General features: G+C 33.4%; 1 protein-coding gene across 1 annotated transcript; it reads left to right on the top strand.

Annotated features, from left to right (window-relative positions):
• The first annotated feature begins 28,560 nt into the window (after positions 1-28,560).
• LOC145690802 (uncharacterized) lies at positions 28,561-65,037 on the top strand. The gene is made up of 2 exons (XM_081766096.1): positions 28,561-29,299; positions 62,287-65,037. The coding sequence occupies exons 1-2, from the start codon at positions 28,935-28,937 to the stop codon at positions 63,884-63,886; spliced, it is 1,965 nt and encodes a 654-aa protein (XP_081622222.1). The 5' UTR covers positions 28,561-28,934; the 3' UTR covers positions 63,887-65,037.
• Positions 65,038-72,089: the final 7,052 nt, after the last annotated feature.

Here is a 72,089-nt window from a genome sequence, read left to right as displayed (position 1 = left end):
AGCAAATTACTATAGGAAATTAAGGAATTACCATTTCGCATTGTATTGATAATCCTTTTCTATACTATTATTAATTAATATTTCCATTTATTCATTCTGAATCATTCTAAACAATGCTTTTACCTTTCTGTATAAGCTACCGTCCTCGGATTCATATTGAAAATAAGTACGTCACTTTATGTGGTTTTATAAACTAGAGAAAAATTTAGTTTTGTACATAAACGTTTGTTTCACATCGCTACGTTAAGTGGTTCAAAAATTATAAAGCGAGAACAATTTTGAATTGGGCATAAAATTTTAACCTTAAGAAAGGTTAAACACAATTTTAACCCTGGAAACTTTGTCAATATATGGACAACAAAGCAAAAGAGGTTATAACAAATTGAGTCATGGTTATTTCAACTAATAAAGGAGGTTATATTAGACGAGATACTCGGTTACTAGGATTAACTTACCCTATTACATTAACCGAGTAAACGGGTTATTTCAATTAACTGAACAGGTTAAATTAACCGATCTACTCGCTTAAACATTTGCCCTACCTTATTACATTAATCGAGTAAATATGTTATCTTAAATAATTTAATTTGTTGTATGAACCGATCTACTTGGTTATACTTTTGTCCTACCGTATTACTTTAACCCAGTAAATGGGTTACTTTAAGTAATTAAATATGTTATATTAACCAAATACTCGGTTACTGCAGTTGATGCACCCTGTTTCATTAACCGAGCAGTCGGTTATTCCAACATACTAACTAGGTTACCGGTTACAGGCTATGATAGATAGTGGTAACTACGTGATCGGTTAGCGTACCCCTGTGAGTTATTACACTGTAACCTAGCAATAATAATATGTAACGCAAGGTTGCTATCACCTTCTCTCGTTAACCTTTTTGGCTTGGCTGCTTGGACACACGTCTTTTTCCATATATTGACAAACTAACTTGGTTACTGTCCACCTTTTTCTTGTTTACTAGTAACCTTTTTTTTTTGCGTGTAGGCTCGGTTTGAATCTCTCCGCCACCATATACCGTTTATTACAGTATTTTTATTTATAATTTTTACTTCATTAATTTTTATTTAAATCTCATTTTCCATTGGGAGTGTGACCCCTGTACTTTAAACAATTTAGAAAATCATTGTCGTTTAAAATCCTTTTCCAATAGTTGATGGGAAAATGACAACCTGAAAAGACCATATTCCGACGGATTGCTGCGGCTTTTTTTTGTTTTTTTTTTTTTTTTTTTTTTTGAAGAAAGCGTTTGCAACTAGCAAATTTTGATTGCATACAACAGAGTTGTTCCTAGTGGTCGTGATAGTGAAAGATGTGCTTTCAGGGGGAAAATGTACTGACTGTTATAAGTTTTTCACATTAGGCGCACAGACATGTTAATTGAATTATTCTTAGCGTTCATTATTAGCTGCTCAGTTGTTATTTTTAGTTCGCTTTTAAGCATTTGTAAGTCATTCCCAGATACTTTCCCTCTATATAGCGCTTAAATCGTACGGAGAATTGTAGAAATGTACTGCGTATGTACCGAGTGCAACATTACTGGTGGGAATCCGCCATGGTTTTTATTGCAGTGCTACGCATCTTTTCTGCTGTCTGTCGACTGGTCGGAAAGGCAACTTTCCACCGGCGGCGCCGGTGCATTTTATGCGCCTTTCCGGTTGTTTGCCGACTGCTCGAAAGGACCTCTTTTCGATGTCAGCTTCTCAATTCTCCCACAGGCGGCATCCGACCTCTTGCCGCAATCGAAAAGTAGTCCTTTGCCGACTGGATATCAACCCTTCAGGAAGGCAAAATTTTCACAACTTTTTACAGTAGCTTTGCCTAAGTTTGCCTCCGTGCTATGATTTCTCATGAAGGGCACAATTGCTAGTTCTGAAAGTATATAATACTTCCATGTCCCATTCAATTTCTTCCTTTTTGGCTGAGACTGCTGCAAAAAGCAAAAAGGAACAAATTTTATACTGGGACACACAACAAAATGCAAGTATTATACTTCAAGAACTTCCAAGGGTGCTCCTTGTCGAGAAATCATAGCATGGAGGAAGACTTAGGCAAGACTAATGTAAAAGCTGATGAAAATTTTGCCTTCCTGAAGCGTTCATTTCCAGTCGGCAAAGGGCCACTTTTCGACGGCGGCAAGAAGTCGGATGCCGCCTGTGGGAGAATCGGGAAGCCGACGTCGAAAAGAGGTCCTTTCCAGCAGTCGGCAAACAGCCGGAAAGGCGCATAAAATGCGCCGGCACCGCCGTCGAACAGTTGCCTTGCCGAGCAGTCGGCAAACAGCCGGAAATGAGCATTAAATGCGCCGGCGCCGCCGTCGGAAAGTTGCCTTGCCGAGCAGTCGGCAAACAGCCGGTAATTAGCATTAACTGCGCCGGCGCCGCTGTCGAGAAGTTGCCTTGCCGAGTAGTCGGCAAACAGCCGGAAATGAGCATTAAATGCGCCGGCGTCGCCGTCGGAAAGTTGCCTTGCCGAGCAGTCGGCAAACAGCCGGTAATGAACATTAAATGTGCCGGCGCCGCCGTCGAGAATTTGCCTTGCCGAGCAGTCGGCAAACAGCCGAAAATGAGCATTAAATGCGCCGGCGCCGCCGTCGGAAAGTTGCCTTGCCGAGCAGTCGGCAAACAGCCGTAAAGGTGCAGTAAATGCGCCTGCGCCGCCGTAAAAAAGAGGCCGGCAGAGGGTCGGAAAGAGGTCTTTGCGACTGTTTTGCCGACTCTGGCGGTCGGCAGCAGTCGGCAAAGGGCATTTTTTTACGATTTTCGACCGCTTACCGCCTCGGCAAAAGGTCGGCAATTTTGAGCAAGTAGATCGTCGTGCCGCCGCGGACGGGTGCCGGCGGCCTGCCACCGTCGACGACGGCAAACCCTCTTGCCGACCGCGGCATTCTGATGGGGTGAGAGGTTTTTTTCTATAGACACTAATGGCAATGGTGACCAATACAAGATTTGAATTTCTATTGTCAGTTTCAGGTTGTTATCCATCACCTGGACTGTCATTTGAATTAATTTTTCTTTTCTTTTCTTCATCAATGGCACTGCTTTGGCCCACGTGCTGTCTTCTTTGCTTTTTCTTATGATAAATTGATCCATTTCAAACAATAAAACAACACTAAACAGAAACAAGAAATGAAAAACTTCATATCAACATTATATATTCACAGTAACACATAAAAACAGCTGTCAAAATAACGTTACTGTTGGAGAAAACACGCTGCAAAACATGTCATTTCAAAAACAGTGGCGCACTTGCGCATAGCCCACTTGACCAAGTTCAACAATACATTAGAAAGAACACGCAAAGAGAACCATGTTACCCGTACACGAAGAAAAAACATCTTTTTAGGCAGGTTTTGAGTTATATTTCCGAAGCTAAACAGTGTTGTAAGTCTTCCATCAATTTTCGAGGTTAGCACAATAATGGGGGTATTTTTACATGAAGCCGATACAGCAAGAGTCGGTATATTAAATAAAAAAATATCATTCCACATTTTCTCTTTTCCCTTTGTAATGCTATAGGTGTAGAAGGAAAGGAATCTTTTTAGATACTTAGAAAGCAACATTTTTTTTTCTTGCCGCTACCGCTTTCTTGGAAGACTGAAGATAAAATCTCAAGGCAGAAATATTTGAAACTGAGCATGAAACTTTTAATAAGTACTAAGTCAAATTCGAAATATTTTTGCCTTGGAACCAAGTTGTAAATTTTCACAAAGCTCTAGTTGTTCAAAATGAAAATACACACTAAGAATTGCGTACTTTCAATTAGAACCTATTTTCATAAATATTTTTATAAAGATTTTCATATAGCTCACATACATAATTAATTATATTGTCACTGATAGGCTATATAGTGTTCATTGGGCCAAACACTCCAAGTAATAACAATTCATCTTACACTGGAGAAATAGTTATACTTCGTTTTTCATTATCATTTGACCATAAAACTAATGCCGGAGAGATATATTAACCTCGTATACAAATGTGCGGTGTTGGGATGAATAATTCGTTGAGATATGATGCTTTACTTTTTAAATTTTGAATACTTCCGCGTACTCCTAATAAAATGTAATAAAAAATAACGTCCATTTAAAAAATATTCAATTATAACTCAACAATCGTCACAAAATTTTCAATCGATCAGTGAAAACAGCATCTTTCCAGAGCTTGTAGTTTCCGAGATATGATTGTTAAAAGAATTTGCCACATACATATAAACGTTTCTTGACCACAAACATGTAAACGTAGCATTTTAATATATAGATATTTCAAAATTTTATCTTTTCTGCAAATGAATGTGTGCATGCTTTGTGGTAGTTTTCGACGTATCTAATACAGTGTCGCTACTTTCTATACTTCATTTATATTCCCTGGTAATTGTTACAGTTTTCTTCAATGAAACTAGAATTCCTTTCAATTCCAGGAACTATTCATTGACAATCGACGTTCCCATTCCAGTATTTCATCATTTTTGCGAGATGTTTGGGGAATAATTCCTGCTATAGAATTTTCTGGGGAGGAGAATCCCCTCCTAGAAAATTTCTGGGGTTGACGCGTCCCCTTCATCCTCCCCGGCTGGCATGCTTTGGTCCATCCCGTCCGTTATTCCGCACGAAACTCTTAAACGAAACTGAATTTGGTTCATGCAATTGATAGCTAGAGTAATTGTCTCGAAAGAGTACGTTAGTAGAGGATCATAAACCAGGAGGTTGTGGATCAGAAACCAGGAGTGGTAGAAATCAAACATTTTTGCTTTTAACGTTGATCCTGTACACCGAAAAGGGTAATACATAACAAGAAACCGTTTTCAGCAGTCGATTTACCATCCCAAGAATACCTTTCAACTCCATCCTTAATACTGTATTAAAATATAATGTGGCAGAAATAAACAAATTCCCGCTTTAACATTGAACGGGGAAAAAGGGTAATATATAGAAAGAAACAGTTTTGGGAAATCGACTAAAAGATTCCAAGAACACTTTTCATTTCTATCCTTAACACTTTGATAAAACTATGTAACTGTACCAAAATTTTGCTTAAAATATTTTTCGTATAAACGCAAATTCTGCGTTGGTGCATTATGTGACGTTCATCTGAATTTGTACACTTTGTGCGGTGTATGCTTCTTGTTGATCGTGCTGCCGCCTGGTGGTGCTAAAAGTCAGATTAGAAGAAAAGGAAAAGGAAAGAATGGAGTTTTTAGTTGGACTTCAATGTGTGTTGGTGTGTGTGAAACATGATTCAGCAATTTTCTTTTGCTGATCATGTTATGATCTTCTTACCAGACGTTATGTAAAAAGGAGTGTTAGTTGTCATATGATTTCGAAAATCTATCGTTATCTTCGAATATGCGTAAAACTCATTAAAAATAGTATTGCAAAAGTGAATATTTTGGTGATTTTAAGTAAGTCATTATTAAAGTAAATCGGCCCCAAGTAAAATTTTATAACGACGAGGGGGCGTGATCGAGATTAAGAGTGAAACAAAGGACTTGGCAGGTGGTACTTGAAGGTAATGGACATATAGTCAGCGACTAACACAAAAATTTGTCGAAATAAGTCAATTCTTCAACAGAAATCACAACATAATGCTGTCTCTGCGTTCGCATGGAATGACTGTCTGTTAAATTCTCTAAATCGGAAGAAAGGACTGTTTCTGTGAGCGGATTCGACGGATATACAGTGTTTCAACTTAAAATGTGATCACACCTACCGACGAGCCATGGCGGACAGAAAATATTGAAGTGAGTAATAAAAGTATGCTTACAAATTCATTACACAAATGGGGCGATTAATGTAAAGAAAAGTTTGTTTATCTCAGGTACGTTTGTTCATTTCCAATAAACGGCACTGTAATATGTAATTTTGTCAGTTTTTTTTTCTTTCACAGATTGCATAACGTGGTGAGAACGTGATTGTTAAATAACTTGTGTTCAATTCATAAAAGTAGGTGATGCTCTCGTCTATTTTCGTAATACGCCTTAGGTCTTCGCCCAGGTGATTCCCGTCCGAGTCTGGACCGTACGGTGAGGTACATCGCGCCTTCCTTGAGCGATTGTCGTGGGGACGAGCTTTCTGAACCCACAAATAAAATAGTGCAAAGCTATATTATTTGGGGGCAAAGAATGGAGAGTTCTCCGCGATGGCCGGTTAAAAAGGGTGGGTACCTAACAGCACTATGCTAGACCGTAATAGAATGGCGTTTCCCTCCAGGGACGGATCAATTAATAATAATTCACGTTTTTATTAATTGATTCGTAACGGATGTAGCATCTGGGAGAAGATCTAGGTGTAATATTCGATAGGTTTCATTTCTCATGATATGCTATATGCGCTAACTTGAAGATATTATTGGTGTTTGTTGTGTTTATATATTTGTAACTGGTAATCATGGCAGAAAGTGAAAATTTGAGTTTGCAAACTTTGCTTGAAGCTATTAATAAAGTTAACGCTGCTGTTAACGATACTAAAGAACAAATACAATCACTTAATGGTAGTGTGAACGATACTAAGCGACAACTCAATGATGTCATTACCGAGTCAAAAACTGAAACCCAAGTTCAGATAGAAAAGTTCTCTAACGATCTTACAGGTAAATTAGAAATGTTAGAACATAGGATGGATGGGCAAATTCAGATACTGTCGACTGAGTTAGTACAAATGAGAAGTGAAATAGACAGGGTTAGTCGTACTTGTGCGGATAACTTTGAAAAACTGTTATCCGGTTTCAGGAGAAATTAAATGTGCAAGAAACAAAGGTTGATGAGGTTAAGCTTGCCGTAAAAAATAACGAAGACAAAATACGTTTAGTAAATGCTAAAGCTAATCAGTTAGGAGACCAAGTTAGAGACACTGAGGAACGTATTATAACGATTGGAAATAAAGTTAAGGATTTAAGTTCCGATGTCAATTTAGTAAATGATAAAGCTGAGCGAGCGCAGGAAAAAGTGGGAGAACACGAAAGTAGAATCATGAAGTTAGATCAAAATGTTCGCAAGATTTATGATGTAAGTGTAGCAACCCGTGAAATAGCTCATCACACTCAAACAATGATAGACGATGTTAAGGGTGAAGTAGAAAGTAAGTTTGATATAGTAAATCAAGAGGTCAGAAATTTGCGTGTGGGTTTGATCGAAAGTCAAATTAGGTCATCAACACTTGTGGGAAATGTAAAACCCGAGGTGGAAATTAAAGAAGAAAAAGTTGATACCAGTGTACGTAAAAACACCAACCCTTTTCTTGACTATGATGTTAGTCCGGTGTTAAGTGAAAACGATTCTTCGGATTCTCACAGTGATAATAGCTTTGTTGGGGTAAAAACAATCAAACTGAGGAAAAAGCGAGAAAGAAAGGTAGCTTTAAAGTTACGAGATTTAGATTCTTTCGAGAAATTCTCTGGTCAAGAAAATGAATTAACTGCCACTGCATTCTTACGTTAAGTTTGAAGATCAAGCTTCGCTTACGTCAATTTCTCGTAGTCAATATTTAGATATTATCAAATTTTTGTTGACTGGTTCTGCGCAAAATTGGTACATTAACAATTGTTGTTTTTTCACTTCTTACGATCGTTTTGCCGAATTGTTCAAATTAGAGTTTGAGATTGAACAGGTTCGTGCTAACAAATTAATGGTATTGCAATACAAACCATATGATGCAAAAGTCGACGGAAGTGTATAGAATTTTGTGAAATATAGATGTAATAAGATTCAAGAAATTAATCCCGACATAAAAGAATCGTTAGCTATCAGTATGATTCTCAATTTGATTCCACCTTACTACCGACGTCAGTTAACAACATTGTCTACTATGAATTTGTCTTCTGTATTGTCCGTTATACAAAGATTAGAAGCAATTCCCAGGTCTGATAACCGTAATAACAGCAATAATCATAGATTTCTGAAAGTCAACCAGGTGTCTGTTAATAAGAATGGTAAGCGTGAAAATAATCAGAATAACGTTAATGATTGTGATGAATCAGATCAGGTACATTCGAACGAAAATTCAAATAACAGAGGTAATCGGAAAAGAAAAAATTCCTTTCGTAGAAACAAAAAGAAAAAATGGAATAATAATAGTAGTTCTGATAGGCATGAAGAAATTGTGTGTTTTTGCAATCATGGTTCAAATGTAAGTAATAGCAATGCTAATGTAAATCAAAATGAAGCCACTAGTTATGTAACTAATAGGCCAGCGAATAGTAATTCCCAAACAAGAAATTCACCTCAGATTGGTTACAGTAATGGAAACTTTGTAAATCCTTCGAATTTTGGTAATATTACTGGCTTTGGGCCACCAAGACCGAATTTTACGAATGTCACTGCAGGCAATTTTGGGTTCCAAGATAGATTTCCTCCCCCAAACTAAAAGCACCCTGCCTGAAGAGTGCTCATAGCAGAGAATTAATTCAAACGTGTAGTAATGAGTTAAATAATGCACTCCTTCCAAATGGTCAGACTGTTTTTGTAAAGCTTGATAAAAATCTAATAAACTTAGTACAGTGGGATGATGTTTTCTCATCTGACGAAGAGGAAACTAAAGATTTTTGTAAAACTAATGTAAATTCATGTGCCACTGCTGAAATTCTTGTCAAAATCATGAACGAAAATCTGTACGCTCTGTGCGATTCAGGTGCTTCGGCTAGTTTGTTAAGTTATAATGCATGGAAGAAAATATCTAATATAGTGTCAAACGCTGTATTACAACCCGCTCCTCAAATTGTTCTAGTAGATTATAGTGGAAAAAGAACGAAATCAGTTAAGGGTTAGGTTACCCTCTGTGTAGAAATTGGACCTGTAACTTGTGATGTTAGATTTATTGTTGTCAGTGACCTTAATTGTAATTGTCTGCTAGGCAGAGATTTCTTATCGCTAGCTAATGCAAAATTAGACTTTGGCGAGAAATCTGTTACTGTAGGTTACGACCCTAACACTTGTAAGGTACCAATGAAAGAGTATGAGCACGGATTTGGTAGTGACCCCCTTCTGAATAAAGAAAGTAAAGGTAAAGTAAAAATACTTACTAGAGAGAGTGTTAATAAGGTTGGTATTCATTTAAAAAACGTGAATTGTGTTGACACTGATTCTGCTATTGAAAGCGAAATCGAAGATGTAGTCGAACCTGTGCTAGAGTGTCCAATAGTTAAGAATTTAGAAATGCATAAGAAACAGTTGACGCAGGAATGGATGGATAGTTTGTTAGAAAACAGTAAAGCATATGGACACGTAGATAAGTTTACTGTCAACAATGATTTAAATGTAGAGGAAATAAAACAAGCACGTTTGAACGAAGCTGCTGAAGTTAATTTTTTGTATCATTTTTATGTTGAACAAATTCATAAATTGGATGAGGAAATTCTAAAGTCTCATAATAATGTAAAAATAAATCAGGTTGTTTGTAATTCAAGTAAAATTTCTCGTAATACCCAAAGTCACTTTCCTTCTGTTACTGAAATTAGAACAAAAGTTCTTGAAATTGAAAATTAATCTAATGTTCAAAAACAACAACTTTATGATTTGTTATTGAAACAGATTGGTTTTTAGCGATTTGCCAGGTAAATGTAATAAATTTGAATACACTATCGAAGTTGAAACTGACCAACCGATTGTAAAACGTCAGTGCCCATTACCCTTTAAATATAAGGAAAATATTGAACAGCAAATAGCTGAATGGCTAGAATGTGGCGTAGTGGAAGAATGTATCTCTGTGCATTGCCATCCTTTGTTGTGTGTAGCTAAGAAAAACACTACTAAACTTCGTACTGTTGTAGATTTAACTCAATTGAACAAATTTGTGAAATTAAAGCAGTTAAAAGTCAATAAGAACGATGATCTTCTCATCAAATTTCAAGGAATTCAATTCGTATCTTGTTTAGATTTTGTGGGAATTTATTTACAAGTATGTTTAAGTAAAGAAAGTAAACAATACACAGCTTTTTGTTGGAACGGTAAAATGTATCAGTATACTCGAGTTCCGTTTGGTTACATAAACGGAGGAGCTGCTTTTATGTTGTGTTTGCAAAATGTCCTTGGGGCAGGTTTATATGAAAAAGTAGTCTCGTACATCGATGATGTCTCTGTAATTTCTGACTTTTGAAGAACAGTTACAATAATTGGATCAAATATTTCAGAAAGTTTACGAGGCTGGCATGACTTTAAATCTACAAAAGTGTACTTTTTGTAACACGAAATTTAGTTTTTTAGGATTTGACATCAGTCCGCAAGGCATTACAAAAAATCCTTCTTATGTACAATGTATCAAACACCTTGCAAGACCTAGAAATTTGAAAGAATTACAAAGAGTTTTAGGTTTGTTCCAGTGGTGTGCTAAATTTGTTGAAAATTTCGCTCAAAAATCTGAACCTTTGTTTGGTTTGTTAAGGAAAAATAAAGAATGGATCTGGGATCAATCTTGTGAAGACAGTTTCAATCAATTGAAAAGTGATTTAGTACAAGAGGTGATGCTTGCACATCCTTTGTTAGATCATGATTTTTGTTTAATTACAGACTGTAGTTCAGTTGCTTTGGGAAACATTCTTTTTCAAGAAGTAGACGGTAAAAAACATATTTTAGGGTTTTATAGTGGAACGTTAAAACCTGCAGAGAAAAATTACACTGTGACTGAACGTGAGTGTCTTTCAATTGTAGTAGCGCTCAAACGTTGGTCTCAATTGTTATATGGAAGACATGTAAAAATTTACACGGATCATAATCATTGGTATATTTGCACAAAATGAAACAGTGGAATTCTAGACTTGCTCGTTGGAGTTTACAAATTCAGGGATTTGATGTACAAATTGTATATATTAAAGGTCAAGATAATAAGCTAGCGATGCATTGTCACGTATCATTCTGTTTCCTGAGGTTTAAAAGCATGAAGTTAATAAGTACGGAGTGTTGTCATCTTGTTTTAAACATTTGTTTGTACAAGATTTGATCAGTAAACAAAGAGAAAACCCAGAGTATGAAAATATTATGAAGTACTTAGAGATTCTTAGTGATCCTTATGTTAAGGTTAAAAATCGAAATATTGGTGAATTTTACAAAATCGAAAATGGAATTTTGTTGAATCGTAGTTACCATTTTCCTAATCAATGGAAAATTTGTATTCCTCCTTCACTTGTGAACGATGTAATTCAAAATTATCATGAACAAGGTCATTTTGGTTTTGAAAAGGTTTTAGGCTTTGTAAGTGATTGTTGTTATTGGAAGTCCATGCGTAGAGATATCAGCAACTATTTGCGCGATTGTGTTGTCTGTAAACATACGAAAGTTGAAATTTCACCACCAGCTAGACATTTACAAACTGTGGCTGTAAAGAATGTAAGAAACATGGTCTCGATCGATTTGTTAGGACCTTATCCACCTTCTCATAATGGGAATAAATTTGCATTGTCAATTTTAGATGTATTTAGCAGATATTACACAATGTTCCCAATTAGAAATGCAACGACCAAATGTGTATTAAGATGTTTAGAATATTACTATTTTGTAACCATGGGAGTTCCAAAATCCATATTGGTGGACAATGGTGGATGTTTTGTATCGGCAAAATTTAAATCTAAAATGGAAGAATATGGTATTAAAATTCACTATATAACTCCCTACCATTCGAAGAGCTCAATTGTAGAGAGAATCCATAGAAAGACGAATTGGTTGTTCAAATTGTTGTGTAACGAAAAACATACTTCTTGGAAAAGATACATACCTCAAATTGTCATTTTGTTAAATTATTCTGTGTGTAGTAGTTTAGGTGTCAGCCCTGCTAGTCTTCATTTAAATGTGAAAGCAAATTATTCTGTGTTGAAGCATTTTGGCATTGTAACAAACGAAAGCTATGATGAAAGTGAACCTGTAAATTGGGAAAATAAACTCATAATAGCTGACTACCGCAGAAGTGAAAAAGTTAAAAAAAGAAACGAGAAATATAATGCATCCCAGGAAAGAAAATATAAAATAAAAGAAAATGATTTGGTATTTCTGTTGCAATCACATTTGAGTTCGGCAGTCGACAAACAGATTCGTAAATATTTTATGCTTTACAAAGGTCCACTGTTTTGTAAAAGTAAAATTTCAGACAAAGTATTTGAACTTGTAGATCCTTTAACCGGAGAATCTTGTGGTGTACATTCTATCGATCGTATGAGAGTGTGGAGACCCACTCAGAAAACTAGGAACATCTGGTTGGAATTAGCTAAGAAACATATTCATGAAAAAGAATTTGATTCTGTAAAAGAAAATGGTGAAAAATTTGATTCTTGTGAACCTGAAACTATAGTAAATGTGAATTCTTTAAATGTGACGAAAGTTAGTTTACCTGTTTTCAACGAGTGGCAAGGTAATAAGTTCAATGTTCAGTTGTTGTTGAAAGAGCTATTAAAATGTGACACATATTTGCAGTACTTGAACGATAAGCTATATTGTCGGTACCGTACTCTCATATTAGCTTTAAATCATTTGTTGAATCCTAAGCTAAACAGACGTGACGTGTAAAAAAAAGTCACGGACATGATTATTTTTTAAATACTAATATGTAAGGAAATGTTGTTCATTAGTATTCGTATGTAAGGAAAATATGAGTTAAAAACTCGTTTACATAAATTATCGTATTGTCTTGTTGATGCTTTGCGATAAGTAACCGAAACTAACAATAAGATCCTAAACCACCAATTGTATAAGGTGAGTTGTTTAGCATTTATGTACTATAACTGATGTAAACGATGATAGGCTCTAATTTTGTTAGAGTGAAAGTAAGTTTTTATGTGTCAGTGGAATACTGTAACACGAGTATTGAATTATGAATGGCAACTCCCCCCTCATTTATTTTTAACCTTTGGGTTCATTTTTCTATGTTGTTTTATATTCCTACCTCACTAGAAGGTCTTGTTGCCATTCCAAAGGGGTGGGATGATAATATAAATGTAAAATGGGGAAGGGAGACTTAAAAGTTTAAGTGGATAGGCGCTTATTAGCGTAAAAGTGTGGCAAACTTACTTCTATCCGGCCTCACTCTTATTGTAACAGTACAAAAGAGTGCTAATAAATTTATTTCATGTAATTATTATGTTTAAGTGATGTGTAATCTTGTATTTTTAAATAACAATTTTGTTTTCATAATTTCTTTGTCAGAATAGCGTGAGAAGTGCAAGTATGCTTCGTCATTTATGCAATTTAAGTATAATGTGTGTAGAATAAGTTTGTTTATTTCCTTTTGTGGAATATTGAAATATATCATTCAAATAAAGTTTGTTTTATCTATTTGTTGAAAAGTTAAGTTATTCATGATAATGATTTGTTCATGTTCTATAGTTTTTCATATAATCTTGTAAAGTAAGTAATGTAAATATTTTACGTCTAAATAATGCATTGATTTCATGTAATGCTTGTGTTATTTTAATAATAAGAGCGCATATAGCAATATTGTAATTCGTATATTAAAGGTATATCATGAGAATTATTTGTATATCGATTGTGAGTCATGCATATATAAGTGTTTAACTTAGTGGCAGTGCCGAATGTCAAAAAAAAAGAAAAAAAAGAGAGAAACTTTACAAACTTTTTCATATAAAAGCCCCATAAAACTTTTATGTAAGTATATAAATGCCCCACCCGTTTGTCGTTTTTCTACGTTAAATAAAATTTAATTAAACTTTTTCATCTAATAAGATGTAACTCAACGAAAGTTCTTATAAACTTCCTTGTGAACTAGTGCTCGTCTTCACTTTGGAACAGTGGTAATTATTAAAGTGAAACTACAGTCAGGGTTCTTGAACGTTTACCATTATTCAATGGTGCACGTACATTCCTTTCGACCGCCAATGTAACTGTACCAAAATTTTGCTTAAAATATTTTTCGTATAAACGCAAATTCTGCGTTGGTGCATTATGTGACGTTCATCTGAATTTGTACACTTTGTGCGGTGTATGCTTCTTGTTGATCGTGCTGCCGCCTGATGGTGCTAAAAGTTAGATTAGAAGAAAAGGAAAAGGAAAGAATGGAGTTTTTAGTAGGACTTCAATGTGTGTTGGTGTGTGTGAAACATGATTCAGCAATTTTCTTTTGCTGATCATGTTATGATCTTGTTACCAGACGTTATGTAAAAAGGAGTGTTACTTGTCATATGATTTAAAAAATCTATCGTTATCTTCAAATATGCGTAAAACTCATTAAAAATAGTATTGCAAAAGTGAATATTTTGGTCATTTTAAGTAAGTCATTATTAAAGTAAATCGGCCCCAAGTAATATTTTATAACGACGAGGGGGTGTGATCGAGATTAAGAGTCAAACAAAGGACTTGGCAGGTGGTACTTAAAGGTAATGGACATATAGTCAGCGACTAACACAAAAATTTGTCGAAATAAGTCAATTCTTTAACAAAAATCACAACATAATGCTGTCTCTGCGTTCGCATGGAATGACTGTCTGTTAAGTTCTCTAAATCGGAAAAAAGGACTGTTTTTGTGAGCGGATTCGACGAATATACAGTGTTTCAACTTAAATTGTAATCACACCTACCGACGAGCCATGGCTTACAGAAAATATTAAAGTAAGTAATAAAAGTATGCTTACAAATTCATTACACAAATGGGGCAACTAATGTAAAGAAAAGTTTGTTTATCTCAGGTACGTTTGTTCATTTCCAATAAACGGCACTGTAATATGTAATTTTGTCAGTTTTTTTTTCTTTCACAGATTGCATAACATGGTAAAAACGTAATTGTTAAATAACTTGTGTTCAATTCATAAAAGTAGGTGATGCTCTCGTCTATTTTCGTAATACGCCTTAGGTCTTCGCCCAGGTAATTCCCGTCCGAGTCTGGACTGTACGGTAAGGTACATCGCGCCTTCCTTGAGCGATTGTCGTGGGGACGAGCTTTCTAAACCCACAAATAAAATAGTGCAAAGCTATATTATTTGGGGGCAAAGAATGGAGAGTTCTCCGCGATGGCCGGTTAAAAAGGGTGGGTACCTAACAGCACTATGCTAAACCGTAATAACTATAAGCAGTAGAAATCAACAACAAGAATCGGTTTACTTTTCATTACTGTGGAGCAAAAGCTGTAATAGAGAGCGAGAAGCTGTTTTCGACAATCGACTGAGCATCTCAAGAATACATTTTGTCTATCCATAACACTCTAATAAAATCAGAAATGACAGGGTGTCTACTAAAATTCCAAAATAAAATTTCATGACCTTTTCTTAAACAAACCATTAAATTTAGTAACATTCTCAAAAGCGAATTTGAGTGCGACTTGGGCCAATTTTCATGCACGTGAGAGAAGCGTGCTTTACTTGTGATTTGGTAGCGTCTAAAACCATAGACGTTTTTGGTGGTTAATTTTGACATTTTATAGAGCAACATTTTCTAGTATGAACTTAGATTTGTACAGATAAAGTGAATCGCGACCCAAAAGTTAAATTTCTTGACTTTCATCACCGTTTTCTGATTTCGTGACTTTTTTAAATCCCTTTCGTGACCGATAGACACCCTGATAATCGTATGACTTCTAGTTTCAATGTAATATACATAGAACATGACCTATAAGAGACAGCGAGAAGAGGTTTTTTATTTTTAAAAAATAAAATATGTACCATCTTATATGTATTCTTAAAATATGTACCATCTCTTCTTTTACCCTGTAATCAAACGTAATTATTAGAAATCAACCACTTCCGGTTTTAACGTTCATCGTTGTGCAGTCTTGTTCATGAAATCTTGACCAATCACCCTGCTATGAAAGATGATATTCTTGGAACCGCAAAAGGAAATTATAATGCTGTGGCTCTAAATAAACTTCTTAATCGACCAAACAAAATTCACATTTATTTGATTTAATTCTAACTGTAGGTAAGACTACAGGCCTTTTCAAAGAGAGGTGAGTGGCAAAGTTTTCTTGAACAAGACTGTATATGATAACGGCAATAGATAGGCACGGTGTTTGTATTCGATTAAGCGTCCCTAGAATGTATTCCATCTTCACTCTAAACACTAGTCTATAACAGTAAGTGGTAGATATTTACTACAAATTCTGGTTCAATTTTAATTGAAAAATATTGGGTGGTCCTGTTTACTGTCTTTAAGAGATTTTGTTTTAAATGAGAAGTCCTAAAGCCAAATTTCATGTTTGTAACTTTCAGAGATTCTGAGATACTGATATGCTATTATATGAGTAATAATTCCTATTCTCACCTTTTCCTTCCCCTTTATTACTAACTAGGGATGCTTCCATTCCGGGACCAAGTACCTGAGGAAAACCTATATATCGTGTGAAAGCTCTTGCCATGAGAAGTACGAAACCGTTTTCAAATCACGGACAAAACTGCAACTTGACCCTATAATAAGCCACTTTGTTGGTGTTTTTGACCCTATGGGTGGTGAGCACCAACAGAGAGTAAGTGTAACTAAAGTAGTAAGTTACTAAGAGATAAGGAAATCGGCGACTTCCAGTCGAGAGTACTGAACTAAAGGAGTAAATTACTATAGGAGTAAATTTTTCGTTTACTACTGTAGTAAATTTATTCACTCCAAAACTGGTGGAGAGCACCACCAAAGAGTACACTACTACATTAGTAACTTAAGGAGTAATTAAGGCCAAAATTTACTCCTAAGCAGTAGTAGGAGTAAAGTTAGAGAGTAAGATGAGTTCTTTGGTGTGTACGTGTGAAATATCGTATTCTATGGATTACCTGGACCACGAAGAATATATGGAGATGGAGGAAGAAGTAGCCATCCCAAGAATGAGAGTTTTAGTGGAGAGAAGAGACCTAAAGAGTGTTTTGGGTTGCTTAAGGAATCTTTTGAGCGGCTGCTTGATATGTTGGAGCCGTTACTGCAGCATAATTCTGACAGGAACAGTGCTTTGTCTCGTAGGCTGCAACTTCTTTGTAGATTGCGAATCTTTCGCACTGGTACTTATCAAATCTTAGCAGGGGATTTCATTAACATACATCGTAATACTGCTGGAAGAGCTTTTAACAGTGTGATAGACAGTTCAATTGCCTTAAAGCCACTCTGTGTGTTTCCACGCCACAGAACATATATATATATATATATATATATATATATATATATACAGTGGCGGATCCAAGGTGGGAGCTATAAGGCTTATAGCCCCCCTTGACGCTCAGGTTTACACTGGATAAAATGGGCTTCAATTCTGCTTTACACTGGATAAAACGGCAAACTATGGTTTAGCCCCTCCCTTGATCATATTCTGGATTCGCCACTATATATATGAATGAAAAAGTGAATTCTATCGAATTGGTTGATTCCCGAATATCATAGGGGTCATGGATTGTGTACCTATACCCATACTTTGTCCTTTTGGAGCACAAGCAGAACTACACAGAAATTGCAAGAATTTCTTTTTTATCAATACACAAATCATTTCTGATGCCAATATGAAGATTGTGAACGTGGTAAGCTATTGGCTGAGTTCCACGCATGATGCACGCACTTGAGACAATAGTAGAATTCCTCCAGAATTGGAAAACGAACAATATAATGGGTTGCTTGTTGGAGATAGTGGATATGCTCTCTCCAAATATCTTATGACTCCTATGTTTCGACCTCAGATAAGAGCCGTAGGGCGCTACAATAAAGATGTGTAATAGAACGTACATTCTGTGTTTGGAAGAACCGTTTCCAAATTCTTACTAAAACAATGAGATGTAAACAAAACATGTGGGAATGTTATTGAGGCTACTGCAGTTCTGCACAACTTTGGAACAGAAGTAGGTGTGTTTCACCCTGATGCTGTGCAGTGTTTCTTTCAGAAAAAAATGTTCCGGAGGGAACACTTAGTATTCGAAGGGGATCATATTATTTTTACATGGTACTATTCTATTTATTATTATTATAGAAGTATTATTTTCGTCTCCTCCCGGAGAAAACTCTCAGAGCTTCCAAGGGGCAATGCCCCCCCAAAAAAACATGTCTAGAAGAAATATTGGTATTGTGGATGTGAATGGCATGAACCAGTATGCATTTCAGCCAGAAGCAGATGCTGCAGGAAAGCTGTCAGAAAAATTATACCTAATTTGCTAGTAAAACAAAAAATTAGTATAAATACTTTTCCTTCTTAAATGAATAAATAAGGCACTGGATAGTCACTACTGCAGTGATGTCACCCATTTTATTTATGTATAATTTTAGTTATGTTTCTTTCTCTTTCTTTCTTTCTTCTTTATTTTGCAATTAGGGGAAGATTTTCATTTTATTTCTTTCTTCAGTACACAGAGTTATACAATAAAGATGTTTTGATTATTTCTAAGAAAAATAATATGTCTTCTCTGATATAAATAAATATTAGAATGTGGTAATTAGAAAAATTAAATGTACTGATGCTTAAACACAAATATTATGTCATGTGAAAAACAAGAACATATTATCCATTGGAAAATATATCAAGCAAAAAGAATATGTTTCATACATATAAAATATATTCACATTCATTTATAAAAACATAAATTTCTGGAGCACATTGCCTGAAGAACCGGAACCTGAAGTCTGTTCCATTTCGTTCTTATTCATAACTTCCATTTTAAGGTTATGGTCTTCCACGATTTATCTTTGTCTTTCAATTAACAACAATTTTGTATTATATTCCTCTCGTATTAAACGCATTTTTAACGAATGAAGCTCGTCTGCTTTTTTCAACAACTTGCTGTTCTTCTCTACAATCGCATATTCTCTGCCTTTTTCATGGGCACTTCTTCTGATAAGTTTCAGCTCCCAATAGGAAACGAAATGCACGTGCCAGCAGGGGGCAGAAATGGCTTACTTCTTTAGTAAAAAGGCGTTACTACTTTAGTTACAACTAAACAAGTAAATAGAAATTGAGCTCTCCAACAGTTACTAAAATAGTATATTACTTCGGAAGTAATTTACTAAAGTAGTCCAGACTAAAGAAGTAAGAGTTACTGCAAGAGTAATTTACACTAGTTTGGTGCTCGCCACCCTATGTATGGCATATTAAACAGAACTAAAAACGAATGTTACGATGCGCCACGCGTAGGCGAGTGGCCATATCTTACTCCTTTTGGGCTAATTGCTTAATCGTAACTCGAGCAAGGGTTTGATAATATCACTTTGCACCCAAACGTACCCATTTGGTCAGTGTTGCCAACGAATAGTAAATGTAATGTGGCAGATGGTTTCTGTACCACTGGATGTATATCCATGGAACGTAGAATAAACATCATTCGTTACTATAGAAAATATACTGGGGACGTATTTCTCTCCCAGTATAGTAAATTAATTCCTCCCTCCTTCTGCTTAAAAGGAGAATTTCGAAAACTCTGAAAACTCAAAACTCTGAATTCCATTCCTTTTAGTTTAGAGTTGGTATACCAAATTTCACATTTCGAATTTAAGCAAATTTCACATTTCATGACATTTTCTGAATAAATAGTGGTAAATTTTAATATTATAGAAATCGTCTCTTTTCTCCATCTTTAAGAGGGGAATTTCCGGAAACATACGTTCAATTATTTTTAGTTAAGAAATCAAAGTCAAATTTCACACCTCAAACGTAAGGAAATGCAGAAATTTTAATAGGTAGACACTATCCTCCATCCTCTTCTTAGGACAGATTTTTTGGAAAAGCTAAACATGATTTGGTTTGTTTTTAATTGAATTTAATTTTGAAATTTCACGTCTCCAATATAAAGAATTCTTACATTTATCATTTTCTAAAAATAAGTGAAATAAAATACAATTGAAAAATTAATGTTATACGAATTACTCCTTCCTTGTTTAGGTGCGGAATTTTCAGAAACTGTGAGAAACATGTTCAGTTATTTTTAGTGGTTAGTTTATATGCCTAGTTTCATCTTCCTTACTTCAGACATTAGCAAGATACACTATCCCATTTACTCCCCTAAGGATACATATTTCCAAAAATTCTTCTTTATCCCTTGCTTTCGTCAAAAAGAGTATTCTTGCTAATTATTGTATTATGGTTTGGTCGATAATGAGTAACTCACTTATATTGTCTATATACAGTATAGATTATTAATATTATTGTTATTATTTTTGTTGCTATTACTGATGATTTGAGAATACAATGCTGCAACTAAAATTGCAGAAACGGTCAAAGACATGCGCGAATGATGTGGGTGTGAAGTATGTAGGGTTTAACCCTTTCCGGATCCTTGGTACAATTTGTACCATACGCATTTTTTATGGTACATTGCGTTATTTCTCTTCTATTTGAGCTTTTTCGTCCTGTTTTTTTATTTTTTTGTTTGTTTGTTTGTTTGTTTGTTTCTTTTTCAAGCCCAGAGACATTGTAGAAGACATTACATATGGTTTAAGACCGTCCTGCGTCCAGGCATAGGAGGTGAAGACGTCATAATTTTAAAATGTATTTTTTCCCTTTTTAAGCCTTATGTCCATTGTTTTTTGGCGGGCTTATTTTTGAACGTAGAAGATTGAAATTTTGCACAAACATTCAGTCCACCGAGTAGTATTTACCAGATTTCTTGTTCCGATGTCAGTGCTAAAACAGGGGGAACCAGAGGGGCAAATGGTTAAAAAAAAGGGATATTTTTACCCCAAAAATCCCGTTTTTCGTCATTTTTCCGCCTCACATACACGATGGGGACACGTGAGTCATACCGTCTGAAAGGCAGTTCCATTCTGAAGAGATCGAAAGTCGAATTATTATTCTAGGGTAATTAGGGCCGTCTCAGTGAATTTTTATCCAAATATGCTTCTGTATAGGGTAAAAGTGGGGCATGGTAGGGAAATTTTTTTCTGGCGGGCCTATTTTTTCACGTAGAAGATTGAAATTTTGCACAAACATTCAGTCCACCGAGTAGTATTTGACAGTTTTTTTCGATTTCTGCGTAATAACAGGGGGTCCAGAGGGGCAAAAGTTGAGAAAAGGGATTTTTAGACCAAAAAATCCCTTTTTTCGGGATTTTCCCCCTTTACATACATGATAGAGACACGTGAGTCATACCGTCTGAAAGGCAGTTCTGTTCTGAAGAGAATGATGGGCGAAACATGACCCTAGGGTAATTAGGGATGTCTCAGGAAATTTTTTCCCTGAGATCATGGTGTTTTGCGGTAGTTTTGGGCATGGTGGGAATTCCTGATAAAATTTCTCCCGCCCTTACTATTCAAGATAGAGACTTGAAATTTGGTACACACATTTAGTTTACCAAGTACTATTCATGAAATTTTTTGGAGGTCTCTACGTTCACAGAGGGGGGAAGCAGTGGGGCCCAAAGTTGGGCAAAAAAATTTCCCCATCAAAATTTTCCCTTTGCCATCAATTTTCCCTCTCTTGGTATATGGTATGGGCATGGAGGTGATACCATTTGAAAGCCTGCTCTATTCTCAAGAGAATGAGGTATAAACCATGATCTTAGAATAAATAGTGACGATGCAGTAGCTGCTTGACTGAAAGTCTAAAAAATAGCCCAAAATGCCAGGATCCGGAAAGGGTTAAGAATGTGGGCGCTAGTTAAAAATGTTGGAACAATTGTCCTAGAGGATCCCAAAACTTTAATTTAGAAAGCACAGCGTCTAGTATCATTTCCTACTTTATAACACTACACCGAATCTATAAGAACATTGTACTTCTGTTAAATTACCTCGCTGAACAGTACTAAATGATCACCGGAGGCTACCAGGAAATGGAGGAGGAGAAGAGGCTAGATCCACTTCTTCTTTAGTTAACTAAACATTAAGAATAATACCGAAGTACCATTATAGATAAAGTGAGACTGTAGAAAAAATGAACCTTTCCTCTAACAGTTAAAATAATAACAGAATATGGACCCAATAATAATAATAATAATAATAATAATAATAATAATAATAATAATAATAATAATAATAATAATAATAATAATAATAATAATAATAATGCAATTTCTTAAAAATAGTATTCAAAAATAGATAGAGGAAACTGCAGTCTGGTAATAATTATAAGGAACCAGATTAAAACGTATTAGCCACTTCTCAACCCACTAAGGAAGAGAAAAATTGAAAGTAAGAGATGAAAGGTAACTAAGGAATAGTAAGAAGAAGAATGCAGTTGGTCGATGATTTGAAAAATGGAATCAAATATTGGGAATTAAAAGAGGAAGCTGAAGATCGAGAAAGGTGAAAGAAGAATTTCCAGACCAGAACCTAAGAAAAAATACAATCACACTCACATCTCCCATTAGTCCAAGTACCTGCCAACAGATAGAATACTTAATAATAATAATAATAATAATAATAATAATAATAATAATAATAATAATAATAATAATAATAATAATAATAATAATAATAATAATACCGGTAATAATAATAATAATAATAATAATAATAATAGACCAAGATAGCTGCTGCGACTAAGTTATTACGCACGATAGCTCTTGAAAGAAAGCACATTTTTATTTTATATATATTGCAAAGTATGGGTAGAGTACTTATTTCGGAGGAGCTAGTTAATTGAAGTGATTCATAAACCGAAAGTGGTAAAAATCAACCATTTCCAAGTTTAAAGGTTGACCACTATAAAACAAAAACGGTTTTCGGCAATCGATTAAGGGCCATTCCACGCGAAACTGAGCCTAAACCCAAATTTTCGAAAACTGTCAAAACCAATGCATTTTTACGTATATATGAAGTAAATAGAACGAAATTTACTTTTTCACAAAGAAAAACTTATTTATACTTAGAATTCACATAAAATTTTAAGTCTGAGTTGTGAATTTGTAACATGTCAGCTGCGAGGATTTTTTTAATTCTTGTTATCGGCAACATTTTACGGTATATTGTGCATGTTTGGCTGAAGTAACTTCGAGCTATTCAAGATGCTTCTTTTTGCTACAAGCTGCAGTTGAAATAGTGTTTACAGGATAAAAATTGTTTATAACATCATTAAAGATATAAACGTCAACTTGAGTGTCCTGCCCGTGACAGAAAACTACCAAAAGTTATTGTACTGAATTACTAAATTTGTGAATGTGGTTCGTACTTAGTAGAAGTAACAATTTTCACGTGTACTTCAAATTTACCAAATTTTGGACTAATGCTAACAATATATTTCGATTTATTTCAATTTGAATACTTGTCCTGCCCGTGAGAGTGGGCATGCCACTGGCGGGATAATTTGTGTACATTGGTTATTCATGATAGAAAATTATTCCATGTGTACTAAAATAAAGTTTTCTAAGCACGAACATTATTTACTTGAATAGAGGATTATGTATTACTGTCAGTATGATGTTTTAACTTAAAATAAATGTCATATAAATATCATCATTAGCGTCACCTTTCTGTTCGTTTCAAGGGAGCAGCAGATGGGATTGGAGTACGTACAAAACGGCCAGTATGGAACTTTGTGAAACAAAACAAAGTAATTGTAGAATGTGCTGCTAATTTCGTAGCAGCTTTAAACTCTTCGTTTCAAAATGTATCTGTTTTACTACTATCATCAGCAGAAATTGAAAAAAAAAAACTTTTTGAATAAAAGACGGGAAAATGCTCTTGTCAATTGAATGTCCCCAATCAAAACAGTTTTTCCTGCAATTTGACAGCGAAAATTTGGTAGTTCGTCGAACTTTTAAATTAGAGCTTCATCCGTATAAAATCTTTAAATTTCTAACAGACTTTTATTCAGATTCTGAAAATGATGATTCCGAAAGCCATGAAGCTATCCTGAGCGACGACTTAGGTTTGCATGTTAACAAGGCTTGTGTTAGACCAACTGTTGAAGATATAACACAATAAACATTTTTGTTGATGGAATTTTTCTCTAGTGGACAGAAAAAGAAAACATGGACATGCAACTATCGCACAAAGCCCAGTGGAAGAGGACGAAGAAGTCAAGGAAATTCGTATGAAGACCGTAAGCGATTGCGGTAAAATTTTCAAGACTGTTGAAGATGAGTCTTACGTGCATTTCGATCAAATAATACCTTTGATACCAGCAGTGCTGTGCCCCGGGGGGGAAAAGGGGCGAGCGTGGTTACGGCCCCGGGCGTCAAAGTAGGGGAGCGCAAAATTCAGGAGGAAAAAATAATATATATATATATATATATATATATATATATATATATATATATAATGGAAGGAAAACAGTATTAAAAAGTGCTCAAAATCAAGGAAAAGCAGGGTTTAGTTTTGAAAATTTTCTTACGCGTCGCGCCAACCTTGGTGACGCTTTGCGGCGGGTCTGTCGACCTCACTCCTATTTACGGGATAGCCGTCGCGACGCGTCGTATACTCTCGCCCCGGGCGCTGATTTTCCCCGGCACGGACACTGGATACCAGCACCTATTTTATATACTGTTAGACAGTGTTTTGTACGAATTTCCCTACAAGGTGGGTGTAAATGGGCAAATAAACCATTTCCTAAAATGTAGGTGGTGAGAAATAAGTGTACGACATATTATTATTTTTATGTGATAAAAGTGAGCCTCAAGTAAAGTAAATATAATTATTTGTGTAAAATGCTATAACAGAACAGCAGAAATTAACTTATTTTCCATTTTATTTCATTTTTGAAATCATTATTATTGAGATGTTGTGTGTTGATTCACACGGTGTCCTGCCCGTGACAACCATGTGTCCTGCCCGTGGCACAGTAAAGTTTAGTTTATTCATTAAATAAATATTTGGCAAATTTCTATTATGTGAAGTTTGTTAAAAATATTCATCATTTATACATTTCCGTTTAAATAAAAACATTTTGAGCTAAGAATTCACAGAGTTTTGTAACATTCACTTGGTGTGTCGAAAGTCACTTCTCTTTTTTCTCCCCAAGCGTGACAGACATTTAGGAATTAATATTTTCTACTCTAAACAGAAAAAAAATACTGAAAACATCAGCTACATATACTCCTAAGTCTGTACTGCTCATATATCATACAATTAGCAGAATTTATGTTGTACTTTTAGAAATATACAACTTTAAAGCATCAAAAATGTAGTGTAAATGTCCTGCCCGTGACGATGGAATGGCCCTTAAGCATTCCAAGAATACCTTTCATTTCCTTTCGTTACAAACCGAAAGTGGTAGAAATAAATCAATTTCGGTTTTACGTTGAACACTATAAAGCAAAATCGATAAATAGGGACGAGCGGCTTTCTGTAATGGCAAATCCTTTAGATTGGATCTGACAAGAGATTACCGAGAAATAAATTACCACACGCAAATCAAGCCCAAAACTTGGCCAAGCTCGGCCAGCAAATGCAGAGATCTTAATTAGGTTGAGGGCTGCCCACCACCGAATTTTGTTCCGATTCGGTCAATAGTGATAAAGAAAATCTTGCGGGCTAATAAAGTAGTTATCGAGAAATAAGGTATGAAATGCAACCCGTGTCAACTCTGTACTTGGCCGAGTTTGACCACAGAATATACCAGTACTTATTTCTTAGGGAATGGGCTAGTAGCTCACAAAATTAGTAAACATTAGGCTAGTATTTAATTTAAAAATAAACTTTAGTAAAAACCGTAAAGAGGATGACGTAATATGTTCTCAACTAATACGGATACCTGAATTTGTATCATATTTCTTTCTCTTCTGGTATTAATAGAGAGATTACTGTCGAGATGGAATACACTCTTGGGGTACTTAATGAAAGAGGTCAAAAGAACGAGAACAGCAAGAGAAATGTATAAAAGGAACCGAATTGTACTAATCGCGCCAATGTCCATTTTCTGCGAGAAGATCAAAGGGAGGTATGGTTTGTGGCACATTTTTACAATATTTGTTATGGCAGGGCCGGCGCGAGGGGGGGTCGAGCCGTGCCACCGCCCAGGGCGGCACGTCTAGTGGGCGGCAAAATTTGAAAAATTAAAGAATACTATTAAAATATAATGCTTCGTAATAGGCCCACATGGAAAAATAAAATTGTGTTCCCTAAGAATGTAATTAAACTTACTTCACTCACATTCAGGAAATTACTCACTCAGGAAATTCAGAGTATTCCCCCTCATTTTCAATTATCAAACTACTAGCCACAGGTATCTCGTTCAAGATTTCCCTTGCAGCAGCGTAGATAAGATTTTCAGCTAGGGCGGATAAGATTTTCAAGTGTCTTTTATATTTCTTATATTCAGCAATATTCTAACGCTCCACTCCAAGTACGCAAAATGTACACTCCCACTTGAGACTAGCCTACAGCACCTAGAGACTTTTAGGTTCTAGCAGCGAGTTTTTAACCAATTTACAAATTGTTTATTATCATGTCTTATCAACAATATATATATATATATATATATATATATTTGTTTTTATATTTAAGCAATACAAATCATGCCCGAACACATTAAAAGAACCATGGGAGGGCAAAATAAATACCACCATTACTAAGGAAAAGATGTCCAAAAATTCTTAGTGAGTAAATTGAAAGTAAAATATTGTTTTTTGAGAGCTGCAACATATACTATAGTGCTAGACTGTACACCAGGTATTTCTGGTACAGAGCAAAGGATCGTTCGTTTTGTACAAATTACATACAGTAATGGAGAATGGCTTATAAAAATTTGCGATCACTTTTTTGGTTTCGTACCAGTAAAAGACATCACTGGTCTAGCTAGAACTGACAGAAGTAATAATTAAAGAGCCAAAAGAAATGAACTTCTATCGAAGATATGAAGAGCCAAAGATATGACAATAGTTCCAATATGAAAAGCAAAAATAAATTCCCAAGCCTTCTATGTTCCTTTACTAAACTTTGTCGTTAACGATGCAGCCACATCATCTCAGTCCACCGTTTCATTTTTTTTTTATTTTATATAGTTAAAAAAAAGTTTATGACTTCTTTTCTGCGTCAGTTCAACGTTGGGCTATACTAAAGGAACATATTAGCAGCCACTTTAAAACCATTCAGCACCACAAGATGAGAGAGTTGAGTTGATGCTCTGACTGCACTTAGATATCAAATAGAGATTTATGATAACTGTCAAATAAGTAACGACAACAGAGTAGATAGAATGATCGCCCATGATGCTCTGTGTATAGCAAAACTAGCTGCGTGGCTTTACTTTCTTTACTCACTCGTTATGTGGTACGATCTTACTTAGTTGATGCGATGGAGTTGTCATCAGCATTAGATATGGATGACCCACGGATAAGTAATGCAGTGCAAGCTCGAAGTCGAAAGAAGAGACAGTTTCAATAGAAGGCAGAAGATGAAGCTATTGAAGATCCACAAACAAGATACAAGATCGATTTTTATTACAAACTTCTAGACGTGATTGTGTTAGGTTTAAGAGAAAGGTTTGAGCAACTTAAACATCACAGCGAGTATTTCGATTTTCTTTACGATATAAGTAATCTGACCGATATGCCACCTGAACTTCTGTCTGAAAAGTGTCTGCATTTTAATACGCGAAGAATCGAAAGACATTAAGACCAGTGATTTGAAAGACGAACTGAAACTGTTAACCGCTATAATTAAGCCTATAAGTTCACCAAAAGAGACTAACATTAATTAAGGAATATGACTTGGCTCCCTATGTCAGTGTTGCAGTTATGATTTTGTTTACCTTACCAGTAACCGTGGCAAGTAGAGAAAGAAATTTTTCGAAACTTACTCTAAGCTTATTAAAAACTATCTACGTTCTTCCATATCTCAAACACATTTAAGTGGTCTAGTGATGATATCAATGGAACATTAATTGGCTGAAACATTGGACTACGCGAATGTGATAAAGGAATTTGCTCATATCAAAGCAAGAAAAGTTTTTTAATTAAAGTATGTTAAATTCGTGTATTTCTATTGCGTTTTAGTACATTATAAGTCTTAAGCTAATTACTTACTTTTGCCGTAATATTTGATTCACTATATTATCTTTCTGCTCCATACTCTATTGGAAACACCTTTTGATATAAAATAAGCTTAAAAATTAAAATTCTTAGTCGGACTAAAAAAAAAAAAAAAAACTGTATGCCCTGCTGTATATTACGTACAGCGAAATCGAGCATACTGAATGTTGTGTCATGTATGGAGTCATTTAAATATTACGTAAACATTCGAGAGAGGTAGTTCTTTTTTGTTTACTTTTCCTTTTCATACATGTTTTTAAATATGGTATCTTACTTTTTCTTAATATCTGAACGTCTTCTGTCAAAATAAGGTTTGTGGATTAAAGGGGCGGCATTTGAAAGTACCGCCCAGGGCGGCAAAACTGCTAGCGCCGGCCCTGGTTATGGCCAGTCATTCACGGAGTGTTAGGTTGAAATGAGGGGAAAGATGGAAGGATATAATACTTGGAAGTAGCACACACACACACACACACACAGAGTTATGTATATATATATACCAAATAAATACAGATAATAAAATAGAAAGATAGCCCTATAATAGATTTCTCCTCTCGCAAAGATCTGATTGATTGTTCAGATTCATTTGATTTTAATTTGAAGTTATTTATATTAAATGATTATAATGATTAATTAATTAATCGTTAATGATTAATTAATTAAGGTTTGATATTCTTTCTTGGCGGGAAATTTTGCAACCGATCGGGAAATTTCAGGGCTTTGAGCGGGAAGTCTGTTATACTGAATCGGACAACACTGACCAAGTGTTGAAACATATTCTGATTTGTGTCACTGAGTGGGAGTTCGTAAAAACCTCTCTTCCTACACTTATCTACTCTATTTGTAAAAACTGTTTGTTATGTAATAGGCTTTTATTAATGTATTAGGCCTATACGATTAATACTTTTAATAACTACCAATTGTCTCTGTTACCTGAAGCATTAAACTGGAGAGGAAGAAGAATACCTATTGTTTTCAAAAATCAATTATATACAGTACATTATTAAAACCTGATCGTTTTTTTGATTGGAAATATAAAGTTGCTCCTGTGAACGCTTTTGTAAATCATTTCATTAACATTGGCAGCATAAATTATAAGGGAAGTATAAGAACAGGGTCAATTTTTTATTAATTTTAAAATCATAATGGCTGGCCTGGTGTCTGTTAAGTTGGAATTGATGTGCAAAGAAGAAATTGATTATGACTTGCCTCAAGAAGATCCACTCGAGGCGAAAGGGTGGGCATACGAACTGATGACTGACAGCAAAGAATTAATATTATCTACAACGGAAGGAGAGCAAATAATGGAGAAGGATGAAGCTATGTTTTCTTTGGATGCGAAACTAAACGTTGGTATGGTGAAATCAGAACCTGCAATACAAGATCATCCTGCATTTGAAAGTAATAAAGAAACTCTAAGAAAAGTAGTGGTTCAAGAGACTTGCGCATCGTACTCTAAGGACTCCCAACAATTAACAGCAATAAATTCAAATTCAGTTCGGCAAGAAAGGTAATATTCAATTTTTCATAAAGTAATTGGCTCAGATTGATAATATGGTTCAGAAAGTTTATACATTAAGCAATACTTCATGATAAATATTTAGGTATGGGAGATGTAAATTAATAATGACAATTTGGAAACGGAATGACACATATAGACCAGCTGTGGCGTATACCAAATAATAATAATAATATCGATAACATCCATACAAATCTTGATGAAATAATGATTACTTTATTATTGATTACACATTTCTCACTAATTTTTGTATATATTTACAATATGGGTGCTCCACGATAGTGTTTTATATATATAGAGGCTTTTGCAAAGAAAAAATCGGAAGAATGGAATTTATCCAAAAATTTTGAAAATTTAAACGTGAAATCTGTTATACTGGAACAAATACTATGGACATTTATGGTTTTACTCAGGATGTAGCTCGAATGGTTTTTGCCTCACTTTTCCGGAGGGCATCGAAAGACATTAACAAAATACGAGATAAAAAAAGAATTCTAACCAACATTGGGTGTTCAGCAATTGTACAGGTCCACACTAAATTCATTTCATACTCATTTGCTTTTAAGGAAGTAGTCGTTTTGTATTTTCAGCAATCATTTCTAGGGTATGGACTTCCATTTCCCCATGGAGGTTCACTTTAGGTGCGTAGAACACGTACACGATACAGGGATTATTGTACAAACGAAATGTGATAGATGGCCGGTAAAACAAAAATATTGCTATGTAACTTAGAGAAGGCTGTAGGATGTTGGTCCAACTGGAAGCAAATTGATGCGTCGCATAGGATAATGTGGGTCACCGAAGGTAAGTATAGGCCTATAGGTAAAGTACGATAGCGCAAAACATTGTATGCAGCGTAGACTTACATATCTGACGTGTTGAATATGTTTTTGTACGTTCCTAAATATTTTATAGGTAACTCCCTGAAATGCTTTAATTGCTTACATTGCTGTATTGAGAAACAAGAAAGACCTAATTTGTTTGGTTTAAATCTTTTTTTTTTTTTTTTTTGTTCAAAACCAGAGTTTTTCGTTCAAATAATTTGCTCTAGGTATTCATATCACGTATGGACAGAATGAGTTTGTTTCGCTTTGGTGTTATTATGCAACAACCGGGTTATTCATTCATTCATTCTTTATTCATCCATGTCGTACTTTATTAGTCAGAGACCAGTACATAGGACTTGTCAAATAATAAGAAGACATTTCAATATAATTGATACTACATTATTTTACAAACTATCATCCAAGTATTCATTAATAAGATAATACATTTTGTTACACAAAAAATTAAATAGTTCATTTTTGAAATTTCGTATGTCAAAATGTGGTACGATTGCCGACTTCTCACAAAGGACGCGTGACAAAAATACTTTGTTCTGATCTTTACTTATGTGTTAATATAATTGTCAAGTGCCATTTCAGAAGGACAAAAAGATAAACAATAGCACACGTGAAACATTATACAGAGTTATATATATACAATTTCAAAGTACTGCAGAGTACAGAAGAACTAATTTAGTCCAAGTTAGTTCACTACGACTTATATCAGTCTAAGTTAAAGAAATAAAACGACTAAATTTGCATATCAGTGATAAAAGTGAATTGAGTCCACTTTGGCTCTGACACATTTATACATAAATAGATACCAAATATACTTATGATTCAAGAAATTCCTCTCGAGGGTTTTTTTTATTCCTCCCCCAAAAGAAAGGTACGATGTACTTTATCTATAGTAAACATTACTAAAACGACACAATACTCAGAATTTTTTTTATTTTTGTTGCAAAACAATAATAACACATTATTTAAAAAATCACAAAAGCGACATTCATAAACTTATATAAAAAAAGAAGTAACTTCTGTAGATTAATCTTTGAGTAATGAATGTTGAACTCACTTCTGATTATACTACGAACCATATACGGGAGTGAAACGTCATAACTCCAAAAGTGCCTTTATGAAGATTTGACGAACTAGTGATGGGTAATTTACCGGAAAGATATTTTCATGAATATTCCCGGGAACATTCCCAAAAGGGAATTTTTCGCGTACATGAACAATCACAAGGAATATTGCATTCTATTTCTATATTATGATTTCAAGGAAAAATTCGTTTTTATGTCACAGTATATTATTACTGTTTTCCCCAGAGGTATCTTTAAAATGTGTATTCTGAAAGATGTTATGTTATTTTATTAATATTCTATTATATTTAGAGATTGCGCTTAAATAGATATTTACTTAAAATATGTCCTATGAAAGTAAATATGTTTCAACAATGGTATAGTAAGTCCACATACTTTTAAACCGCTAAACAGTTTAAATTTACATGTAAGTGGCTTTTCTAAACGTGACTCTACTACTGATATTATAAACATATTAAATTTTGAAATGTTATAAACAATTTTTTCAACATTTACGCAAATATTTGCAAGATACTTTTTTATCTTTACAATTTTGCATGTAAGATTGCCACACACGAGCTTTGTTTCTGCCATTTCTCGGAATTCCATGCGTTAATTAACATATAAGAGATGTCCGAGTACCTCTTCTGGAATTCAAGTCATAGAGAGGAGACAGACCGACGTATATTACTAACGGTGGTTCAGAGTTTATTAATAGTACTTCATCACTATTTCTACATAATTCTATATTACCACATGGTTCCTTTTCATCATTTGCAAATTAGTACTTTGCTACTTTTTGCTACTGTTTAGCATTGGGGGGCCACCTTTTGCACCTACTTTTTCGCGATATTCTATTCCGATGCGGTTATTTTATAATACGTTAAATTGCGTTACCAGCATAAAATTCGGACAGCATAGCAGAGCGAGCGTTAGCGAGTGAAGGCCGGTAAGAGCCCCGCATAGAACGTTGTTTTCTATCTCCGCTACTAACAATTCACTTTCTTTTTTCACATAATTTCCAGTTACCTTTACGGTTTGTACAAATTCCCTACTGCTTTGAAAAAAAAATGTGTTCGATACTTTCTTGACTACTAGAATACCACTATCAACTCATTTCTTCCGTAAATCATTCTACTTTTTGCTACTTTTGGCCTCCCTATACTAAACTATTACCTTACGTTTTAGTGCGAATGGAAATTAAACCTAAAAATCGTGTTATTAGTCATATAATGTACAGTCAAAGAATTTTAAATTTAAATACAAATAAAGTAATTAGTCATATGGTTCTTATAATTTTGAAGATAAAGCAAAAATGTGGAAATAAATTCCAAGCGGGAAATTAATAGGCCAGGGAAAAAACCCGAGAATATTCCCATTTTTTAAATTCCTTCCCACCGGGGATATTCCCACTACCCATCACTATTATGAACACACACTTTTACGAACGTTTTTCGTTTTTTGGTTTAAACCAGTTTTTTAAGCAAGGGATGGTACCGAGACGGAGACCGAGGCGGTCTTTTATGCACCGAGACGAAACGAATATATTAGCATTTACTTCTAGGTTTTCAAGAATTTGTAGGTTAAAAATTTTAATATTCTTTGACTGTACATTACATAGGTAATAACACGATTTTTTAGGTTCAATTCCATTTGCACTAAAAAGTGAAGTAATAGTTTAATATTGGGTGGCCAAAACTAGCAAAAAGTAGGATGATTTACGGAGGAAATGAGTTGATAGTGGTATTCAAGTAGTGAAAAAAGTATCGAACACAATTTTTTAATCGTAGTATGGGATTTGTACAAAACCGTGAAGGTAAGTGGAAGTGATGTGAGAAAAGAAAGTGAATTGTTGGTAACGAGGATAGAAAACAACGTTCCAAGCGAGGCTCTAACCCGTCTTCACTCGCTAACGTTCACTCTGCAATGCTGTCTGAATTTAATGGTGGAAAGGTAATTTAACGTATTAAACCATAAAATAACGGCATCGGAATAGAATATCGCAAAAATTAAGTACAAAAGCTGGCCCTCCAATGCTAAACAATAGCCAAAAGTAGCAAAGTACTAATTTATATATGATGAAAAAGAACCATTTGGTAAATATTGTATCCTTGTAATAATGTTTACTATTGATAAAGTACATCGAAATGCCGAGCTTTCTTTTGGGAGGAGGAATGCAAACCCCTTGAGAGGATTTTCTTGAAATCATAAGTATGTTTGGTATCTCTTTATGTATAAATCTGTTAGAGCCAAAGTGGACTCAATTCACTTTTATCACTGATATGGAAATTAAGTCGTTGTATTTCTTTAGCTTGAACTCATATAAGTTGTAGTTAAATAGCTTGAACTAAATTAGTTGTTTTGTACTCTGCAGTACTTTGAAATTGTCCATGTGCAACTCTGTATAATGTTTCACGTGTGCTATTGTTTATTTTTTGGTCCTTCTGAAATGACACTTGACAATTATATTAACAAGTATGTAAAGATCAGAACAAAGTATTTTTACCATGCGTCCTTTGTCAGAAGTCGGCAGGCGTATCACATTTTGACCAATTAGTCCCAGTTCCGAGTTCTAGTGGAAGACATTTTTTCTCGGATGTAACGCGAGAATCGGTTTGGATTCCGCTTTATGCTCATGTGACCCCTTCCATCATTGAATGTGACCCTAGTGTTCTTTTCTCTTGTTTTCATTGTGTTTTTCTTTCTCGACATATTTTTGGCTACATGTTTAGCTAAATTCTGAAACTGATTTAATTTTATATTTTATCATATGATGTTATCTAGAGATGCAAAAGGAGCCGGCTTTTTTGAATCGGTGGTTTTTTCCACATAAAAAGGTGACTTTTTTTTTGAAAAAAAAGAGCATTTTGGAAATTTTGGCTTTTTCATTTTCATGATTTTTCCGTTTAAATAGCTTGCGTATAGTTCATTCTAAAGTTAAATAATATTCCATAACCGAAATACCATATTTCGCTCTGGAATTCACCATCATGATGGATGGAGCGCAGAGTTTATGAATTAAGGTAAACATAAAGTACGTAGTATTTGAGGGCAATTTTAGAAGCTATTTAACTATTTTAACTTCTCAATTGTCGACAATTTTTCCTCTCTAGAACATTTCTTTTTAGACATCCGTGTTTCACTTCTTAGGGATTAGTACTCTAGCTTCTAGCGCATAATTAGGCTTATGTTTTTAAATATATGTCTCAGAGCGTACTTCCACATTACCTTTATACTGTAGCTGTGCAATGATTTAACCATAATCTTCCCGGACACTACCATGAATACCATTTGATAGAAATAATCAGTATCGGATTTAGAATAATAATTGGGAGTGTTTTTTCTGAATAAGGTTTGTTTTTATCTAAAAATTACTAACTTTTACTTAAGAGGAGTTTAAATTTATGAGTACAGGCATAACAATTACTTCGTTTCGTTTGTTTATTCAGCAATAATTTTTCAGATACAACCTTGAAAACCATTTTATACTGATAATCAGTGGCGGATTTAAAAAAATATTTTGGGGAAGGCTTTTCTTGTTAATGCTCAGTTTTTCCTAAAAATTCCTAATTTCTTATTTGAGGACAGCTTGAAATTTATGAGTAAAGGCAAAATTAATATTTAGTTTGTTTTAGAAATTCCGTAATTTCGGGGTAGAGGCTTCAATCCGAAAGAAATCCTTACCCTAAACCTCTTCGCAAATCCATCACTGCTGGTAATAAGTAATAACAAAGATTTAAAAACGATTAGAAAGGAAGTCGGCCAGGACTCACATTACGCGCAATATCTCTACATTCACAGATGGAATTAAGATAAACTTTTGCCAAAGTGGTCAATTGCGGGGTTGAATCCCGGACTTGACGATAGAAGCGCGAAAGCTAACCACTCACTCATGTTTGTTGTGCAGTTGTGCTTAATATAAATGTATTCACTCTCTTTCTGTATGGCCACAAAAGTTCTCCATTGACTTCTGTTCTCATCCAATTCAATCCAGTTTCTACTCTGTATTCCTATTTCTGCAAGATCCATGTTAATATTGTCCTCCCATCTGGGCCTAGGATTCCTAATAGCCCTTTCCCGCTTGGATTTCCATTTAAAACTTTGAAAGCGTTCCTACTTTCCTCCATTCTGTCTTCTCATCCTGCCCACATGAGCTCCTTAGACTTGATGACTCTAACGATGGTTGGAAAACCGTGTGAATTATGTAGTTCCTCCTTATGAAGTTTCCGCCATTCCCCATTCCCGTTCCTCTTGGATCCAAATATTCGTCTCAAAATTTTATTCTCAAATAATTTGAGTCTGCATTCTTCCCTCAACGTAAGCGACCATATTTCACAACCATAAAGCATAACAGGCATGATTATCGTTTAATATATTTTAAGCATTAAATTCTTTTACATAATTCGCGACGACAAAATATTTTGAACTCAATAATAACAAAAATTTTCAAATTTCAGTCGACATTTAATTTCTTTGTGGGTATGATTTTATTCTGGTAATACTGATCCAAGATATTTCAAAGTATCCACTGTGTCGAAAGTAATTATTGATATTTTAACGCATTCATAATTTGCCGTATTACGATCCTTGTGAACTTCCTTGTATTTAGATTTCTCTGTATTTACTCATGTCACTGCAAGCGTTTAATAAGGCCTCTGCATTTCTTTTGATTGTTCTCCTATCAGATTTACATCATCAGCATACACCATAACCTGGTGAATACCATTCAACTGTAGGTCCTGGTTCCTATCTTTGATTTTTCTTAGGAACAAAGCTGAATAATAACGGCGATAACTCATATCCTTATCTCAGGCCAATCTCGATGTGGAAGCTCGTATTTTTCTACTCGAACTTTATTCTGGGATTCATTTAAACACTTAATAAATTTAGCTTTTTCCGTATTCCAAATTCTGTAAGAATGTTGTACAATGTTTCCCTCCTAACCGAGTTCTAAGCCTTTTTAAAATCAATAAACTGTTGATGTACTGGGTAATATATTCCTATTTATTTTCGAGTATTTGTCGAATGATAAATATCTGGACGATTTCGACTAAATCCACACTGAAAATCTCTAGTAATTTCATCTGCGTATGGGGTCAATCTTATTAACAGAATGTTAACAGAAATGCCTCGTTAATTATTACAATCAATTTAGCCATCTTGTGAATTGGAACAGTGATTGATTACTCTTTTTAAATGTATTCCATATTTATTTGGAGAAAAAAAAGTTTCCTAATGATATGTTGAATTTTCTTGTTAAAAACTCAGAAAATTTCAGGGTTGGGTAAACTGTGATGTTGATTATATGTTCTACAGCCTAGGAAACCATACGCTCAGATGAACCGTCTATTACATGTATGATCCATGAACAGAAAATTCGATACTTTCCCGACTCTGAACAAGCTTAAGGAACAGTCATGCATTACAGAATTTGGAGCTTTACCGATTTTGCACATCCGAAACACCTGATAGGTGGTAACAGATTATTACATATGTGATCAATCAGTGAAAAATTTGTTCGAAATATTCATACAATGTATACGAAAGTTAAAACTTACTGAATAATTTCAAAAACGAACCGAACCACCCGAAACGAAGCTCTTGATGTGCAAATTACTCTCATGTTTTTCTTTATTTTGCTTCAAAAGGAGGGTGTGTGATATTTTGAGTAACAATACTACATACAATTTTGCCAGTTATTTGTGTATCATTTTTTAAACTACTTATTGTATATAAGAGGTTAAAACATTATTACATATATTTGTTAACCTTCGGAATTCATAATATAAATATGTTAAGAATTTAAAGAAATCTCTTTGAAATTCATGGTTTATTTTCGAGGTTTCATATCATTATTTGCGTCAACCACTAATTAAATGAGTTTTTTGTTGTAGAAACCGAAACAAAGTCTGCATTATCAGTTTAAAGCAAAATTTGAAAAAAGTCTAACATTTCCCAAGCAAAAAAGCGAAGCAGAAAAAACCGAGGTTTTTTTTTTAAAAAAGCCATTTTTTCCGAGCCCTTGCATCTCTATTGTTATTCCATGCCCCTTGATTAGTTTTTTTCTAATAACAATTGTGTTCTCATTTTTACAAGGATGAGAATGAAAAGCTGTAGTGGGCGCAGACCTGAATCCAATAGGAGGGCACACTATCTCTAGCATTATTGCACATTCGCATTTTTGTTTAACTGGCTGATCAACTGTAGTATATAAAGTCCTATTACAAAAATATCGCATACCGTTTAAGCGCTCAAAATGAAAATTTCAAAACAACATAATATTATTTCTTTACACTCAATAAATCAGCTACATCAAACAAACTGAGGATTTGGAAGTCAAGAGCAGTAACTAATTTTTCCAGTAAATTTATTTATGCCCAAGAAATGGATTCTCCATAGTGAAATATATAAACTGAGACTAGAACCACGACGCAACTCATTCATTGGTAGACCCTGTAGTGGACTGCGATGTAGTTCTTTTAGTTTGCATATTGTGCTGCGGACAATACTTCTCAGAATATAAATAAACCTTATTGGAAAAGTCATGTATAACGTAGATACCTTTTATTATGGGGCCTCAATTGAACTGTCTGATAACAGTACACTAAATGCGTTTTCGAACTATCAGTAAGAAGAATGAACTATGTGGTTTTTCATGATTTGTGATAAACTAGTACTTTTGGAAACAGTGGTAGATAAGCTCACATGAAAATGTGATGTAAAAATGTGGCAATTACATTTTTGTGGTAACTTACATTCTGAGTTTTACTCGTACGTGTTGACAGCTCGAAAATGCAGTTATGACAGTTAACTTTTTATTTCAGACAGCTTAATTACTATTGATGCAATACCAGAATATCTGTATATATACATATATATATATATATATATATATATATATATATATATATATATATATGTGTGTGTGTGTGTGTGTGTGTGTGTGTGTGCATCAATACATATTCAGCCTTTAACTTTTATCACTTTGAATGTTTGCATGACAAGAAACAAGGACATTCTTACTATCAGAAATATTTTCATTTGTCCACTATCATGACATAGTTTGTTAATTATGACATATTTATTCATTTTATTTAATATATCCCTTTCACACTGCATTAACAGAAACGATTCAAGATTATCTTGATGGAGATTCGCCCTTAATCTAGATTTAATAATCTTGAGTTTTTGAAAACGGTCGTTCACTATTTTTCGGTAAGTTTGCCTTTATCTATTCTGGGGCTGACAGATTTTGTTCATTGCATTTGTGGGTAGTTCGTCTTTTAAATCCCAAATCAGCCTTAGATCTAAACACACCAACTCGTGATAAAGATTTTATTCTTTCGAAAACCAGTTAGTCTTATTCTGATTGCATTTGTGAAGGACACCATTGAGAACAAAGCATCTGAAATTTTCCTCTTCTCTATTCCCTATGATTTTATGAGATGCCAATTCAAATCACACGGTTACATTCTATTGAAAGAAGATTTTTGCACTATCGCAAGGTGGGCACAGTTTATATGGTTGATCACAGCGAAATGCCTACGTCCTCCTTGTGTCTTCGGCACTTCCAATCCTGCGGTGGCTCAGTGGTAGAGCGTTCACCTCTGGTGCTTGGGGTCCCTTGCTCGATCACAGCCCCCGCCCAGTGAACTTTGTGTTGGACAAACACCATGTGCGTGGGTTTTCTCGGGGTTCTCCCGTTTCCTCCCACATTCTTCATTCCATCATTTCATTCATTACTCATCACCACCCTCTCCTTTAGCCTAACCGGCATAAGCGTGGGACGTAAAACACAAAGATTTCATTTTTTTCACTTCCACTCGCCACTACCCCTAGAACTACCGGTCCGCGCGAAACCCAATCTGTTACGCACCTCGTGGCTTACAACGACATTCCTTTTACTAAACCACTGCTGCCTTATTGTCAGCACCTGGTGTGAAATGACCCAAAGCAGAGATGCGAAAAAGCCGGCTTTTTTGTGGAAAATAAACGAGAATTTTAGATATTTTGGCCTTTTTCATTTTCATGATTTTTCTATTTGAATAGCTTTCTTATAGTATACTCTAAAGTTAAATAAGATTTCATGACCTAAATACCATATTTCGCTCTGGAATTAACCATCATGATGTTTGGAGCACATGTTTTATGAATTAAAGTAAACATGCAGTAGGTAGTATTTGAAGGCAATTGCAGAGGATATTTAACTTTATCTTAACTTCTGAGCTATCACTTTTTTTTATTCTCTACGTCATTTTTTTCAGTCATCCGTGTTTCATTTCTTAAAGATTAGCAGGCCTACTATAGCTCCTAGCACATAAGTTAAACTTATGTTTTTCAATATATCCGTCAGAGCGTACGTTTGTCAGTATATGTCAGAGCGTACTTCAACATTTTTGTTATACTGTAACTGTGCAATGATTTAGCAATAATCTTCCGGATATAACCTTGAATAGTTTTATAGAAATAATCAGTAGTAGATTCAGAAAATTATTTTGGAAGGTGTTTCTCTGCTCAATGTTTCTTTTTTCTAAAATTTCCTAATTTTTATTTGGGAGGAGCTTGAAGTTTATGAGTATAGGCATAACTAATATTTCGTTTTATTTGTATCCAGCAATAATCTTCCGCATACAACCTTGAAGACCATTTTATACTGATAATCAGTGGCGGATTTAGAAAAGTATTTTGGGAGGGTTTTCCCATATTAATATTTAGTTTTTTTTCTAAAAATACCTCATTTTTATTTGAGGAGAGCTTGAAGTTTATGAGTAAAGGAATAACAAGTATGTCGATTGGTTTAGAAATTCCGAAATTTCGGGATACAATCTTCAATCTGTAAGACATACCCGCCCTGACCCCCTTCGCAAATCCGTCACTGCTGGTAATTAGTAATAATAACGATTTAAAAACTATAAAAGAAGTCGGCCAGGATTCACAGTAAGTAGAGAGGGAATGGGGATTCTGCAGACAAATTTATTATTAGCCCATTTTAACTATTTCACCCTATCATCTCTAATAACTTCTAATCTACCCCTAATAATTTCTAGCGCACTCCCTGTCCCAAATAACTTCTATCACATCTCAAATAACTTCTGTCTTACTCATAATAACTTCTAATGCATTCTATCACTAAATTTAGTTACAAAAAATCACTAAATCTGGTTACAAAAATCACTAAATCTAGTTACAAAAAGTCACTAAATCTAGTTAAAAATAAAAAAATCACTAAATCTAGTTACAAAAATCACTAAATCTAGTAAAATAAAATTAAAAAACACTTTTATGATATTACCATAAAAGTTAACTAAATTCTGCATAATTACATAATAGTTACAAATTAGGATATTGATAGTGAAATCTTCTGCTAACTTCATTCTCCATTGAAAATAATGATTTCTTAAACTCAGTCCATTGATCATAGTTCAAACTGAATAGACAGCCATTAATATCAAAAACTACTTGAACTTCGGTTTGCACATTTTTCACAATTACATTGAAATTATTAGTAAGTATAAATTTCTTTTGAGGATCCATTCTATCCACTCCATTTTTTACTTCTGACGACATATTTTTGATCATTTTCATTATTTTTTGGAGTCACAAAACCGATCCTCATTTGAAATTTACATACAGAACTCAACAGTTGGATAATTATCTTTTAAACCAGTGTATTTGATTTTTATTCCATCTTTAACGATCTCATCAATCATTTTATCTGTTAAGTGTTTTGTAAATCTAGTTGGAAGAAATGCCTTAAACTCCTCACACTCAACTAAAATGCTCTTTCCAAACTTAGTTTTAATCTTTTCCATTTTCACAATCTTATATTCTGTATTTAATTCTAATTCTCTTAATCCAATAACCTGTTTTTGTTCAAGACTTCCAAGTTTATTTAAAAAAATCAACGTGTTTCGCCATATTTATTATATAGAATTTTTCTAATAGTCTCGAATTTCGTTAAGTATGTCATTGATTCTCTCCTTTAGCCTAACCGGCATTACCGTGGGACGTAAAACTTAAAAAAGATTTCTTATGTCATTGATTCTGTTAACAATATCTCTTACATTTTCATCTGTTAATACACCATTCATGAGCTTAATTACATTAAGCTCATCTTTAAACAACCCAATTCGATTCACCATATTTTTATAATATTCTTTCTTTGAAGCTATATTAAACCGTGTTGATAGAACAGTGATAACAGCAGAAGCCGAAGCAAATGCAGTTGTAATAATTGAATACACTGTAACAGGAATAAATACATTAGTGAACCCTGTAGAAGCTGATAATAGAATTGATAACGTAATAAGAGTAGTGTAAACATATTTTATTCTCTTAAACTTCCTTTTGTTTTTCATTAATAACTTCTCAAGATTTAATATAGTATCTTCAATTAACAAAATAGTCATTTTATTAAATAAGTTTTTATGATGTTATCATAAAAACACTTACAAACTAAACAAATCTAATAAACATATAATTGGTTTATATCTTCTCAATTATTTTTTCTTTCTCAACATCATACTCTAAATTTTTCTTACCAATCATAACAACATAGCAAATTGTTTTATCTGGTACATCGCTTTCAAAATTTACAGTCAGTTTCAAATTAGTTCTATCACTTACAGTTACTGATTTATGCTTGCTTGTGTTAATTACGAACATCGGCCTATTTTCTAAAAATTCTTTAGGATAATAAAACATTTCAGTATTTCCAATTGTAGCTCGCTTATATACCGTATACATTTCATAAACTTTCAAATACTTATGTTTTGCAAAATCTAAGTTTAAAGATTCTAATGGGAAAGATTCATTTCTAGAATTACGAAAATGGATATTCTGAACTTTACAATGATCAAAATAGCTTGAATCTCTTTCTTGATTATCATTTCTATCAGTTTGAAAAAAGGCAATCACGAAATTAGGCATATCAAATTCACTTGAGTTAAATTGTGTGGTTAAATCGAATTCTAAATACTTTCCACTAACTGATTTCTGTAAACATTGATATGTGTTGAATGAAATAGGAATCTTACCTTCTTTTAACATATTAGATCTTAACAAGGTGGCATAGTTAGGTTCATAATTAACAATAGGCATTCTTAACTCCATATTTGTAATCTTAATTCTACCTGGATGCGGTTAATCATTCTCATATGTTCCATCCTGCTTTCTTGTTTTCCAAATAGCAAATGCATTATCATCAGAACCACTTCTTTTAAATGTATATTTCAAACCTCCTTTCCACATAATATCTTTAAAATCTGAACAAAATCCTGGCAAAAGTCTTAACAAAAACACTATTTCTTCATCTGTTCTTGCCCACGTAATTCCTTCCCATCCACATTCATCATAGTGATTTGCTCTGGTTTTGAAATCGTACATGTGTTTACAGCTGTTGAAGTTAAACCAGGATAATCAATAATATCTAATATCTGTCCATGCTTACTAACTTGAATTTGAGAAAACAAATGTAGGAAGAAATTATTAATAAGTCTAATATTTTGACCAGTAGTATATTCTCCATCAGCATCTCTACCTCTAATTTCAAAAGTTACATAAATATCAGCATAATAAGGATGTATGAAGCCATCACCCACGTCAATATCAAATTCAATAGACCTGTTTGGCTTATTTAAATTCTCGATTGTTTTTTGATTAGGTTTAAAAGATTGTAATTCATATGATTCTATCTTATCCATATTTATTATCAAAAAATATTTGTAATCGTTTTATGAATTAAGTCCATAAAATAAACCCATAAAAACTTAAATATAACTTCTCCAAATATCCTTATTCCTATTCACCTGGCTAATATTTTCTGAAAAACTATACCCATCTGTAAACATTTTTAACACTGTAATGCATAAATGTCCACAAATTACCTCGTTAAAATGTTGTATACGGCTGCTATTGTACTCAATATTATGACCAAGATATTTTACGAGTGTTTTTTGGCGGATTACTCCCAAATGAATCAAACACATACTTTCTATTTCCTTTTTTCCAATAACAAATCCAATGCGTTCCTATATTTTTAGACGTATCAAAATTAACAATACCACACTCATTCTTCCTTGGATGTTTAGGCAATTCATCACTCATAAATACACCTCTAAAGTTTCTTATCTTAAGTTTTTTAACAAGCTGTATTAGGTCTAAATTACTTAAAGGTTTAATTTCTTCTTTTTCTTTACTGTTTTGGAGTTTACGTTTTTTGAAAGCTTACCACCTAGTTTTTCTTCCATTGCTAAGTTATGTCGCTTTTGTTCCTCTAATTCCATTTTATTCTTTTTTGCATCATCTACAGTCTTAGCAATAGCAGCCGCACCTCCAGCAACAGAACCAAGAGCACCTATTAAAGCTAAAATCGTTGGAATAGTAAATATAAAACCACCATAATGAACTTTATTATCATTTACCTTCATTTCTTTGTTTATTTTCTTAAGTTGTGGTATAGAAAGAGATAGAGACATACATTGTCCTTTACTTAGTTTTGCTTCCTTTTGTTTGAGTTGTTTGTTAGTTAAAATGTGATCTATATTTAATTGTTTAAGTTCCTGATTAGGAATCGTAAATGTAAAACCTTTTAACTGCATATTTATTATATAATTAAAAGCTTTTTATGAAAAATTTCCATAAAAAGTACACATAAACCTAAATCTAAAATTACTTATAAACCTAATCTTACTTTTGTTACTTATAAACCTAAACCAAATCTTACTTTTGTATTCATCACTAAAGCAGTTCCAAGAGCAGGCAGTTTTTCAGTTATTAAATTAGCATCTTTAGCAAAACCTCTTTCCCAAGCTTTATTTTCTAATTCCTTATCTGCAATATGTCTTGATTATGTATGTTTATTATCCCTATAGTATATATCATGTTCTTTACAAGCCTCATCTAATGGATTAATACCTTTATCACCTCTTTCTATCTTTCTTGAAGTTTTGTACCCGGACCACAATATTGAAATCCTGGAATATGCAACTCAAATGGAAGTTTATTAATCAAATCATTTACTAATCCTTTTCCATACTTTTCACTATTCCAAAATTTTGGTGGTAGCGTATTCAATATCTTAATGAAATAACCTACACCCTTTGGATCATTAGGAATAAATTGTATGAGTTTAGAATTAATCATATCCATAATACCTACTTTCTCATTATAAAAGTTATCATTTCCAGATTTTTCTTCCCCATCAATAACAATCAAGCGATCAATTAACTTCCTCACATCATCCATCCAAATGTATTCTTTTGATAATTCGTTATATACCTTTATTCCTTCTCTAGATTTTGGTGTCTTTTTTGAAGGTGTTGTTGGTTTTATATATTCATCCCAAATAGGTTTGATAGTTTCTTTATATTTTTTACCTTTACTAGATTTTTGTTTTCTTGTACTTGGATCATTATTATGAAATGCAACACTAGAATCAATTACTATTTGTTTATATTTTTCTAGATCATCATCATTATAATTTGTTGGATTATGTTTTGTCAATAATTCCCATAAACCTTCTGTTCCTGTATAATGTCGATTATTAATAACTAAATCATCACCATGAATTTTAACTTCTGCATTTCCTATCATATGTATAATTTTCCCATCTTCATCATATGGTTGTATTCCAAAATTTTATCATCTCTAGTTGCATAATATCTTGAGGCAATCTTACCAAAATGAGTTGTTGCTAAAGATTCTATTCCTTCTACTTTATATTTAATTTGTTTTTTCATATGTTTTATTTCTTCTGTTATAGGCGTATCACTTTCACTTATAGGACTATCATACATAGGCGGTGTTTCTAATAAGCTTGAATCCACTCTCGCACTTTTATGTACAACTGGAACTAACTCTTGAATTAGATTTTTATTTTCTTCTGCTACTTTTGATATATCTTGCCCTAAATCTTTAATTGCATCAATAACAGGCTGATCTTGTTCTTTAAATTTTTCATACTTACTTCGATTACTTTGTTTAATTTCCTTAAATCTTTTAATAAGTTCTTCTTTTAACTTAATATACTTCTTAGCTTTATTAACATCCATTTATTATATAAAGAAAAATAAAAACAACATAACATAACATAACATAACATAACATATACGTTTAGTTTACACTTTTAGAAATTCTTTAATTTTATTTCTATCTTTACCATTATTCACCTTCCTAGTCATATCTATTGTTAAGAAACCATGTTCTTTACTCCAACACTTGCTACATAATGATTGTAATTTTTCAAACGACGTATCAGATGCAACAAATTCATCATATATATGTTTTAAATTTACATTGTCCTGTCTAAATATACAAAGAAAGTTTAAGTTGTCCGTAATTAATTGTTTTGGTACTTTAGAATATGTTTGTCCAAGATAGAAACAGTTCAAACCTTTATGACGACCTCGAGTAAAATATTCTCTAACGTGATTTTGTTCTTCTAATATGAAATCATCAAATACTACCACAGAATAGTCCTCACATTCATCTAATGGAATAATCTCTTCATTGTTTCCTTTTATTATTGCTACTGTATCTTTAATATTACGTTCTATATCTCGAAAAAGTTGTATTAAGTGTTGGTATTTAGGTTGATTTAGACTTTTAGAATAGATATAAACATTTGCATATTTTAACCATTTAGGTGCTAACAAAAAATTATCAAACATTAACGTCGTTTTACAACAACCACTAGGTCCAACTATTAAACATCTTATATCATCAGGTAACAACTCACCATTCCTCTTTCTCTTCGCCGTTTCTTCTGTTAACCTTACTTTAATATCCCAATTATCCATTAATTAGTTATTATATAATAAATGAAAGTATTAATTTAAATGGTTATTCATCTGTATTAAACATGTCATTGCATTACCCATTTGAAAACGATTTAGAAGTAGCTGTTGCAGGATTTTACACAACATACTTAACTCCAAACATTACAGAAAAAATAATAAATTAACGTTTTGTAGTGAAGAACCTGAAGTTACAAGACAAGCCATAGTTCAACCTGGTCAATATAGTTTAAAAGAATTAGAAGAATATATTAAATCAAACCTTCCATTCTACACTGATGAATTCAAAGATACTTTTGAAATTACGGAAGACAGGAAGAGAAGTAGAGTTAAAATATTTAGTGAGGTTTGTGATATAACCTTAGATACCATTAATACTGTATTAGGTTTTAGTGAGAAAAAGTTAACTAATAATATAGAACATGTTGGAGATAAGCCACCAAAGTTTCATCCGTTTGATACTATAAATATTCACTGGGATTTAGCAGAAGGTATGATTCTAAAACACAATGACACAACACACAACGAAACAGATTTAATCGCAACATTTAGAACAAATGCAGAGTTTAGAGAACCAATTATATATGAACCTAATGAAAATATATTTTTCCCAATACATCACAATAAATTTAATAATTTCAAAGTTTCAATTAAAGATGAGAATGGTGATTTGATTGATTTTGGTGGAGCTCGTATAACTGTTTTACTTGCTGTTAAATAATTTGAATTGTTATATAATAAATATGGATATGTTTGGTAATACTAAAAGGGGGACTACAAACCTCAATCATGTAAGGGGGCGCGGTGGCTCAGTGGTAGAGCGTTCACCTCCGGTGCTTGGGATCCCTGGTTCGATCCCAGCTCGCGCCGTGTGGACTTTGTGGTGGACAAACACCGTGCTCGTGGGTTTTCTCGGGGTTCTCCCGTTTCCTCCCACTTTCTTCATTCCACCATTTTCACTCATTTCTCATTATCACCGTCTCCTTTAGCCTAACCGGCATAACCGTGGGACGTAAAACTCAAAGATTTCATTTCATTTTTTCAATCATGTAAGTGAAGTTTTTACATCAAATAATATAACATGGGTTGATTTCAAAAACAAAAGACTTGTTAATGTAGGTGATGCAATTGAACAACATGATGTAGTAACTTTATAACAGCTAGATTTAATAAATAGTAATGTTAATAGTCAATTGGAAGGTGATAGAAACAAATTTGAAGATGTATTAAAAACATTACAAGACACATATATAAAGAAAGATGATTTTCAAAAGATTAGAATGGATACTACTAAATTGATTATGCAGAAAGAAACTATACCCTTAATATGTCGATTGAGAGCTAAAAATGTTAAGGAACCAATCTTTAGAATATTTAATCTCTCTAATGGTTAAAAATTTATCTATAATGGGAAAATAATGCACATGGAATTAAGTTTGGATAAATACTTTCTAGAGATATATTTAAGTGATACTTTGATTGAAAATTTACCTGTAAACATTAAAAAGGGTGATATAATTACGTTTCAAGCATATAAGAATTCAGCTATGGAAGAAGGGCAACCATTGCAAGTTATTATGTATATAGAAAGAGAGCTTTCATAAAACCATTTGCTATATTCAATCTATATAACAACATTCTAATTCAATCTATATAACAACATTTTAATTCTATCTATATAACAACATTCTAAATTGAATTATACAGATGAATAATAAATAGTTATATACATTGAATTATTGTTCGAATTATAGACTAAGTTATAGAATGTTATATTGATTAAATTATATAGATGAACAGTGTTTGAATTGTAGAAGTTATTATAAAGATTGATTATAGATTGAATTATAGATTGAAGTTCATGATCAATTATAGTATTAATCAACAAATACCAACAACAGCATTAATTATAGTATTAATCAACAGCATTAATTATAGTATTAATCATCAAATACCGACACCCGTTAATTATAGTATTAATCATCAAATACCGACACCCGTTAATTATAGTATTAATCATCAAATATCGACAACAGCATCAAACATATGCTTGAATTATAGTTTGAATTAGGCCGATCTTTAGAATGATGTTGTTAGTTGATATAGTGTTTGAATTATAGATTGAGGTTAATAATTTTCCATATAATAAATAGTATGATGTATTGTGTTAAGTGTAAGAAATCAACAGATACAAAAATAGATAACATTAGAATAAAACAAACAAAGAATGGGAGATATGTTAAGAAAGGTATATGTGTTTAATGTGATACTAATAAATCCCAATTCATTTAAAAGCTCGATTGACTATATGAAGGTGAAGGTATTAGAGAAGATATTATAGAAGAAATTCATAAACCATCTAGAAAGAATTATCCTATTTTAAGTGTTATTGTTAAAGGTATAGATGACTTATGGCAAGCTGATCTTGTGGAAATGGATAGTGGTGTGTTAAAAGGTGTTTCAAAATTAAATAAAGGGTATAAGTATTTGCTAACGATTATAGATGTGTTCTCTAAATATGCGTTTGCTGTTCCTGTTAAAGATAAGAGTGGTAAGAATGTTACAGAAGCAATAATTGGGCCTAGAGCCTGTTGTGTTGTGCTTGAACTAAAATAAAAATAAAATAAAATAATAAAAATAAAATAAAATTTGAATCAGTGTTAAAAGTAAGAAAACCTAGTAACTTACAAAGTGATCAAATTAAAGAGTTTTACAATAAAGAATTTAAGAAGTTGATGGAGGAAAATAGGATTAATCATTATTCAACCTATAGTGGTAAAAAAGCTTCTGTTGTTGAAAGATTTAATAGAACACTTAAACAAAATATGTGGAAGAAATTTACTGTTCAAGGTAATTATAAGTGGTTAAAAATATTGCAAGGTTTGGTTGATGATTATAATAACAAAGTACATAGAATAATTGGTGTGAAACCTGTAGAAGTGAATAAGAATAATGAGCATGTGATATTGAAAAAAGTGTATAAGAAAGAATATGAACCTGTTAAGTTAAAGTATAAGATTGGTGATTATGTTCGTATAAGTAAAATTAAAGGTTTGTTTGAAAAACCTTATTCACCAAATTGGTCAGCAGAAGTGTTTGTTATTAATGAGGTTATACCATCTAATCCACCAACATATAAAATTAAAGATTTAAACAATGAAGAAGTTAGAAGAAAATTTTATGAACCAGAATTATTGAAAACTAAATATAAGGATGAGTATTTCGTTGAAAAAATATTGAGAAAGAGAGGTAATAAAGTGTTTGTTAAATGGTTAGGTTTTGATGATTCACATAATAGTTGGATAGATAAGAGTAATGTAATATTATAAATGTTATATTTTATGGTTTAATAATTCACATAATAATTAAATAATGTAATATTATAAATGTTATATTTTATGGTTTAATAATTCACATAATAGTTTGATAAGATAAGGAAAATGTAGTGTAAATTTAATGTTTAACTTTTATGAATATTTTCATTAAAGGTAATAAAGTGTTTGTTAAATAACTTGGAATTATTAAATGGTTAGGGTTTAATAATTTGCATAATAATTAAATAAATAAAAGTAATATGATATTATAAATGTTATTTCATTAAAGGCAATAATGTGTTTGTTAAATAACTTGGATTCATTAAATGGTTAAGGTTTAATAATTTGCATAATAATTAAATAAATAAAAGTAATGTAATATTATAAATGTTGTCTTTTATAGTTATTTCATTAAAGGTAAATAGCATAAGAAGGTGAATGATAATTATGATGATGAGTGAGTTTATGAAAATGATTCAGTTTTTATCATATTAATAATGACTTTGATGGGGTGATCCCATAAAAGCCCTATACTAACACAACACACTAATATATGTAGACAATGGCAGGAGTGTACAAGTATTAGCAGTTGTGTTAGGAAAAATAAGTATGCTAATGTTGGTATATATAACGAAAAAAATATTATGAAAATGAACTAAAAAATTTGGTAAATATTAAAAAACGATACAGTACTTTTTCAAATAAGATGAATATAAATAATGTTAATTTTACTGGTGAGGAGTTGAGGGAGATGTCGATTACAAAACTAAAACTAATATGTAAAGTCAAAAAAATTAGTAACTATAGTTCTTTAAATAAGAGTGAATTAATCAAAAAAATCGAACAATATCAAAATGAACCAGATGAATTTAAATTTATATACACAATGAAAGTTGATGAATTAAAAAACCATTGTAAAAGGAAAGTAATAAAAGGTTATTCTAAATTAAGAAAGGCTGAAATTATTGACCGTATTAAAAAATATGAAGATGAACAAAACAGATCACAAATTAGAAACATATTTCCATTTAAACAAGATGTTTTTGAAGAATCGAAACCACAACGAATACCAATTAAAGTAGAAACAAAGGAAACAGCAATACAGAAACGATTACAAACTATCACAATTGAAAACATAGGAGGATATAAAGATCCGGTGAAGTTTTTAAATATTAGTGGGAAAGTAGTTATTAACAAAATCAAGGAAGAATTAAAGCACCACCCATTAAAAGTCAACCTTGTATTCATTTGTGATTATATTAAAGATAAAGAAGTACAAGAACGCAATTTTAAAACTATGAATGAAAGAATATTACAATCAACTGACTTAGACGAATATATAACCCATGCTAAACAATAACTATGTAGAGAGATGAAGGAATTTCAAGGTAGAGGATCAGGATGGACATTACATCAAATTAAACATTTAGAAATCAGACTAAATAAATATGTACCATTACGAGCTTCTTCCTACATTGACCTTCCTAAACCAATTAAAGACAAGAAAGCAGTAATCAATATTAAAAATCAAGATAATAAATGTTTCTTATATTCAATTGCAAGTTATTCAAAACCTATTGATAGATGTTCTCAATATCAACGACCTTCACACTATACAAAAATTGTGAATGAGTTACAAGATAAATATTGTAATGGTATTGAATTTCCTGTACAATTAAAAGATATAGTAAAGTTTGAAAAGAGAAGTAGCATATCCATTAACGTGTATAGTTATGATGATGAATATAATATATACCCACTTCAAATCAGAAAAAATAAGCAGGATAAACACGTCAATTTATTATATGTAAAAGATGAAAATAATAGTCATTTTTGTTGGATAAATGATTTATCGAGATTAATAAGAAGTCAAGTGAAAAAACATAAGGAGAAATTGTACTTTTGTGATAGATGTTTGGTAAGACATTTTAGAAATGAGAAGCAATTACAACAACATGAGCTATATTGTAAGGAGCATGAATCTGTTAGAATAGAACTTCGAAAACCATATGATAATCAAATACAGTTCCAAAATTATAATAGATCATTTAGAGTACCATTTACGATATATGCCGATTTTGAATGTTTGTTATGTAAAATGGAAGTAGAGCATAATTGTTCTAAAACTGTGAAGTATCAAAAGCATTTACCAATGAGTTTCTGTTATTATATTAAATACTCAAATGGTATGTATAAAAGTCCTGTTAGTTATATTGGTTTAGATGCTGCAAAGGTGTTTGTGGAGAATTTAAAACAAGAAGCAATAGAAATAAAGAAAATATATAACAAAAAAGTTGAAATGAATGGTCTAACTAAAGATGAAAACGAGATATATAGTAATTCCAATAGTTGTCATATATGTGAGAGAAACTTGAATGATTTACCACCAGCAATTGAAAAACAAATAAATATGTTAAATAAGAAAATACAATTCGCTAAAGATAATGATAGCATGATTGAAAAGTTAGAAGAATGGAAACATGAATTAGGAAAATGTTTAAAGGATATAAATAAAAATAAAGCAAAAGTAAGAGATCATGATCATTTAACTGGAAAGTTTAGAGGTGCAGCTCACAGTTATTGTAACTTAAGCTATCGAAATCCTAATTTTATTCCAGTATTTATTCACAACTTAAGTGGTTATGATACTCACCTGTTTGTTAAAGAACTTGCTTATGATAAGAATGAAATAAAACTAATTGCAAACAATGAGGAAAAATATATAACATACTCAAAATATGTGAAGGTTGATAAAAAGAATGGAATTAATTTACGATTTCTAGATTCATTTAGGTTTATGCCAAGGAGTTTAGCAGAACTAGCAAATAACCTTACAAAAGAACAATATAGAGAAACGTCAAAGTACTTCCCTAATGATTTGTTAGATTTAGTAATTAAAAAAGGTGTGTACCCATATGATTATATTGACTCAATTGAAAGATTAGAAGAAACAAAACTACCTTCAAAAGAAATGTTCTTTAATAAACTTACTAAAACCCACATCAGTGAAGAAGATTATGAGCATGCAGAAAATGTTTGGAAGTTATTCAATATTAAAAATCTAGGTGAATATACAGAACTTTATAACAAGACAGATGTATTAATATTAGCTGATGTATTTGAAAGTTTTAGAGATGTGTGTTTAAAAGCATATGGTTTAGATCCTGCTTGGTATTTCACTGCTCCTGGTTTATCGTGGGATTCAATGTTAAAGATGACTAAGATCAAACTAGAAATGTTAACTGACTATGACAAAATATTAATGATAGAAAAAGGTATAAGAGGTGGAATTTCACAATGTGGTAAGAGATATGTAAAAGCAAATAATAAGTATATGAAAAATTATAACAAAGACGAACCTTCAAATTATTTAACTTATCTAGATGCAAATAATTTATATGGATGGGCTATGAGTCAATACATGCCTTACAAAGACTTTAAATGGGTTCAACCTTACATGAACAATGAATATTCCAGACGATTCAGAAACTGGCTACATATTAGAAGTTGATTTAGAATATCCAGAATACTTACATGATAAACATACAGATCTACAATTAGCTCCAGAAAATATGTTTCCACCAGGATCGAAACATTCAAAATTATTAACAACGCTTTACAATAAAGAAAGATATGTTATTCACTACAGAAACTTAAAATTGTATATGTCACTTGGGATGATATTAAAGAAAATTCATAGAGTATTAAAGTTCAAGCAATCAAACTGGTTAAAGAAATATATTGATTTAAATACAAATATGAGAACAAGAGCTAAGAATGATTTCGAGAAAGATTTTTACAAGTTAATGAACAATAGCGTATTTGGTAAAACAATGGAAAACATTAGAAAGAGGCCATCTATTACCTTAGAATGTGATCCAATGAGGGTGGAAAAGTTAATAGCGAAACCGAACTTTGATTACAGAACAATATTTACTGAAGATTTGTGTGCGATACATATGAAAAAAGAAAAATTGACCTTCAACAAACCTATATATGTTGGTATGAGTGTGCTAGATTTGTCAAAACTATTAATGTATGACTTCCATTACAACATTATGAAACCTAAATATGATATTGATATAGGCTTATGTTATATGGATACTGATAGTTTTATATATGAAATTGAGACAGATGACTTCTACAAAGACTTAAAAGAAATGGTTGATTTATTTGATACAAGTGAATATGGAAAGGATAATCAATATGGAATACCACTAGTAAACAAAAAAGTATTAGGAAAGATGAAGGATGAAAACAATGGTAAAATAATGACAGAATTTATTGGGTTAAGATCAAAGATGTATGCATTTAAAGTTGAAAATAAAGAGAAGAAAAAAGCAAAAGGAATAACAAAATGTGTAGTAGCAAAAGAGTTACAATTTGATGATTATAAGCAAACCCTATTCAATGATGTGAAAACATATAAAAATATAAATCTAATTCGCAGTTGTAAGCATGATGTGTATACCATAGCTGTAAATAAGTTAGCATTAGATTCAAATGATGATAAAAGATATATACTAGAGGGAGGTGTAAGTACATTAGCTTGGGGGCATTATAAGATATAGTTAAAATGTATTTATGTGTTGTTTAGTTTTAAGTCATATTTAATTAACTTTTATGTATAGTTTAGTTTTAGGTAAAATTTAATTAACTTTTATGTGTGGTGTAGTTTAGTTTTAGGTCATATTTAATTAACTTTTATGTATAGTTTAGTTTTAGGTCATATTTAATTAACTTTTATGTATAGTTTAGTTTTAGGTAAAATTTAGTTAACTTTTACGTGTGGTGTAGTTGATAGGTGTTAGTGAGTAATTATGTATATTTTAATTTTAGGTCATATTTAATTAACTTTTATGTATAGTTTAGTTTTAGGTAAAATTTAGTTAACTTTTATGTGTGGTGTAGTTGATAGGTGTTAGTGAGTAATTATGTATAGTTTAGTTTTATTTAAAATTTATATTTTTAAATCATAAAAGTGTTTTTGTAATTTTATTTTACTAGATTTAGTGATTTTTTATAACTAGATTTAGTGATTTTTTTTATTTTAACTATATTTATTGACTTTTTGTAACCAGATTTAGTTATTTTTGTAACTAAATTTAGTGATTTTTTGTAACCAGATTTAATGATTTTTTAAGTCAAAACCGGTTATAACCAGATTTTTGTAACCAGATTTAGTGATTTTTTGTTTTTGTAACTAGATTTAGTGATTTTTGTAACCAGATTTAGTGATTTATTGAAGTCAAAACCGGTTATAACCAGATTTAGTGATTTTTTGAAGTCAAAACCGGTTATAACCAGATTTTGTAACTAGATTTAGTAATTTTTTGTTTTTGTAACTTGATTTAGTGATTTTTTGTTTTTGTAACTAGATTTAGTGATAGAATGCATTAGAAGTTATTGTGAGTAAGATAGAAGTTATTTAAGATGTGATAGAAGTTATTTGGGATAGGGAGTGCGCTAGAAATTATTAGGGGTAGATTAGAAGTTATTAGAGATGATAGGGTGACATATAGTTAAAATGGGCTAATAATAAATTTGTCTGCAGAATCCCCATTCCCTCTCTACTACAGTACACGCACTATCCCTACATTCACAGATGGAATTAAAAAAAAGACTTGTCAAAATGCTCGAATTCGGGTTTGAATCCCGGACTTCCCGATAGATGTGCAAAAACTAACCACTCACTCATGGTTGTTGTGCAGTTGTGCTTAACTTAAATATATTCTCTATATATATGGTTTATGGAATCCGAAGATTTAATACCGCGTTCACAAAAGCTCTTCACTGACATCTATCCTTAGCTAACTGGATCAAGTTTTTACTTTCTATTCCTATTTCTGCGAGGTCCATCTTACTATTGACCTCCCATCTGCGCCTAGGTCTTCCTAATGCACGTTTTCCGATTGGATTTCCAGTTAAAACTTTGAAAGCGTTCCTACCTCCTTTCATTCTGGCTACATGACCTACCCACTTGAGCCTCCTAGACTTGACCGTAACGATGTTTAGTAAACCGTATAAATTATGCAGTTCTTCGTTATGAAGTTACCCCCATTCCCGTTCCTCTTGTGTCCGAATATTCGTCTCAGAATATTTTTTTTTTCAAATACTTTCAGTCTGCGTTCTTCGCACATCGCAAATGACCATGTTTCACAACCATACAGAACAACAAACATGATTATCGTTTTATATATTTTAAGGTATAAATTCATCGACAGAATTCGTGACGTTAAAAGTTTTGAACTGAATAATAACACGAATTTCCTTATTTCAGTCGACGTTTGATTTCTTTGTGGATATGATTTTAATCTGTTAATATTGATCCTAGACATTTGAAAGTATCCACTTTGTCAAAAGTATTATTGACATTTTAGCGCATCCACAATTTGCCGTATTACGATCTCGGTGAACTTCCATGTATTTAGTTTTCTCTGAATTTACTTCTAAACCAATGTCGCTGCAAGCGTTTAGAAGGCTTATGCATTTCTTTCTATTGTTCTCCCATCATCCCCTATTAAATTTACATCATCAGCATACGCCATAGCCTGGTGAATACCATTCAGCTCTAAGGCCTGGTTGCTATCTTTAATTTTCCTTACAGCGTGCTCCGGAACAATGCTGAATAATAATGGCGATAGCGCATCTCCTTGTTTCAAACCGTTCTTCACGTTGAAACTCATGGACAAGAATTTTTCAACTTGGACTTTACTCTGGGATTTATTTAAAAACATTTTAATTAATCTAACTAGCTTTTTCGGTATTCCGAATTATGTAAGATTTGTACAATACTTCCCTCCTATCCGAGTCGTAAACCTTTTTAAAATCAATAAACAGCTGATGTACTGGGTAATAAATTCCCATTTCCTCTTAAGTATTTATCGAATAGTATATATCTGGTCGATAGTTGATCGATTTTCCTAAATCCATACTGATAATCTCCAATAATTTCATCTGCGTATGGAATCAATCTTGTTAATGTAATGTTAAGAGAAATGCCTTGCTAATTATTACAGTAAGTTTTGTCGCCTTTTTTGTGAATTGAAACAATGGTTGATTCTTTCCACTTTTCTCAAATGTATTCCAGTTTTTTTTTATATATATAAAAAAGTTGAATTCCTGTGCTTAAAAATTCAGAAACCTTCAGAACTGGGTAAACTTTGATGGTGGTTATAAGCCTAGGAAACCACACCGCAGATTATTACGTATGTGATCAATGATAAAAATTTGTTCGAAATATCCATACAATGTGTATGAAAGTTAAAACTTAAAAGTTTGAAGAATGTGCAAAACTATCTGAAACCAAGCTCTTGATGTGCAGCCTGTAAGATTATCATATAAATGTATTTCTATCATGTTTAATTTTATTTTGTTTCAAAAAGAGGGTGTGTGATATTTTGAAGTAAAAATACTACATACAATTTTGCTAGTTATTTGTGTATCATTTTTTTTACATAAAAATACTTACTTTTGTGTATAAGAGGTTAAAAAATTATTACATCTATTGGTTAATCTTTAGGAATTCATAATGTCAATTTGTTAAGAATTTAAAAAAAATCTTTTCGAAATTCATGGTTTATTTTAGGTTTTATATTACTAGAGCAACCCAAAAGCATAAAAAGCATAATAGTAATTTGGACATATGGTCGGTACCTTGAACATGGTTGTGGTTGTTCAAGGATCCATAAGAAACTAATTTTAAAAGCATAATTTTAGAAAATAAAGCATAATTTAAAATATATAGCAAAATTCTTGGAAAATACTGTTTAACTGCAAGTTTAACATAGGCCGACTATATTATTTTTAAAACCAATATTTACAAATCAAAATCATTGAGAACGTAACAATGCAACAATGAAAACCTAATTTTTATTTCTGTAAACTTTTCGGTGTAATCCTCTGATGTGAAGGGAAGAAAAAGGAAATGAATAAAACTTTCCGCGAGCAACGAACAGTACACAAGAACTCCACTCTATATTGTTATGTGTACCTCTTGATCTTGAGCACTTTCTGTATTTTTTGGTGATATCTTTTACTTTCCCTTTCTAAGGCGCACACAAGTGAAACAAAAACTGACTCGAGTAAAGCATATCTCTTTACAATGCATAAAGTAGAAATTTCATTAAATATGAAATAAACTGGTTGCATAATATATTAAGAAAGAGATCAAGATATTTGTAACAATTAATGTATAGTAAATATTTTACATTATACACGATTAATATAAAACAATGAATGAAATTAACAATAAAGCATAATTTGGAAAAAATAAGCATAATTACACAAAAAATAAAGCATAATGCGGGTTGTTCTAATTATTACCTATATCAACCACTAACTAAATTAGTTTTTGTGCTGTAGAGAAGTGAAACAAAGTCTGCTTTATCAATTTAAAGCACAATTTTGAAAAAAGCCCAAAATTTCCCAAGCAAAAAACCGAAGCAGAAAAAACCGAGTTTTTTTAAAAAAAAGCCGGTTTTTTCCGAGCCCTTGCACTCTAACCGAAAGGGAATCTCTCCGTGATGAACAACGCAGTTTCGGAACTGGAGCGCACTAACGGATGCAGCATAGCTTTTTAATTTTTGTCTCCAAGTACTATAGGAATCGTCAAATAATTTAAATGTGATTCTTATTTCGTGGTTATTGCAATGAAGAATTTGTTAAAGAATTCCTGCCTATTTTAACTCAGTGTGATGTAAGAAGTCACGAAATATCAAAACTGTACGCGAGGTGGCAATAACAACTATCATGACATGGCATCATATGATTCGTATACTACTTCCTTACTGTAATCATTAACGAACGAACTAACACCAGCGGAACTATTTCAAAACAAGCAAACGAAATGAAGGGAATAATATATACTCAGTCGGGAATGTCTGGAGAAATGGTAACTGTATTAGCATCAATAGAACTGTATTTAAGCGCAGAATCCAACTTTAACTTGAAACCACAGACTTAATGAACCGACCTAATGATTTTACCTTTCTTCAGACACTATTACGTTTTGACCTGGAATTTCACCATGAAACCATTCCTGTCAGGAATCTTATAAACACACAAAACTTGAAAGCAAGCTAAGGTTGGTAACTACACTTTACAGCTCTTATATGATACAACTTCTGAAGTATTCTTCTTACCTTCTTCCAAAACAAAACGCAGCGAATTATTAGCTATTCCACAATAATGAACCAGGTTTGGAAATTTGTGGAAAGAGGTACCGTACTGATTCATCAAAATTGACAAAAGGCCATTTTATTAATTTTACGATTGAAAATAATTCTTTAATCGAATATTTCTGATTAAAGCCTACACATTCGGGATAACAGTGCTACTAGCTTCAAATGTGCAGAATATCGCTAAAAAACCAAATATCTAAACATGTAGAAATTTGGGCCTCAAACCCAAATTAAATATTGAATATATTACAATCACAAAAATAAAAAAAAATGAAATGAAATCTTTGACGTTTACGTCCCGCGCTTCACAAGAATAGAGTAGACACATATAGAGATTATTTATCTCTGTCGATTCAAACTTCAGAAAAACGATCAAGTGACACTTCACTATATTTGACCCAAAAGCTGTTGCTTGTAAGGAGCGTAAACCGTGGGCCGTTAGGTTGGTCCAACGCTGATTTCTTCCGGCGTTTGATGTACCATGCAGTAACATTGTTAATAATATTTGATATTTAATCTTTTAGTATAATAATTAAAGGAACTGTGGTTTTTAATAATTTCCATGCTTTCTTTCATTCATTCTCTTTTCCCTTTCCCAATTTTAATTGTCCGAGCGTATTATTTCAATTTGTGCTTTTTGCTTAACTTTTATCATGTTATGCGTTTTCTTTCGAAGATTGCGTTTAGCTACATTACTGTTCGGAATTTTCCCACATTATTCAGAAATATTCGCTAACCCAATATTCGCTACTTTTTAACCCAATTTTTTATCACTTGCTGTAGTCAGCCAACCACTAAAATTTATGGAGGTTGGCCTTCTAAGAAATAGTACTTCCGTCCTCCAGTTGAATTGTTTCAGTGTATATCGTATAGCTGGACACCGAACATGACGATACTTACATGCCAAGACATGACTTGCTAGGTTATTTCTCCAGTTGGAGCAAGAACGAATGAATATTTCGGCATCGCTTGGAGAACCACTAGATAGAAAGGATAAATTGCATTCAGTTGAGTTCTAAGAGATTAAATGCAGAAAAAATAAATGCAGAGAAAATGAATATAATAATATTCATCATGCAGAGACAGAAAGCATGGAGAGAACAGCGAAATTTAAAGTCATAAGCATTAACAATCTGCGTTTCCCTCCTGCCCCATGTTTCTGTCTTGGGTTTTCTCTACCCTTATGGAATAAATCTCTTTTAGTAGCAATAGGGAACATAATTTACAATGCTTAATTCCCTCAAAAACAAACTGTAATACCAGACTTTGAATCAAACGCAGAACATTAGGAATGAGTCTCACACGCTGTCCCCGTAGGTGCAGAATCTAAGGTGTGTGTTTAAATAAGCCACACTGCCATAAATATCCCCGGTTCCATCTGAAGATTGAATTCTATTTGCAGTCTTTAGGCGTCTGCAGGATAATGTTCAGTTGAGAATTTAAATTTATGAGGTGTGGGTCTTCCGCTTTGATTAATACTGGGTGAATGAGTTTCGTGTACTCTCGAATGTATACTAAAGTTTAAGGTGAAGTATATATTTTATTTTCTTGAGCTTTTAACTTTGCTGCTAAAATTGCACAGTGAAAATTATTATGAAAGTTTCAAATGAACGTCACGTTTGTTCCAAGTAATTAACTCATTCGGCCGTTATTCCTAATTTCACGAACGTGTGCACAGTATGTTGTACCTATTTGTAAGAACGAAACACACACCTGACCTCTACAACAGAATGTGCAGAAAACCAATGCTTAACTTCAATTTTGAAATTTAATAAAAGCAATGCTTAAGTGAAACTGGTAATATGAATATGAATTACTGAGGAAGAAATAGCGATTGTATAATGCTCTGTATCAGTAGGGAAGCATGTTTGGAAAGGATAAAGGCGTTATTTGAAAGAGAAATGTTAAAAATATTTGTTTCCCAGTAAATAATTCTCACGTCGTAAACTACAAGCTTTTTTACTGTTTTTAATGTTGCACGAGTTATAACATCTAAAAAACTCTATAAGAGGATTTCATGTTATATGGGTTTACAGCTTATTTCACAACATCCCCTTCAAACGTAGTTTTCTTAAAATATGCTAGTAAAAATGTGATCACTTAACTGGATCAGGCAATGCGTGATGGAGATCTATATATTATATATTAAGTTTATATCATGGTTAATTTATATATTAAAAATTTACGGAAATTGCCCGTTTTGATTTCGTCGGGCGTAGGTCATTTGCTCGCTGGTATTGAGTAAAGATTTTATAGGACAAATTTCACCTCCCTAACACAATCAACTCGTCAGATACTCTGATTTTCCCGTAAAATTTAAATCTCTTCTCTTACTCCTAGGATCTTCATTCTAATGACACTAACGTAGAAAAGAAGGAAAGAAGTTTTCTGGCTGAGGTACATTTGCTAGCTTCACTGGAAAATTTAATTTCACTTAGTTCACCCATTACTTTAGCTAATACTAGATTAGCAGGATGTCAAGATTGTACTAAGATATAAAATGCAGATTGTTCATATTTTCCCTCTTCAATGTTGTATTTCTCAAAACACTGATGCAAGCAACAGCTTTTTAAAACTAAAAACCTAGTGAGCAACTATCATCTCTCTAACAAGATAGACTCGTCAGATTATGATCTTTGACGTACAAATATAATCCTTTTCCGCCCTTATAATTCCCATTCCAATGAATTATCATGTTAAAATGTCACTTAATTGTAGAAACTCAACATATTAAAAAAAAAAAATTCAAACATTCAGCTTCGTGTTTAATAATGTGATGGAAAACATATTTCTTCCATTTTTCGGTATTCAGATTTTAGCATTTATCTTCAGACGCCCCTTTTTTACTTTCAACGTATGAAAACAATAATGACTATGGTGTTTCAAATTCCTAATACTACTCGAGGAATATTGTTAGAAAAAAACCTGTAAGAGCTAGATTGCAATCCCAGTAGAGAATTTTGATTTCTCCTAATGATATTACATCAGGTAATAAGAAATTTACATTCTAAATTTTAAGCACAAACGTACAGGCATTAGTAATAATCTAAGGGTGACGAAGGTGCAAATGCTTGTCCACAATCCCTTAACGTGAAATTAAGTGATAAGGTGAAATAATATGTATTTTTTTAAAAAAATAGATAAAGATTACATGAAATTGAAAACTCTCTGCTTCTCAAATGTATTCATTACATAATTGGGCTTAAATTTTTACCAGATGTAACCACGTAGCTATATATTAATAGACGCAAAGGTTGTAGTACCTATTAAAATTTTCTTTGTCACAGCTACAGATTTTATACTGATTGAAATGACGATTTTTTTTTTTTTTTAATTTAAAAGTTGTTATATTTTCCTTTGTTTCTCGGTCGTTATACTAACAGCATTTTGTAGCTGCAATTGAAACAAGTTCTCTCGATTGTTAAATTTTCTGACACAAAAATTGATGAGTTATAAACATTTTTAGCAACAACCGATATCTATTTTTACTTATAATAATAAAATGTTTATTCAACATAGCACAAAATAGGTATGTTTGTAGTTACTAGAGTTAACTCTGAAATCGTATATACAAATAATTGTGCAAATTGGCGTATTAAAAGCAAACTACGTGCTCTTATTTTTAGAATAGAGACATATGGAATCACCTCGAGAGTTGTCGGTTACATATTCCTACAAAATTAATGGAACAGAAATATGCAATTCAAAGAATGATTACTTTTCTTTTTTTGCTTATTACTTACCTTCATTTACATTTCCTTATTTATGGAATTTGTTACAGGCGCTATAGCGAATTTGCTTTTCACAGAGTAGCGAATAACTTTATTGCGTTAAGAGAAAACTTTTCTTATTCCGATGAGAAATCTCCAAAGCAGTCTGGCAATGGATTTAATCGATCACCTTTCTCAAGACATACGCTAACACATAAAAGTGAAAATAATCTCACGTACCGAAAGAGTGTTAAACGCTATAGTCAAAGATCAACATTGTCAAGCGAAAAATTAGTACATACAGGTGACGAATCCCACAGCTGGGGAGAGTGTGGAATGTTATTTAGTGTACGTTCAAATTTTGTTACACACATGTTAAACCACACAAAAGAAAAACCTCTCACATGTGAAGACTGTGGACGGGCATTTCGTCAACGTTCAAGTTTGGCTAGACACACCTTAATCCATACAGGAAAAAAACTTCAGAAATGCCAAGAGTGTGGAAAGGGATTTAGTCGTCGATCTTATTTGGCTAGACACATGTTAATCCACACAGGAGAAAAATCTTACACATGTGAAGAGTGTGGTATATCATTTCGTGAACGTTCAACTTTGTCTAAACATATGTTAATCCACACAGGGGAAAAACCTCATACATGCGAACAGTGCGGAAAGGCATTTACTCGACGACCTTATTTGGCTAGACACATGTTAATCCACACAGGAGAAAAATCTTACGCATGTGAAGAATGTGGTATATCATTTCGTGAACGTTCAACTTTGGCTAATCATATGTTAATCCACACAGGGGAAAAACCTCATGCATGCGAACAGTGCGGAAAGGCATTTAGTCGGCGATCTTATTTGGCTAGACACATTTTTATCCACACAGGAGAAAAACCTAACACATGCCAAGTGTGTGGAAAGGGATTTAATCAACGTTCTCATTTGGCTACACACATGTTAATTCATACAGGAGTTAAACCTCACACTTGCGCAGAGTGTGGAAAGGGTTTTAGTCAACGTTCAACTTTGGCTACACATATATTCATCCACACAGGAGAAAAACCACACACATGCCAACAGTGTGGAAAGGCCTTTAATCAACGTTCTGCTTTGGCTACGCACATGTTAATCCATACAGAAGTTAAAACTCACACTTGCAAAGTGTGTGGAAAGGCATTTAGTCAACGTTCAGCTTTGGCTACACATATGTTAATCCACACAGGGGAAAAACCTCACACATGCCAACAGTGTGGAAGGGCATTTAATCAACGTTCTAATTTGGCTACACATATATTAATCCACACAGGGAAAAAACCTCACACATGCCAACAGTGTGGAAAGGGTTTTAATCAACGTTCTAATTTGGCTACACACATGTTAATCCATACAGGAGTTAAACCTCACATTTGCGAAAAGTGTGGAAAGGGATTTAGTCAACGTTCAACTTTGGCTACACATATGTTAATTCACACAGGGGAAAAGTCCAGTCCACACATGCCAGTCCACACATGCCAACAGTGTGGACTGGTATTTAATCAACGTTCTAGTTTGGCTACACACATGTTAATCCATACAGGAGATAAACCTTACATGTGCGAAGATTGTGGGAAGGGATTTAGTCGACCTTCAGCTTTGGCTACACATACGTTAATCCATACAAGATAAAAATATCATACGTGCCTAGAATGTGGGAGGGAATGTACTCATGGTACTGACATTGCAAAAGGCGCGCTGATACATACGGGTAAAAACCCGCAACTGCAGAGAGTATGGAAAAGGGATTAGTAAACTTTCAAAATTAGCTATGTACATGTGAATCCATACGGACGAGAAATCTCACGCACGTCCTGGTTGGAAATGTATTTTCTAGACGTTCAGCCAGGAAAACGCACATATTGTTTTAATAAGGTGAGAAATTCGACATCTGTTGTGCGTGTGGAAAAAGGTTTAGTGTAAGTTCGAACTTGAACACACACACGCTAATCCGCACAGGGGAAATTGCTCACAAATTCTAAGAATGTAATGAGCAGTTTTGTGTACACTGAAACTTCACTACACAATTGTTATTCTACACTGCAGAAAATTCTCACATGCCAACAGTGTGAAAAGGGATGTAGTATACTGTCAAACTTAGCTGCAGACATATTAGTCCACACTGAGCTAAAACCTCACGCATACGATGAGTGTGGAAAGGGATTTAGTCTCCTTTCATGTTTCGTTTCACACATGTCAATCCATACGAGAAAAAGTCTCACTCTTACCATGAATGGGAATACCATTTAGTCAACGCTTACGCCTTAAAAAAACACGTGAACATTAGTGATGGCTAAATTCCCGGGAAGGTACCCAAAAATTGGAATATTCCGGGAATTTATGTACACTTCTCTAAAATATAATTGCACGCTTAATTTATTCCAATTCCCTCAATCCTGTAAATTTGGCAACAACGCACTCTGAAATCGATGAAAGAAAGGAACGAAAGAAACTTCTGAACAGGATTTGTTGTTTGAAATTCTCAGTTTCTCCTTTGTTACTTCAAAGAACGATACTTCTAGTTGGAATGGTTTCTTACCATCAATGTAGCAAACATTTTTTCTTTTTTAAAAAGAAAACATACTTCTCGAAGAAAAATGATCAATAAAACAACGGGAGTTAAAGATTTGGTTTATCATCAATGCAACTGAAGGAGCGCTGTCTAGTTGTTCCGATAGCCATGCATTTCAAATAGACTATTTTTTGTGTTGGTGCAAAATGTGGAACCTGGTTCGAATCCCACTTGATACTATTAATTTTTTTTTAATTTTTCTGGTATTCTACCCGCACAATTTTATAGTATATATATATATATATATATATATATATATATATATATATATATATATATATATATATATATATATATAAGTTAGGTAATGTACAGCTTTCAATTCTATCCAAAAATAAGGTGTACAGCGGTAAAACCTTTTCTGTATATCTGAAATAAGATTTTTCAGTGCAAATCACTTCTTGCATCGATCCATAAGATTTTCGTAAACCTGTAAATAAATATGGAGTTCTAGTGTCCAGAATATCAATATCAGATTAATACCTCCTTCATCACTACCAGAACGCAGCTTTTGTTATTATTATTATTATTATACGCTTCTTAGACGTGGGAGACCCGTGATCGGATCGCGACGGGAGCTAATGTGGTTTGGGGCCTATGCTAAGCTGTAGGATCACTCCTCATATAGCCTCGCTGCTCAAAGGGACACTAAACTCAACATCAAATATATATATATATATATATATATATATATATATATATATATATATATATATATTATACGCGCCTTTCGTGTGAGAAACACGGGTTCAATTCCCGGCGGTGTTCATGTAGTTTGGGGCCTACATTAATCTAGCTTTACTTCTTATATAGCCTTAGTAATGAAAAGGACACTAAACTCAGAATCTATTATTATTATACGTATCTTGTTGCGGAAGACCAGGGTTCCATTCCCGGTGGGAGCTTATATCGTTCGGGGCCTAGGTTCGGTTGTAGCTTTGGTTCTCATATAACCTCACTGCTGGAAATTGCGCTAAACTCAAAATTTATTATTATTATTATAGGTAAGAAAAAGAACAAAAGCGTTCTAAGATACTAAATTTGATTAGATCTTTTATTTCTTCGCAGTATGGACTTTATTGTTGTCTTGGTGTATCAGAACCATTTCAGATAGGTATTCAGGACGATCTCATATTTTTTTCACTTAAAAGTTTTAATAGCTGTCAATAGTATCATCACTTGCTTGAGTCAATTGCATCGCACAAGAATGCACTTAGTTACATAACACCTTCGCTATCACCTTACTCCGAACATTCTCACTTAGTATTTTACGAAAGGAGATGAGGTGTGTTCTCTATTTTCAAATCGGTTTTGTTTCAGGTTCAAAATAGTAAATGTAAGGCATACATTGAGTTATATATTTTAAAAACCTGGTTGTATCTTCTTTTTAAAGATAAATGATGTGCTCAAAAATGAGATCTCTTTTACATTTTCGTATAGAAAAGCTGGTCTGAAAAGAAATGAAAGTTAATTGAGGCCATCAGTGGACACTATTTAATATATCTTAAATCCCGCGCTGGGCGATGTTTCAGCTTCTAGAGGGAAATGTGCACCTAGAAAAATCACTCAACTTGCTGCCAACTATGTTCAGCATTAAGATTTTTGAAATTGCCTCGTCAATATTTTCCTCGTGCTCTGCCAAATTTGTATCTTCAAGACTTCACTAGAGTATGTTGTAACTTCTGATACAAAATGCTCTTAATTTTTATAGTACACCAAAGTTTTGATTTTGGAATACTGTCATGGGTAACATCAATGTTTTCTGGGTCAGTGTTATTGAAGGTGCAGTGCAGCGAAGTTAATTAAAAAATATATTTCACTTTTTAGAAAAGTGCATCTCAAATTCTCATTGTAGCATTGCAAGCTTCACGTTTTCTCAAGAATTGACATATCTAGTGGATTTTTGGGGTGATATCCTTCTAGTAGTCGTACCCAATAAAAGCTCGGTAATGCGCGCCACAGAGCCGGCTAGGTTGCGATGAGCTATCCGCTCTATTTGACTCGACTCAGATGAACCATCCTCTCGATTCGGCTCGGTTGAGGTCCGCCACATCTCGGTAGACGTGATATATGAACGGTGTTTCTGAACTCGGCTCTATAGTGGGCAAGTCGCCAGCAGACGACCAATTTAAATCCATTGCACAGTTAGTGTGGGCACGTTTCATTCACCGCATTTAAATGGACCGAGATTCGTCGCTAGAGGTTAGATCGGTTTTTGCTTTTATGGAAATGACATTGTCCGGCTTATTGAGTCTTCCTGTATCTCATCTCTCCTTAAAGACATCCTTGGTTCGGCTGTGAAGAGGAGTGTACAAAACAAAGTATTTGAAAAGTCAGGTGTAAATTCCTTACTCGATAAATTTCTTCAATAGCTATCCTTAAGAATTAATGGATTTACGAAGTGTTCAGTAGCTTTTATCAATTCAGGTGAGTAGGACCACGTTTTTTATTAGACATTTGAAAAACAAACACTAAAATGAACGATTTTTTTATTGAAAATAAAACATTACAGGTTTCCTTTACAATACGATGTTTCGCATCCATAAAGCACCGTAGGATTGTCATTGGAGAAAAAATATTCAAGTAACAATTAGCTCACATTTTCTTTACCGTTCATTCGCTTTTCTGTTCTGTTGGAAATATCAGTAAAAGTGTTTAATGAATATCAATTTGGGCAACAACGACACGCTGATGTTCTCTCATGCTTCACAGCGTAAGCGTGAAGATTCATGAATTTTCTAAAAGGTAGTCCAAACTTTTGAATATATACAGGTTTTATTGAATAGGCCTAATATAGGCACATTAAAAGCAAAATGATGGTATATAAATATAATTTAACAGAAACGTGGAACAACTTGTCTAGAGTTCAATATGTTGGTTCAGTTATTTTTAAAGTGTATTGAGTTACTTTGCCATCAACTTTTTCTTATATACAGTATATCATACAAGTCATACTACGTAATAGTTGTTTTTATATAACTCATAGTCGGTTAGGAACTAGCGCGCAATTTGTAGCGAAGCTGCAATAGCTAGCTACAAATTCTCTAGCTTTAGATTTAGCAGGGCTACAAGTCAAAACCTGTATTTTGTAGCTGTAGCTGAAGTACATAATTTTATATTTTGTAGCGAATTTTGTACTAAAACTACAAATAAACCTTTTCGAGGGCACAAAAATACTTTGTAACTCCGACATTTCCTCACAATTTTTAGTCAACTTTTATATGATGATAGGGAGAAAATATGACTGTTTCCTGATTTCTATCTCAAATTATTGTGCAACAATATTACAAGAGAATTTTCTGAAATAAATTCAATACTGACGATCGATCGAAAGGATAGTAATGACTTAAAATACACCTACAGGCCACTCTAGCAGCGAAATCATATATATTTTGGACTAAGGGTTAATACATATATATATATAGATAGATAGATACATCCTTACGGCATTGTCAAGGCTCTACATTTGTATTTTACATTTAAAATTGCAACCGGGTGTTTCTGGCTGCCGTATACGGTAGCCCGATCATCACCCTTGTTCTTCGCGCGCAAAGGCAATCGAAGAACTGAAAACGTACTCTGTAATCAAACAGTATATGGTTGTGAACTCGGGAAGCCTGGTACTTCTGTTTGTCAAGGTCAAATAGTGGGAGAAAAAAGCACGTGTAGAATGTGAAGAGAGTGCAACAGTGACTGATACTTGTAAGAAACATATTCATTTGTAGTTCGTGCACATTCCGCCTGTAGCGCTACTGTAGTACAGCGTATATTGTAACTATAACTCTTGTCCACCGCTTGTAGGGCGATTGGCGTAAGTGACGACCGAAACTATGTTGTCAGCTCTTACTGCGATACGGCACTGCTGTGCTGTTTTTGCTTTTCTTTTTTCTCCTTTGTCATTTGTGAGACGCCAAACATGTTTTTTCTTGTTGCACACGCTGAACGAGTTCCTGCGGAGTAGGGTGACCAACCGTCCCGTAAAAACGGGATTGTCCCGTTTTTCACTACCATTCCCGGTGTCCCGAAAAATTCTTCCGGGACGCCAAAATGTCCCGTATTTACGTACATTGAGTACAAAAAACGTTCCAATCGCTAAAATTTCCTTATTTATATTATTACTTTTTTAAACTATGTGATTATATTGAAATGTGTCTAATTACTGAGAAACGTCATTACGATGTTTCGAATATTGTATGTGGTGGCTGCACTGTTTTCCCTCCTAGGCCTCCCAAATCCGCAAATGACAGTGCAAGGGGCTGAAAGTCTTACGGAAAACAAATGTTACCTGTTTTTACTTTCTGTTTCGGGCGGCGAAAGATTGAGGCGCCGTGATTTGACTAAGATGCAATACCTTACGAAAGGGGAAAAAAGGTATAGAACTATAAAGGTGATAGTAAGAAGAAAACTAGTTGTAAGTGAAATAATGTTTAAAAGTAAGAAAAAGCAAATAAAGGGAGTTGGAATCCGATGCTGAGAGTAATTATAAATCTTGTCGGTGACAGATTTGATTGCTCCAGCCGAAAACTCGATACATGCATTTAACATTGTCGTTGCCTATCTTGCCGTTGTTTAATATTATCTTCGGTCAGAGTGAGTCAAACTTCAAATCAAATAGAATGTGCTGCGGTTGTTTTTATTGTGAAAACGAATTGTTTCTTCTGTTACGTTCCGTACTATCTGCTTAACAATGCCTAAGCGTGTATGCAAGTTTAAGAAGCAGTATTCTAAGGAGTGGAACTATATTAAAAATGGACGCTTTGACAATGAAATCGAGTGCACAGCTTGCAGCAGTATTTTTAGTATTGGACACAGTGGTCGTACAGATATACAACAACACATCAAAACAGTGAAACATAGAAACAGACTGAGTGCGCCAAGTTGCAGTAAGTCTGTTAATAATTATTTTATAAAACAATAATCAGATGAAGAAAGAAAAGTGGGAGCTACTGAGCTAACTCAGGCCTACCTTACGATAAAACATGAGCACAATTTTCGGTCAAATGATCAATCGCATCGAAGTTCAGTTCTGACAAAAAGTAATCGGCCCTGGTGTTTTAGCTCCATTTACTGTAGTTTGAAAATATTGAGGAGAGAAATAAATCCCCCTTTTATGGCATTTCAACAGATGCGAGTAATCATAAAGCTATCAAAATCTTTCCTTTTGTAATTCAGTTTTTTGACATAAACGAAGAGTAAAGTCAAAGTTGCTTCCTTGCCCTGTGAAACGTCAGACGAGATACCTACTGTAATTTCTGCTTGAACTGTATTGATGAGTTTAAATCAGGGGTAAAAGTGGATCTGAAAAGGTAGGGGGACGGTAGGTAGTGGCATGACGTCACACCGTCCCCCTGCCTATCTTTGCCATTGTGATTTTTTAGGAACGGGGACGCCGGTCATGTTTTTTGCAGGTGGGGGAATGGCGTCTCCAGGCGTTCGCCCTCACTTTTACCCCTGGTTTAAATAAAATAAAAATTGCATTGCGTTTTGTGGTGACACTACAAACATAAATATTGGTAGTTTGAATAGACAGGAAAAATGTAATGTGTTTACATGGAAATATTGAAGATGTGGGTTGACCAGCACATATCTTACATAACTGCATAGGGACGTCATTTAGGGAGGGCAGGAGGAGACAACTGCCCTCTCCAAGAGTTTGGGGAATATATATACTTTAATCGATTGCCTACTAATATACTAGTACAAAACTTGAAAGTGTTATAGCGAAGTCTGAAATGACGCCCCTGAGGTACAGCTGCTGACAGATTAACTTGTGACATATAAAATATTGTTGTCAGGGCCTTATCTTATTTCTCTGTATACACGGTACAAACAGAGAGGCTAAAAGAATTTTGTGAAATGGATGATGTTGAATTTGGAACTATTTTTATCACATTCCATAACTCGTTGGTTTTCTTTGATGCCTGCAGTAGAACGAATTTTAAAACTGTTTGATGCTTTAAAGGGTTCTTTATAAGCTAGGAGAAAGCTCCAAAGATTTTGCTTACGTTTTTAAATAATTCTTTAAGTGAAGCACTTTTATCCATAGCCAGCTTAGTACTTTCCACCACGGAATTAAGATAATTGAAGGAAGTGCAAGAAGTGTTATGGAGGTCAATGGGGTTTTGGAAGGCATGCTTAAAAACACTCCAGTGTCACGAGAAGTAGATTTGTTTTTTCAAAACCCATACTAGGTCTCAATAGCACTCTGAATTTTTACAGATATATCAATATGTGTTTGGGATCCCTGCCCATAATGGCAATACTGAAAGAATTTTCACTCATGAACATTCAGTGGACAGATGAAAGAAACAGGAGACCCTTTCTGAAATTCTTCAAGTACTTACAATTTAGAAATGAACTGTTGTAACTTTTATAACTTTGTATTAGAAAAGAAGGAAGTTTTAAAGATGGCTAGGACAAAGCTATATTTTCTCATGAATCTACTTCATGAAATGAACTCATGTTTTGCATTACATTATTCTCATGAATATACTCAAGGGCGCCCATGTTGTGGTTTCCAAGGATGGGGGGAGAGCGACATTTCAAATATAGTTTTAAATTTTGCTGTAACTAATGTAAAAATTCTATTAGGTTTTAAATATTGCCAAGCGCCCCACCTTGCCCCCCTGATGGGCGCCCTTGATTATACCTCATCTTATTCATTTTAATAATTGAGAAATATTTCATATAAGAGCATTTTTAGTAATGTTTTCAAATATTTCATTGTTTTTGATTTGACTACCTTTTCAACAGGTTTTAAAACAAAAAAGTGGAAATTTGTCCTTTTCGTGAGAGATTCAGAAAGAGAAAGAGAGAACGGAGAGGCTAAACAATATATTTAGGGGAGCAACCTATCCAGAAGTAAAAGGTGTCCCGTTTTTTCTAGTTGACGATTTGGTCACCCTACTGCGGAGCGAAGTATTTAAGAAGTTGACTACATATTCTTGTTTACGATAGAAATATAATAAGTACTTTGAATTATAATACGGTTTTCAATTGGTTAACTGTTGAAAAAAATACGAAAATAAAGCTGTACTTAAAAATGTATATTAGTCGAGGACGTAACTGCTGGCTGTGCTGATTACAGATTTTCTGGTGGAAGAATTTCTTTACACTAGAGGTGAAAACCAGACGCCCATTTAGACAGCCCCCCCCCTTTTCAAAGTCAATCGGAAATGGCCTCAATCGTTTGTACAGAAATGTGCAGGCGAAATTTTTGTTTGTACACAATTAGAGGCGCCACCAGAGCAAAAACAAAGTGGG

Source organism: Thermobia domestica, chromosome 7 (genome assembly GCF_964235325.1).
Source record: "Thermobia domestica chromosome 7, izTheDome1.hap1.1, whole genome shotgun sequence".
NCBI classification, from domain to species: Eukaryota; Metazoa; Arthropoda; class Insecta; order Zygentoma; family Lepismatidae; genus Thermobia; species Thermobia domestica.
The sequence above is the reverse complement of the archived record's forward strand: the minus strand, read 5'-3'. Positions and strand labels throughout refer to the sequence as shown.

What these genes read in the sequence shown, in the direction of transcription:
- LOC145690802 (XM_081766096.1), top strand. Translation starts at nt 28,935, where the DNA reads ATGGCTGGCCTGGTGTCTGTTAAGTTGGAATTGATGTGCAAAGAAGAA. An exon ending in AATTCAGTTCGGCAAGAAAG is followed by an intron (nt 29,300 to 62,286) that starts GTAATATTCAAT and finishes AATTTGTTACAG; the next exon opens with GCGCTATAGCGAATTTGCTT.